This window comes from Loxodonta africana, chromosome 1 (genome assembly GCF_030014295.1).
Source record: "Loxodonta africana isolate mLoxAfr1 chromosome 1, mLoxAfr1.hap2, whole genome shotgun sequence".
Lineage (NCBI taxonomy): Eukaryota > Metazoa > Chordata > Mammalia > Proboscidea > Elephantidae > Loxodonta > Loxodonta africana.
The window spans coordinates 219,783,033-219,836,814 of record NC_087342.1 but is presented as its reverse complement, the minus strand read 5'-3'; the positions used below and the strand labels follow the sequence as shown (position 1 = coordinate 219,836,814).

General features: G+C 41.9%; 1 protein-coding gene across 3 annotated transcripts; it reads right to left on the bottom strand.

Annotated features, from left to right (window-relative positions):
• Positions 1-25,104: 25,104 nt before the first annotated feature.
• On the bottom strand, positions 25,105-50,871 carry IYD (iodotyrosine deiodinase). Of its 3 annotated transcripts, none has more exons than XM_003404298.3 (5): positions 50,694-50,871; positions 33,326-33,517; positions 30,913-31,072; positions 28,210-28,366; positions 25,105-25,386 (listed from the first exon to the last, which is right to left on the bottom strand). In XM_003404298.3, the coding sequence occupies exons 1-5, from the start codon at positions 50,869-50,871 to the stop codon at positions 25,204-25,206; spliced, it is 870 nt and encodes a 289-aa protein (XP_003404346.2). In that variant the 3' UTR covers positions 25,105-25,203. The 3 variants fall into 3 exon arrangements, with proteins under 3 accessions (XP_003404346.2, XP_023404461.2, XP_064148216.1); XM_064292146.1 differs by lacking the exon at positions 25,105-25,386 and adding an exon at positions 26,297-27,055; XM_023548693.2 differs by lacking the exon at positions 50,694-50,871 and having other exon boundaries at positions 33,385-33,522.
• Between the last annotated feature and the right edge of the window lie 2,911 nt (positions 50,872-53,782).

The window sequence follows — 53,782 nt, the reverse complement described above, 5'->3', positions numbered from 1 at the left end:
TCCTAAAAGCATCCATTGTATTGGTGACATCAGTAGATGTCTGCTTGCTGGTTGATGTCTTCCATTCAAGCCTGACTCCCAGAAGAGCACCTACAACTGGGAAAAGAAGGAACGAGATTAGGCCGAGAGGACTAGGGAGGCCTCACCTTCATTTGTTATGATTTGTTTCTTTTATTAAAAAAAGATACAAAATTACAAAATGTTAAACATTCCTTCATTCCAAGTGCTGGGTTCACGTGTGTTCTTATGTTCTCTATACTCATCTGCATTTTTCACATTATCAAAATAAATTTTCAGTCTCAGCAGAGGTCCACACATTTTGATACATGCAAAACTGCTGATGTGACTACCCGTTTTGATGTAGCTGAAGGAGGCAGGTCAGCAGATTTTACATTTTATCTCAACAAATTTAACATATATTGATAGAGATGTCATAAAAATTATGTCAGAATGGTTATAATATTCTTCATAGTTTCTGCTAGAAGATCAATTCACCTCACAAAACCAGGGGAGAAAGAGCATTCAGAATACCTCTGGGTCTGTTGATTCTATTCCAAAGCTCCAACAAGAAGCTTCTATTTACAGAGCTAGGTCAGGCTATCAGGAAATAGACTAATAATAAAATCTTAGTGCTATGCGAATTTAATCCATGTGGTTGCAACTAGGAGGAAATTCTAAAAAAATTGTTAACAATGATTATTTCTAACTTACAGGATCATGGGGGAATTTTAAAATTTTTTCTTGATACTTTCCTGTGTTCCAGATTTTGCACAGAAAAAATGAAAAATTTTGTTTTAATATATCCAGTGTTTTAATATTCACTTAGATTATGTACGCTCTAACACAGAGATGCCCTTCAACAGTACTAAATTTGCAAGTATGCCAGACAATTGCTTGTCCCCAGAATGCTATTAGTTAATGCATTTGGCTTATATTCTGTCTGTTGCCTACTGAGTAGATTGTCACCTTTCACATCTTTCTTAAATGCTGTTTCTTCCTGTTTTTGTCACCTGTTCTAACTCGTATATTCCTATTTCAATTTACTATGTGATAGGGAATTAAATTCCTATGCTTGTTAGAATTGTTTGTAAAATAGAATGAACAGACTCTGAGTAAGGCATGAAGAACTTTATTGTGAAGGATTGTTCTGGATCTTTAGTGCATGAGTTTTGTAGCAGCTATTTAAGGCCTATGATGGATTGAATTGTGTCTCTCAAAAATATGTGTTGAAATCCTAACTCCTACCCATAAATACAGTGTCACTGTACTAAAAAGAATTGGTCAATGTTCAACCATTTCAGAAGGTAGCATATGATCAAGAACCGATGGTACTGAAGGAATGAGCTCCAGCTGCACCAAAGGCATTAGCGAAAAACAAGGCTCCAGGAATTGACAGAATACCAGTGGAGAGGTTTCAACAAACAGATGCAGCACTGGAAGTGTTCACTCATCTATGCCAAGAACATTGGAAGATAGCTACTTGGCCAACTTACTGGAAGAGATCCGTATTTGTGCCCATTCCAAAGAAAGGTGATCCAACAGAATGCAGAAATTATCGAACAATATTGTTAATATCACACCCATGCAAAATTTTGCTGAAGATAATTTAAAACAGTTGCAGCAGCACACTGACAGAGAACTGCCAGAAAATTCAAGCCAGATTCGGAAGAGGACATGAAACTAGGGATATCATAGCTGATGTCAGAAGGATCTTGGCTAAAAACAGAGAATGCCAGAAAGATGTATACCTGTGCTTTATTGACTAATCAAAGGCATTTGACTGTGTGCATCATAATAAATTATGAATAACATTATGAAGAATGGGAATTCCAGGACACTTAATTGTGCTCACGCAGAATCGGTATATAGACAAAGACACAGTCATTTTAACAGATCAAGGGGATACTGTATGGTTTAAAGTCAGGAAAGGTGTGCATCAGGGTTGTATCCTTTCACCATACTTATTCAATCTGTATGCTGAGCAAATAATCCAAGAAGCTGGACTATATGAAGAAGAACAGGGCATCAGGATTGGAGGAAGACTCATTAACAACCTGCGATATGCAGATGACACAACCTTGCTTGCTGAAAGTGAAGAGGACTTGAAGCACTTATTGATGAAGATCAAAGAACACAGCCTTCGGTATAGATTACACCTCAACATAAAACAAAAATATTCATAACTGGACCAATAAGCAGCTTTGCTATAAATGGAGAAAAGATTGAAGTTGTCAAGGATTTCGTTTTACTTGGATCCACAATCAACACCCATGGAAGCAGCAGTCAAGAAATCAAATGACACATTGCATTGGGCAAATCTGCTGCAAAAGATCTCTCTAAAGCGTTAAAAAGCAAAGATGTCACTTTAAGGATTCAGGTGTGCCTGACCCAAGCTATGGTGTTTTCAATTACCTCATATACATGTGAAAGCTGGACTATTAATAAGGAAAACCAGAGAAGAATTTATCCCTTTGAATTAAGGTGTTGGTGAAAAAAAAAAAAAAAAAAACCCTGCTGTGGAGTCAATCTGACTCATAGCTACCCTATTGGACAGAGTAGAACTGCCCCATAGAGTTTCCAAGGAGTGCCTGGCAGATTTGAACTGCTGACCTCTTGGTTAGCAGATGTAGCAGTTAACCACTATGCCAGGAAACCCTGGTGTTGGTGAAGAATATTGAATATACCATGGACTACCAAAAGAAGGAACACATCTGTCTTGGAAGAAGTACAGCCAGAATACTCCTTAGAAGTGAGAGTGGTGTGACTTCGTCTCACGTCACTTGGACATGTTATCAGGAGGGATCAGCCCCTGGAGAAGGACGTCATGCTTTGTAGAGTAGAAGGTCATTGAAAAAGAGGAAGACTCTCAATGAGATGGATTGACACAGTGGCTGCAACAATGAGCTCAAGTATAACAATTGTGAGGATGGCGCATGACCAGGCAGTATTTCGTTTTGCTGTACATAGGGTCACTATGAGTCGGAACCGACTTGATGACACCTAACAACAACAATATAATTTACCATTTCGAAGTGAATCATTTATCTCACTGGCTGTGATCTGTAGCTTCCATAACTGATATGCCATGTAGCATTTTAAAATTGAGAAAGACTGTGGTTTTAGGTGATGAAGAGCAAACCACATGAAGAACAGTTTTCTTTAGAAAAGCCTTTCCATGCTCAGACTGTTTTCAAAAGCTCTTATATTTAGATAACTTGATGTAATGTGATCATCTATATATTTGTACCTAGGACTGTGGGGAGAATGGAAATATTTTATTGGAAGTTGCCCTCCTTATTGTTTGTTTCTTTTCACTCTCCTGTTTCTTCTGTTTGTTTTTCTTTTGAATAATTTTCAATAGTGTCAGCTGCCTCAAATCCTCATTGAAAGTCCTACCTACTACCTACCAGTTGACATCAAGTCGATTCCGACAAACGGTGACCCCATAGAATTCTGCTCCATATGTTTTTCAATGGCTGATTTTTTGGAAATGATCACCAGGCCTTTCTTCCGAGGAGTGTCTGTGGACTTGAACCACCAACCTTTCAGTTAGCAGCTGAGCCTGCTAACCAATGTACAGCCCAGGGACTCCTTATTGAAAGTAAACATACCTTAAAAATAAATGGGAGATTTATGCGTATACCAAATACTCGGAGAACATCAAGTACGGACTTAGCCACCAAAACAAGTATTTGGATATGAAGTCTTAAGGAATTAAAGCTATCATCTGCTGGCCTTGATTTTCATGTCCTGTATTCTTTTTAATTAGTGGACATCCTGCCTCTTTTAAGCTTTATTTCCTCTCCAGCTTCTCCCCCACAATTTTCTCTTTTGGGGTCATTGCCAAAGTTCATGCTGGCTCTGGTTTAGTTTTTGCCTCTAAGCTAGGAAACTCTGAGTTCTGCTTTCAACATGGGAAAAAATTTATGCATAGATGAAAACTGGCATAAGTTAAATCATTTAATTAAGGGAATTGCAGAAGTGCTAATTTAATTACATTTAAACACCTAATTGAAAATCAGAAGTCCGCTCACAAAGAGTTTGTGATAAAAGTTTCACAAGGCTCCATTTCAATGTGATGGGCTGCATCATTTGATACTTGGGGGTGCATCCCAGGTGTTTGTATATCCCTTTTTTTTCAATGGTTAATATGTTGAATCTAAGGCCGTATATTCTTACAGGATCACTAGCTCAACTTTTATTCTTTCAGAGAAACTTTAACAGGAAAGAAGAAAGACCACACAGAAACTAGGGGGCAGCTGACTTAAGAATCCAATTTGTGGAGACACAGGCTTTGGGTGAACTGGCCAACCCGCCAGCGAAATGGTGGCAGATGGCATCTCAACCTTGCTCTATCTCAGGTCTGTGCTCTGGATCAGCCCAAGGCGGGCTGTGCACAGGCCTGGTGCTGGGTGGTCACACCACCAGCCCTCCCGCCACGGCCCTAACTCCACAGGTGCAGCACATTAACCCTGATTGGTGCTGGGGTGGCAGCTGAGCTGTGCAATCTTGGAAATACCATTTTGAGACAAAAGAGGGGCTTATTTTGTCTTGCCTATTTCCTGCTGCTTGTTTAATTTGGTCTCAACCAGATGACATTTGGCAGTGAGCCAAGACAGCACTTGACTCCTGCTTGTGGAAATAGTGTGTGTTTGATTAAAGGCTGAATATGAATGAAATTTGATCTCTGGGTCCAAATATTTCCACAGGAGGAGCGTTACTGAAGCAGGTTTTCTCTTTTATGGAGCTCTATTGAGCTCTTACGGTTTGCATGCACTGTTCTAATGCCCCTGAGTATATTAACGCCATAGTCCTTACAATCATCCTAGGGCATTGGCCTCTGCCCACGGTCAAGTAAATGATGATCCTAGGCTTTTCTGTGGCAGTCAACCGGCTTGACGCCACATGGTTGCCACTCCCTGTAGGAAAGGAACTCTGATTACAGTTTGTGTGCAGAACAATGCAGAGCATTGGGGAGGGGTGCCAAAGCACGTGATTTAAAAACAACTCTTAGTCCTCTCTATAGCAGAAGACAGAAAACAAGGTGGCATCGGTGAAAGAGAAATTGCCCTGGGGTTCCTCTCCTCAAGGTCAATACCAGAACTTCTGTTGAAGGATGAAAAGTGTACCCAGCATGGTTCTCATTCCACTTTCCCAAGAGGGACCCTCGAGTGTTGTTGATATGGCCGGTCATGGGCTCATGTGCAGATGCCCTTCTGGGGCTGAGTTCCATTCCTCCTTCTGCCCCAGCCACTTTCCCTCCTGGACAGTCCCATCCCTCCATCATCTGCTCTGCACCACAGGGGGCGCCATTATCCAGGTGGCCTTCAGGGAGGTTCATCCAATGGGGGGCACTGGTGGGAGTTTGGAGAATAAGAGGAAGGGAAAAGCTGGAGTATTTCTTCTTTCTCTGCCTCAGGAGGTGTCTCTGGCTGTAGCTGCATTGCTCTGTGGCACCAGCTCACACCCAGCTGGCCCGCATGTTCTTGGCTCCCCCCTCTGGTGAGCCCCCTCCTCCCCTGTTCCTCTTTCATGGGGTTAGGAGGATGGAGGTGTCATTTCTCCCATCACCTGGGTCAAAGCCCTGGTAGAAACTTAATTTCCCTCTGAGAAAACCAGGGCTGCGTATGCACTGCACAGCATCCAAATCTGTCGCCCTTCAGATTTTGAGCAGAGTCAGAAACTGCGGAGCCCCACTCAAAGATGGCGGCAGACGGGGCTGCTTTGAATGTGTTCTGCTTTCCACAGTCCTGCCAATAATCCAATCTCATGCCTAAATCTCCTGAAAGAGCTCACTACACCTCTTTCGAGTCTCCCATTCCAGGTCTTCAACACATAAATTTTTCCCGTTCTGATTATCGTTCCAGATCACCAAATTTTTAAAAATTCAGGTCGGTTCAAGTTTCACTTCATCGGCCATGACTGAACCGATTCAAAGGCCTGGTTTATTTCCTTCCTGCCACCCCATCCTCCAATCACACACTCCAAAACCACCTGTAATTATACATGTTTTGTTGCAGCTGTTTTATCTGCTGATTAAATCTGAGAGACTTCAAGACTTACCAGAATTTTCCACCAAAAATGTAGAAAAGGTTTGGAAGCCTTTCCACCACCCAATGATAGCATTCAAATTGCAGGGATTCTCTGCAGTGTTGATCCCATCAGCCAATACTTATCAAATACCTACCATATGCCAGGTGCTGTGCTAGGTGTGCAGGACCAGAGGTGAGTGAGGCTTGGTCCCTGCTTTCTGAGAGCCGAAAGTCTAGTAGAGAAGGTGATCCAAAGCAGAGGATGGCCACAGGAGATGACAGGAGGAGAGAGACAACCCACCCTCTTAGCAAGGCTGCTCAAAGGAGAGAGATGAACACAGCCTTGGCCTTCTCCCACTGAAGTCTGATGGGAGGGTCTGAGGAGACTGCTTCCTCCAAGCGACTAAAGCTTGGCCTTAAAGGATGGGAAGATAAAGTCTGGAGGAGTACCCAAAGGGTACTCAGAGTCTGGCAAGAGGGAGAAAAAGCATAGGGAATAGGGAGGCACAGCAGATGGTCCAATTAAACTAAATGGGACCATCTGGGGGTAAGCGGATAGGCTGAGTGATGGTCATTGTCTTAATCACCTAGTGCCTAAAGAACAGAAATCAGTTTTCTCACAATTCTGGAAGCTAAAAGTCCAAATCATGGTCTCGGCCATGTTGACTCCTTCCTTGTTGATAGCCCCGGGTTCTTGGTTCTTAAAGCTCCTTGGCTTGTAGGTGATCTTCATATGGTGTCTGTCTTTCCCTGTGTGTCTTTTACTATTCTGATCTTTTTTATAACTCAGAAGCGATTAATTTTAGGACCCACCCTACTTTGGTATGGCCTCATTAAGATAATAAGAGAAAAAGCCTATTTCCAAAAAGGTTCATATTTACAGGTACTTTGGTTCGGATTTCAACACATATTTTGGGGGGGACACAATTCAGTCCATAACAGTCAGCCACGCGGATGCTGGATTCTTGAGCTTGTTCTCTTCCACATTCTTTCTTACATATGCTCATCGTCTCTCTCTCTTTCTCTCTCTCCCTGCAGTCATCGAGTCTGGCCAGACTGGTCCTCAGGGAACTAGGAGGCACTATTACAGCCCCCGTGTGAACTCACGCCCCCAGCTCCTCTCTGCCTCCACCCATTCTTTCCCCTCTCCCCTTTCTCCAGTTGCCCTTCCTCAGCCCCACTTTGGGGGTTTTAGTTTCCATCTGTTTTGTGGCCCTGCTGTTTGCTTGCTTGCTAAGTGTTTTATGCATTCCTTGCTGGATCCAAGACAGTGTGAGCTGAAAACCAAATGCAAATTGACTAGAAAGAGAGGCCAGAATAAACACAAACTCCTAGACCTCGAACTGACAGTTTCCAAGCCTGTGCATACATCTGAGTTGTCTCTCTGCAGGCTCCCATCTCAGCTCAAAGCCATTTCCAGGGTTGCCATCACAAATACGACGGGAGGGGGTGGTTAGAGGCCTCTTTGCAGTTCCTTCTTTGCATTTTTAAATTAAGATTGGTGGGATCCTGATGGCTTTGCACAGAGGGCCTCTGCTGGGTGGCCACCAGGGTGGCGTGTTCTCCCCTGCTATTACCCCCCACCCCCTGCTGGAATCTCCCTGCCACTGCAGTCCACTACCCTGCAGCTCTAATCCTGTGATCTTGGGTTCCAATCCTCACCTGCTGAAGAATCTGCTGGAGCTGTACCTCCCATCTCCCCTGAGAGCAAGTGTCTGGCCCACAGCAGCTCTGGCCCTGTGGTAACCTCCTGGCTATTCAGAGTGTACTCCCCTGAGATTTTCTTCTTGGGGGCAGGACCTTTGGAAACACAGCTCAAGGGACTGTATTTACAATAACTGTTTTCTCTCAGTCATGTTTTAGGGACTCAGCAGCCCAGGCTCCAATTCCAGCTATCACTGAGGTAGTTTTGTAACCCTGGACACATCACTTCACCCCTCTGAGCCTCTGTTTCTTTAGTCATTCAACAAATATTCATGTGGGAGTAACTGTTTTACAGGAAGTGGGGATACAGAGGTAAACACTATTGCCAAGACATCTTAGAGTTTACCATCTGGTTATGAAAGACAATAAATAAGCTTTTTAAAAATCATGTGGAAAAATCTTTTGGAGAACAGTTTGGCATAATCTAGAAAAATTGAACTATGAAAGCCCTTTGACTCAGCAATTCTCCTCCTAAGTATATACCCTAGAGAAATTCTCACACATTTACATACAGACATATTGCAATATAAAGACCTTAAATGCAAGCTCACAAGAGAATAAACTCGATGGCACTAGTTTGTTTTTTTTTTTATAGCCCTACAGTGGTGTATAACAGTGAATGTGAAATGACCTACAGCTGGAAATATCGACATGGATTGACTCACAAACATAATGTAGATTTAAAGAAGCATGACCAAAAAGCATGTTAAGTATGACACCATCTATATAAAATTGTTGTCGTTGTTAGCTGCCATTAAGTTGGCCCCAGACTCACGTCGACCCCACGTACAATGGAACAAAATGCTGCCCAGTCCTGCACCATCCCCATAATTGGTTGCAGATTGGACCGTTGTGATCCAAAGGGTTTTACTGGCTGATTTTTAGAAGTAGAATGACAGGTCTTTCTGCCTAGTCTGTTTTAGTCTAGAAACCCCACTGAAACCTGTTCAGCATCATAGCAACATGCAGGTCTCCACCAACAGACAGGTGGTGGCTGAAATATGAGGTACATTGGCTGGGAATTATACCAGGCTCTCCTGCATGAAAGGCGAGAATTCGATCACTGAACCACCAATACCTCTATGCAAAATAATATCATATATGATGTAGTAAAAGTATTCTCTTAAGTGCATGGGTATAAATCACACTAAATTCCTGTTAATGCTTTCCTCTTTGGAGGGCAGGAAGAGGGTGGAATTAAGGAGCATCAGTTGTATCGACAATGTTTGTTTTTTTTTTTATCTGAACCTAGGTTGTGTCTACACAGTTATTATAGTATTCTTAAATTTTGTTGGACATCTTAAATATTGTCTTATAAAAATTTTTACATGTCTTAATGACAAGTGCTATAAAGAGAATAAACATCTGATGTGAACAAGAGTGACTGGGTGGGAATACTGTATATAGATTGGGTGATCAAAGGAAGCTTCTCAGAAAAGGTAACAGCTGAGCTGAAGGTATGAATGACAAGAAGGAAGCAGCCGTGACAATATATGGGGGAAGATCATTTCAGGCAGAGAGAATGGCTAGTGTGAAGTGTGAAGAACTGTGAAGGATTTGAGATTTTACCCCACTTACAAGCTGACAAGCTAGTCTGTGCAGTTTTGTGGAAGCTGGCTGAAGACATGAGACTCCTGGGTCAGAGCAAAGATGTTATTATTCAACATATAGCAGGCCCTTCATGTTGACAGTGATTCTCTGTGCTCTCTTCCCATGCTGATGGATTTGGATGTTGGGGATGAAAGTGAAAGAACAATATAATTTTAAGATGATTTCTAGATTTTGGGTTCCACCAACTGAAGGATACTATTTATTTATAAGGAGAACCCCAAAGAAGAGTAAGTTGAGGGCCCAGGCAAGGGGTGAGAAGGGCTTAAAAGTACTACTTTGAGCATGTAAATTTGCAGTGTCTGACAGACATCTGAGTGGAGGTGTGCAGAAAGCAGATGGGTGTAAGAATTTGGAGTTAGGGGAGGTATAGATCTGGGGAGTCCCTGGATGGTGCAAATAGTTAACACGCTTGGCTGCTAGCTAAAAAACTGGAGGTTAAAGTCTACCCAGAGGCACCTCTGGCAAGCTACTTCTGAAAAATCAGCCATCAAAAACCCTATGGAGCACAGTTCTACTCTGACATACATGGGGTCACCATGAGTCAGGGTTGACTCAGTGAGAATTGGTTTTGTTTATAGATCTGAGAAGCACAGACAGAGGGAAGATATTTAAATCCTCAGGACTGATTGAGCTCACTAGAGAACATGTGTTTACCATACTGTTAGAAGAATCACCTGGAACACTTGCTAAAAACACATAATCCCAAGTCCCTTTCAGATCTTGCACTTTAAAATTTTATGGCTGGATAGATAGATTGATGATAGATAGATAGATAGAGATATATATTTCTGCATACATTAAATATTTATCTAATACTTAGTGAGTACCTATTAAATTTAAAGTACGGTGCTTGGCTGTGATGGCTAAAGCTTTGTGTGATTATGAAGAAAGGCCAAGAGAAGCTCCAAGACTTTGGCACTGATTTCCTTGAACCAATAGACCTATATCTAAATGTCTACCTCCAGACTTATTATGGAGGGCTAGAGGGGAGAGGGAGAGAATAAACAACTCTTTTTTTTTTTTCTTAATTTTTATTGTGCTTTAAGTGAAAGTTTACAAATCAAGTCAGACTCTCATACAAAAATTTATAAGCGCCTTGCTATATGCTCTTAACTACTCTCCTCGTAATGAGACAGTACACTCCTTCCCTCGACTCTCTCTTTTTGCGTCCATTTGGCAAGCTTCTGACCCCCTCTGCCCTCTCATCTCCCCTTCAGACAGGAGATGCCAACATAGTCTAATGTGTCTACTTGATCCAAGAAGCTCATTCTTCACCAATATCATTGTCTATCCCATAGTCTAGTCCAATCCCTTCCTGAAGAGTTGGATTTGGGTGTGGTTCCTGTCTTGGGCTAACAGAAGGTCTGGGGACCATGACCTCCAGGGTCATTCCAGTCTCAGTCAGACCATTAAGTCTGGTCTTTTAACAAGAATTTGGGGTCTGTATCCCACTGCTCTCCTGCTCCCTCAGGTGTTCTCTGTTTTGTTCCCTGTCAGGACAGTCATTGGTTGTAGCTGGGCGCCATCTAGTTCTTCTGGTCTCAGGCTAATGTAGTCTCTGCTTTATGTGGCCCTTTCTGCCTCTTGGGCTCGTAATTACCTTGTGTCTTTCGTGTTCATTCTCCTTTGGTCCAGGTGGGTTGAGACCAATTGATGCATCTTAGATGGCTGCTTGCTAGGGTTTAAGACTCCACACACCACTCTCCAAAGTGGGATGCAGAATGTTTTCTTAATAGATTTTATTATGCCAATTGACTTAGATGTCCCCTGAAACCATGGTCCCTGAACCCCCGTCCTTGATACTCTGGCCTTCGAAGCGTTCGGTTTATTCAGGAAACTTCTTTGCTTTTGGTTTAGTACAGTTGTGCTGACCTCTCCTGTATTATATGTTGTCTTTCCCTTCACCTACAATAGTTCTTATGTACTATCTAATTAGTGAAAACCTCTCTCCCTCCCTCCTTCTCTCTCCCCTCTCATATCCATCAAAGAATATTCTCTTCTCTGTTTAAGCTATTTCTTGAGTTCTAATAATAGTGCTCTTATACAATATTTGTCCTTTTGCAGCTGACTAATTTCACTCAGCATAATGCCTTCCGGATTCCTTCATGTTATGAAATGTTTCATGGATTCATCATTGTTCTTTATCGATATGTAATATTCCATTGTGTGAATATACCATAATTTATTTATCCATTCTTCCATTGATGGGCACCTTGGTTGCTTCCATCTTTTTGCTATTGTGAACAATGCTGCAATGAACATGGGTGTGCATATACCTGTTTGTGTAAAGGCTCTTATTTCTCCAGGATATATTCCAAAGAGTGGGGTTGCAGGATCATATGGTAGTTCTATTTCTAGTTTTTTAAGGAAGCACCAAATCGATTTCCAAAGTGGTTGTACCATTTGACATTCCCACCAGCAGTGTAGAAGTGTTCCAGTCTCCCCACAGCCTCTCCAACATTTATTATTTTGTGTTTTTTGGATTAATGCCAGCCTTGTTGGAGTGAGATGGAATTTCATTGTAGTTTTGATTTGCATTTCTCTAATGGCTAATGATTGTGAGCATTTCCTCATGTATCTGTTAGCTACCTTAATGTCTTCTTTCGTGAAGTGTCTTTTTATATCCTTTGCCCATTTTTAAATTGAGTTATTTGTCTTTTTGTTTGCATCATGTAGATTTTAGAGATCAGGCACTGATTGGAAATGTCATAGCTAAAAACTTTTTCCCAGTCTGTAGGTGATCTTTTTACTCTTTTGGTGAAGTCTTTGGATGAGCATAGGTGTTTGATTTTTAGGAGCTTCCAGTTATCTGGTTTCTCTTCTGGATTGTTAGTAATGTTTTGTATACTGTTTATGCCATACATTAGGGCTCCTAGCATTGTCTCTATTTTTTCTTCCGTGATCTTTATCGTTTTAGATTTTATATTTAGATCTTTGATCCATTTTGAGTTAGTTTTTGTGCATGGTGTAAGGTATGCATCTTGTTTCATTTTTTTGCAGGTGGATATCCAGTTATGCTAGCATCATTTGTTAAAAAGACTGTCTTTTCCCCGTTTAACTGACTTTGGGCCTTTGTCAAATGTCAGCTGCTCTTATGTGAATGGATTTATGTCTGGATTCTCAACTCTGTGCCACTGGGTATATGTATCTGTTGTTGTACCAGTACCAGGCTGTTTCGACTACTGTGGCGGTATAATAGGTTCTAAAATCAGGTAGCGTAAGGCCTCCCACTTTGTTCTTCTTTTTCAGTAATGTTTTACTTATCCAGGGCCTCTTTGCCTATGAAGCTGGTAATTTGTTTCTCCATCTCATTAAAACATGTTGTTGGAGTTTGGATTGGAATTGCATTGTATCTACAGATTGCTTTTGGTAGAATAGACATTTTTACAATGATAAGTGTCCCTATCCATGAGCAAGGTATGTTTTTCCACTTATGTAGGTCTCTTTTGGTTTCTTGCAGTAGTGTCTCATAGTTTTCTATGTATAGATAGGTCTTTTACATCTCTGGTAGGATTTATTCCTAAGTATTTTATCTTCTTGGGGGCTACTGTAAATGGTATTGATTTGGTGATTTCCTCTTTGATGTTCTTTTTGTTGGTGTAGAGGAATCCAACTGATTTTTCTATGTTTACCTTGTATCCTGATACTCTGCTGAATTCTTCTATTAGTTTCAGTAGTTTTCTTGAGGATTCCTTAGGGTTTTCTGTGTATATGATCATGTCATCTGCAAAAAGAGATACTTTTACTTCTTCCTTACCAATCTGAATGCGCTTTATTTATCTAGCCTAATTGCTCTGGCTAGGACCTCCAGCACAATGTTGAATAAGAGTGGTGATAAACGGCATCCTTGTCTGGTTCCCGATCTCAAGGGGAATGCTTTCAAACTCTCCACATTTAGGATGATGTTGGTTGTTGGCTTTGTATAAAAACCAAACCCAGTGCCGTCAAGTCGACTCCGACTCATAGTGACCCTATAGGACAGAGTAGAACTGCCCCATAGAGTTTCCGAGGAGTGCTTGGCAGATTCGAACTGCCGACCTCTCGGTTAGCAGCCGTAGCACTTAACCACTCCGCCACCAGGGTTTCCTGGCTTTGTATAGAGGCCCTTTAGTATGTTGAGGAATTTTCCTTGTATTTCTATTATGCTGAGAGTTTTTATCATGAATGGGTGTTGAACTTTGTCAAATGCTTTTTCTGCATCAATTGATAAGATCACATGTTTCTTGTCTTTTGTTTTACTTATGTGGTGGATTACATGAATTGTTTTTCTAATATTGAACCATCCCTGCATACCTGGTATGAATCCCACTTGGTCATGGTGAATTATTTTTTTGATATATTGTTGAATTCTGTTGGCTAGAATTTTGTTGAGGATTTTTGCATCTAAGTTCATGAGGGGTATAGGTCGGTAATTTTCTTTTTTATTGGTGTCTTTTTTTTTTTTTACCTGGTTTTGGTATCAGGGATATGGTGGCTTCATAGAACGAGTTTGGTAGTATTCCTTCCTTTTCTATGCTTTGAAATACCTTTAGTAGTAGTGGTGTCGACTCTTTTCTGAAAGTTTGGTAGAACTCTGCAGTGAAGCCGTCTGGACCAGGGCTTTTTTTTATTGGGAGTTTTTGATTACCTTTTCAATCTCTTCTTTTGTAATAGGTCTATTCAGTTGATCTACCTCTGTGTTAGTTTAGGTAGGTAGTGTGTTTCTAGGAATTCATCCATTTCTTCTAGGTTTTCAAATTTGTTAGAGTACAATTTTTCATCGTAATCTGGTATGATTCTTTTCATTTCAGTTGGGTCTGTTGTAATATCGCCTATCTCATTTCTTATTCAGGTTATTTGCGTCCTCTCCTGTTTTTCTTTTGTCAGTTTGGCCAATGGTTTATCAATTTTATTGACTGAAAGAACCAGCTTTGGGTCTTGTTAACGCTTTCGATTGTTTTTCTGTTTTCTATTTCATTTAGTTCTGTTCTAATTTGTATTATTTCCTTTCTTCTAGTGCCTAAAGGTTTCTTTTGTTGCTGTCTTTCTATTTGCTCAGGGATAATTCTTTGATTTGGGCCCTTTCATCTTTTTGGATGTGTGCATTTATTGGTATAAATTGACCTCTGAGCACTGCTTTCGTTGTGTCCCTAAGGTTCTGATAGGAAGTGTTTTCATTCTCATTGGATTCCATGAATTTCTTAAATTCACCCTTAATGTCTTCTATAACCCAGTCTTTTTTGAGCAGGGTATTGTTCGGTTTCCAAGTGTTTAATTTCTTTTCCCTGCTTTTTCTGTTATTGATTTCTACTTTTATGGCCTTATGGTCAGAGAAGATGCTTTGTAATATTTCGATGTTTTGGATACTGCTAAGGCTTGCTTTATGACCTAATATGTGATCTATTCTAGAGAATGTTCCATGTGCACTAGAAAAGAAAGTATATGTGGTTCCTGTTGGGTGGAGTGTTCTGTGTATGTCTACGAGGTCAAGATGGTTGATTGTGGCATTTAGATCTTCCGTGTCTTTATTGAGCTTTTTTCTGGATGTCCTGTGCTTCACCGAAAGTGGTGTGTTGAAGCCTCCTACTGTAATTGTGGAGCTGTCTATCTCAATTTTCAATGCTGATAGAGTTTGTTTTCTGTATCTTGCAGCCCTGTCATTGGGTGCATAAATATTTAATATGGTTATATCCTCCTGGTATATTGTCCCTTTAATCATTATATAGTGTCCTTCCTTATCCTTTGAGGTGGATTTAACTTTAAAGTCTATTTTGTCAGAAATTAATATTGCCACTCCTGCTCTTTTTTGATTGTTGTTTGCTTGATATATATATTTTTTATCCTTTAAGTTTTAATTTGTTAGTGTCTCCAAGTCTAAGGTGTGTCTCTTGTAGGCAGAATTTAGATGGATCATGTTGTTTTATCCATTCCGCCAGTCTCTGTCTCTTTGTCAGTGCAAATAGCCATTAACATCCAGTGTAGTTATAGGTAGGTATGAGTTTTTTAGTGCTGTCATTTTCATGTCTTTTTTGGTGTGTTGTTGACAGTTTCTATTTCCCACTTAATTTTTTGTGCTAAGTAGTTTAACTTTATATATTGTCTTTTCCTCTTCTTCGTTGTTGTTGATTTTGTTTCTGCTGAGTATTTTTTTCTTGTAGTTTATTTTAATGGGTAGGACAGTTAATCTCCTTTGTGGTTACATTAATATCCACCCTTATTTTTCTAAGTTTAAACTTAAATTTTGTTTCTTTATATCGCCTCATCTTCCTCTCCATATGAAAGAGCTATGACTACATTTATTAGTCCCTCTTTGTAATTTTAATGTTGTCTTCATTTACATAATGACATCGTTGTTTCCCTGTTTTCAGTGTTTTTTTTAACCTTGATTTATTTTTGTGATTTCCCTGTCTGGGTTAACATCTGATTGCTTTGTCCAGTGTTCTAGTCTTGGGTTGATGTTATTGATTTTCTAACCAAAGAACTCCTTTTACTATTTCTTGTAGTCTTGGTTTGGTTTTTATGAATTCCCTAAACTGCTGTTTATCTGGAAATCTGAGAGACAGTTTTGCTGGATATAGGATTCTTGACTGGCAATTTTTTTTCCTTCAATGCTTTATGTAAGTCATCCCATTGCCTTCTTGCCTGCATGGTTTCTGCTGAATAGTCCAAGCTTATTCTTATAGACTGTCCCTTGTAGGTGACTTTTCGTATATCCCGAGCTCCTCTTAAAATTCTCTCTTTATCTTTGGTTTTGGCAGGCTTGACTATAGTATGTCTTGGTGATTTTCTTTTAAAATCTACATTATGTGGAGTTCAATGAGCATCTTGGATTGATATCTTCTCATCTTTCACAATATCAGAGAAGTTTTCTGACAACAAATCTTCATCAATTCTCTCTGTATTTCCTGTTATACCTCCCTGTTCTGGCATTCCAATCACTCATAGGTTATTTCTCTTGATAGAGTCCCACATGATTCTTAAGGTTTCTTCATTTTTTTTAATTCTTTTATCTGGTTTTTCTTCAAATATATTGGTGCCAAGTGCTTTATCTTCAAGGTCACCAGTTTTGCCTTCCACTTGCTCAATTCTGCTCCTCTGGCTTTCTATCGAGTTGTCTAATTCTGTAATTTTATTCTTATTCTTCTGAATTTCTGATTGCTGTCTCTGTATGGATTCTTGCAGTGTATTAGATTTTTCATTATGTTTTTGAATGACCTTTTTAATTTTTTCCACTGTTTTATCTGTGTGTTCCTTGGCTTGTTCTGTATTAATCTTTTGAATTCTGCATCCAGTAATTCCAGGGAGTCACCTTCATCCAGAAGATCCTTTGAGTCTCTGTTTTGAGAGCTTGTTGAAGTGATTATGGTCTGTTTCTTTATGTGGTTTGATATTGACTGTTGTCTCTGAGCCATCTATGAGTCATTGTATTAGTTTATTTTATGTTTGCTTACAGTATCCTAGTTTCTTGCTTTTTGTTTTGATTTGCCCAAATGGGTTGCTTGAGTGAGCTAGCTTGATTGTTTTCATCTTTGGAGCTCTGACATCCTGTCACCAGATGGCTAGAGCTGTTATCAAGTATATGAGCTTATAAGCCCATTCACTTTTCTTGTGTGGATTCAGCTCAGGTGTCCAGGTAGCTGGTCATCAAATGTGTGATACAGGCTCTGTCCTACAGTCTTAGAGGGGCAAGAGTGTTTGGTGTAGGTGCCAGTATCTGGTTGCAGCAGGGGGTCACGCTCTGAACAAGGCAGGGGGCTGAGAACCACCTCCCGTGTGTCTCTGAGGAAAGTGTGTCCTTGCTCCCTAGATTGTACAGGTGGGTGGGTTCTGCAGACAGACCATGGGCACCCAATGCTTTTGGTTGCAAGGACTGGGAGGGGACCAGTTATCCTCGGACCCCTGTCACAGGTGGCTGGGTGACCGGACTGGAGTCACCAGTCCTTAGGCCCCTGATGTGGTCAGGTGAGGACCCTGTTTAATAGGCAAAGTGGTAGCAAACATCAAATACCCACCTTTCCACTGCACAGCTTAAACAATTGCAGTCTGTGATCAAAGGTCTATTCTCCTGAAATAGGCCCACACAGGTCCATGCAGGTGGGAAAGATATTCAAAGTCCACCGACCGTTTAAGCCTGGACAAGAGCCGCTTCTGTCCTGAGCTCCCCAGGTTAGTGGAGCTGGCAAATTATCTTTTCCCCCAATTGCGAATTTATTTCTTCTCCAAGGCTGGGAGGATGGCTCCAGGTGTTCAAATGGGCCTATTTCAGGCCCAGGAAAATCAACAGCCACTGAAGCCGGCTTGGGGGCAGAGGGGCGTGGTAAAATATATGCAAGTACTTAGCTTTTGCCGAGAGTGCCATTGTTCTCTGGTTCTGGAGGTGTGAATAGGCTGTGCAGCTGGCTGCTTTTCCCTGAGGAAACTGCAGCCAAACATTACCACCAGCCCACACAGCCACTCCTGGGAGTGGTGCCTGAGGGATGGATCCCAGCGATTCAGGTCTGGCAACTCCTCTCTGCTTTTGAACCATCTCTCTCTCCCCCTGCCACTCAGCCTGTTTTCTAACTTTGCCTTTGATGTTCAGGGCTCCTAACTTGTCATAAATATAATCATTTCACTTGATTTTTCAGGTCTTTGTTGTAAGAGGGATCACTGGAAGCATCTGGCTATTCCGCCATCTTGGCCTCACCTCCAACATCTATTTGTTTAAACCACTGTAGTTGGGGTTGTTTATTACTTTCTGCCAAATTATATCACCTGATACACACACTTTATTATTCTATTTATTAATCAAGTAAATTTAAATAAAACCCTTCACTTTTGGGACAAGAAGCTTTGATTAATGTTTGATTAATTTAAGTTAGATAGATAACTCCCTTAAGCCGTCAGTCTCATAGACAAGCTTTGTTCATTTTAAACTGCATGTATAAATTAATTATATTTGATTTTCTATTTTAGCATGTCAAATAATTGACATGGCAAGCTTCCAACCAATTAAGCAAAATGTTTTTGGATAGTAAAACATCTCTTCTAAATCTAATAAATTAAACTTATAAGCATAATGTGTTCTAATGCTGTTAATGAATTAAGTCAAATTTTCTTGTACCTTTCAACTTAAAATCCCAAGCCTGAAATCAATTCAACTTTTTAAATTGGAATCATAAGTTCTTTAAATATTTAAATCACTTAAATAAGAAACATACAAGATTATTCCTAAAATTAACATGAAATCATCAATACTATGGGTTTATTTATTTCATCATTTCCATATTTAATTCTAAACATTTCCAGATTGGATAAGTCACTTACTCAACAGTGGAACAGATTGACTACCTCAAGGGAGCCTGAGTTACTGGGTCAGGAACTCATGGCCACAATATGGTGGACATGATAAACTGAGGTTGGTCAGGAGCTAGAGTCAGAAGACAGGAAGGACTCCAGAGTGGAAAAGTGGACACTTGAGCCCTCTGTGGTTACTATGACAACAGAGGACTCCAAACCTGCACCCTTTAGAGGTGTGTGGTTTTAGAACCTTCACTGAGTTATCCCTTAGTTATTATTATTTTATTTTTAATTATCAGAGTAGAAGAAAGTCAGGAACTCCACCCAGTTTAGCTAACTTCCTGAATTACCTTATTGGTAATCTTAGTTCTTCTCTACATACATTTGCATTGATTTACTTGGCCTGAAGCAATGCCACATTTAAAAGCTGTATCAGACAAATAGCTGACTTTACACAATCTTAATGTTTACCTTTCAGAAGAGAGTCTTCTCACATTTCACCACCCTATTCTGATTTCACCAATTTTCCTTCCACCCCCCCCTTTTTATGTTATATCCAATCTTATTTCCCAAATTCATAGCCATTTGTCCTTGGAGAAGAGACTTCTAATACCTACCCACACCTGGGTCTCCTCTCCTTCCAGGCACAGGGAGGGTGACATTTCCCACCTTCCTCTTAGTGAGGCCATATGACTAACTCTGGCCAATGGGTTGTGAGAGTGAGGAAGGCATTTGTCCTAGTCAGGACTTTCTAGAGAAATAGAACCAGTAAGATATCTGTCTGTCCATCCATCCATCCATCTGTCCCTCAGCTTGCTTGCCTGCCTGCCTGACTGCCTATCTATGGAGATATATACAAATAGTGATATCTGTCTCTATGTCTATGTCTCTCTCTCTCTGTATATATATGTATGTATATATACACACATATATATACATATATATGTACATATGTATATATATAGAGAGAGAGAGAAAGAGAGTCACTTCAAGGGATTAGCTCATGTGATTGTAGGTGCTGGCAAGTCCAAAGTCCATAGGTCCCATGGCAGGATGGAGACTCCTGCTGGCTTGCGTCCCAAGATTGTAGGTCTGTAGATCAGGAGCCAGAAAGAGTGCAGAGTGTAGGGAGATTGAGTTCTGCCAGAATATCTATTTATAGTCTGAAGGCAGAACACACTCTAAGGAAATTCCCTTTTCAACTGATTGATTACATTATGGAAGGTGATAACATTACATTAGACTAGACTACAGTGTAGAACAGAAACTAGTCTTTGTTCTATTTGGCTAAAACACAGGGACCCATAGCCTAGCCAAGCTGACACATAAAATTAACCATCACAGAGCTCCTGGGCCGAGGTAAGTATTTGTGGATGTGAGATCTCCAGGGGGTCCTTCCTCTGCTGTGGAGCAAGGAGGCATTGTGCTCTGCCAAGTGTGGCCATGGGATTGCTGAGTCACCCCAGGGAGAGAATTGCCTTGGAGGGTTGTCAGGGCCCGCAGCAGACTTTGCTTGCCCAAGAAATAAGCCGCTTTCATCACGTGAAGTCACTAAGATGCTGGAGCTGTTTATTGTCACAATCCTATAGTTCTCGAAGTGTGGCCCTCAACCAGCAGCATCAGCAACACCTGGGAACCTGGGAGAAATCACAGCCATGGGCACCGCCCAGCCTACTACTGAGCTGGATACTGGGGGTGGGACCCAGCCATCTGGGCTTTAAAAGCCCCCCAGGTGGCTGTGATGCTGGCGAAAGTTCAAGCACCGTAGCTCTGGCCCATACTAACACAATTCTTGTTTAAAGTTTCCCTCCAGGCAAAGCAGGAATCTGCAAATCCATTCCGTCAAGGGGACACAGATTATTTTCAACTTCTCTAAATTAATTCCTCTCCTTCAAAGTGATGAAATCATTCAATTGTTTCACCTGTTTTAGGGCCTCAAAACTAGTAGAGGATCTGTAAGTCCACCAGACCACACTTTCTAACTTTGAACGCAGTCACTACATGACTGTGTTTAATGAACACACAAAACAAAGTTAATAAGAGCTTGAGGAGACAGAGAGAAGGAAGCACCTTATCTTTACCTTTTGACACAGCTGCTGGCTGGAGCTGCCCTGATCTGCCCCGATCATGAAGAGGTAGCAGAAATTAATGAGGTGCGGGCTGTGGGCCGAGCATTATGATATTCCTGGTTTCCTAGGAAGGCCCCCATCCAAGGAGCTAACCAACTAACCAGTTGCCTTCAGGTTGACTCACAGAAATGCCATGTGTGTGTCAGGGAAGAACTGTGTTCTACAGAATTTTCAATAGCCAATTTTTCTTAAGTAGATCACCAGGCCTTTCTTCCTAGGTGCCCTTGGGTGCACTCAACCTCGTGTTGTTCAGTTAGCACCACCCAGGGACTCCATCCAAGGTGCAGGCAGACTGAGAAGGTTTTTACACTTCTCCCCAGAGCCCGCCTCCCCTCCTTGACTGCCCAGCAAGCTGAACCTCTGGCCTTACTTGTCCTAAGACTCCCATTTTCACACCTTGAAAGTATCTAGTTTGGAACATTCTAAGATAATCCAATGAAATAAGCCTGTTCTCTGGAGCCATCAGTAAATCTCTAAACCTAATGATGTACTTGACAATTTTAGACAAATTGTTCATATTTCTGAAAGACATCCTCATTTCCGTGTGGTTTCTCCATTGGAGTTGATTGTGACTGTTCCTTTTTTCTTCAGCTTTTTACTTTGAAAATGTTCAAACATATAGAAAAGTTAAAATACCCTTCACCTAACATTTCATCACATTTATTTTCTCCCTCTCTGTCATAGATTGAATCACGTCCCCCAAAAATGTGTGTATTAACTTGGTTAGGCCATGATTCCCAGTATTCTGTGTTGTCCTCCATTTTGTGATTGTAATTTTACGTTAAGAGGATTAGGCTGGGATTGTAACCCCACCCTTACTCAGGCCACCTCCCTGATCCAAAGTAAAGGGAGTTTCCCTGGGGTGTGGCCTGCATCACCCTTTATCTCTCAAGAGAGAAAAAAGAAAGGGAAGCAAGCAGAGTTGGTAACCTCGTACCACCAAGAAAGCAGCTGCCAGCAGCAGAGGGCATCCTTCGGACCCGAGGTTCCTGCACCAAGATGCTCCCAGACCAGGGGAAGATGGATGACAAGGACCTTCCTCCAGAGCCAACAGACAGAGAAAGACTTCCTTTGGAGCTGATGCCCTGAATCTGGACTTCTAACCTACTAAGCTGTGAGAAAATAAAATTCTCTCTGTTAAAGCCCTCCACTTGTGGTATTTCTGTTATGGCAGCACTAGATGACTAAGACACTCTCCTTTTCTCTGTCTCAATAAACAAACACACATTCACACACACACACACACATACACACACATCTTTTTTCTGAAATTAAGTTGTCGCTGTCCTGACACTTCATCCCTAAATGCTTCAGCCTACATAGCTCACATAACTATAATATCATTGAGTGCTGAGTCCACATTCAGAGTTCCCCAGTTGTCTCTCATAGCTATTTGCTTTTCCTAGCCCCATATCCCATCAGGGTTTACACATTGCATTTGGTTCTGTTGTCTGTTTTCCTGTTGGCATGGAGTTGATTCTGACTCACAGCGACCCTATAGGACAGAGCAGAACTGCCCCATAGGGTTTCCAAGGCTGTAATCTTTACTGAAGCAGACAGCCAAATCTTTCTCCCAAGGAGCTGCTGATGGGATCAAACTGCTGGCCTTTAGATTAGCACCTGAGCACTTAACCACTGTGCCACTAGGGCTCCTCTCTGTCTTTTTAGTCTCTGGTTATCTGGAACAGACCTTCTCAAACTTTAATGTGCATCCGGATCACCTGGGGATCTTGTTAAAATTGCAGGTTTTGACTCAACGTGTGTGAGACTCTAACAAGCTCCCAGGTGGTGCTGCTGCCACTGCTGGTCCAGGAACCAGGCTCTGAGTAGCAAGGATGGGACAGCCCCCTTCTGTTGTTGTTGTTGTTTTTTTTCATTTCCCCCTCCATGAGACTGACTTTTTGAAGAAAGATTATGTTTCCCACAGTCACCCAGCTGGTGAGTCCAGAAGAGAAACTTCAGCCCAGGTCTGTCTAAGCTGAGCTCAGAATTCACAGACTCAAAATCACTATTAACTCCATCCCGCAGGCCCCAAAGAGAAGGCTAGCTGCGGCACTTCCCAAACTTGATGCTTTGCACCTTTGTTCGGCATCTGCGAGAAATCAGGGCATGTTTCTGGTTCAGTGATGGGAGTGGGGGTGACCAGACCTCTGCCATCTTTGACTCGAGGGCCCCCAACTCACTAGCAGCCTTGACTTACCTCTCGAGTGGCTCTGTACTTGAATGGCCAGACTTCCTGTCCACCCTGGCCTGACTCCCCTACCTGAAGGTTGGAGAAGACCCTAAGGAGGAGGCAAGTTCCTCTTCTACACCTCAGTATGCAGCTGGTATTGTTGTTACCTGCCATCAAGTCAGCTCCAACTCCTGGTGACCTGTGCACAATGGTCCAGTGCCATCTTCACAATCCTTGGTATACTTGAGTCCACTGTCGTAGCCACTGTGTATTTTGACTGTCTTCCAACCTAAGGGATTCATTCCCAGCACTATATTGGATAACATTCTGTTGTGATCCATAGGGTTTCCAGTGGCTAATTTTCAGAAGTAGATTGCCAGGTGTTTCTCCCTAGTCTGTCTTAGTGTGGAACCTCTACTGAAACCCATCCACCATGGGTAACCTTGCTGGTATTTGAAATACCGATGATATAGCTTCCAGTATCACAGCAACATGCAAACCACCACAGTACGACATACTGATAGACAGGTGGCGGCCAGCACACCACAGGGCCGACTAAATCACAAGCAAAGAACTCCCCGGAGATAGAAGGGAGGCTTGTAAATATAACTTCAATTTCTCTGCACTGTGATGCCAAAGTGTGTTTATTATTCTAATGTTTAGAACTCAGAGTATCTTTCTCTTATAAAAACCATATTAAGTACAGTGGTTAGGTTCCCACTCCAGCCCACAGAAATCTAACAAAGCCATGGTGCTGTTAAAGCAACGCTCATTTACAATATAGAGTAGAGGACAAAAGCCTATCACAATACTAATAATTAAAAAAAAATTTTTTTAAGTAAGAAACTTTGTATATATTAAAATGTGTAGACTTGGGGAAAGTAAGTTTAAGAAAAATTAAGATATAGATGGAAAATTTGAGAGACTTTAAAAGAGGCTCCTGGAGTGAGCTTCTTGGATCAGGTGGACACTTGAGACTATGTTGGCATCTCCTGCATAGAGAGGAGATGAGAGGGTGGAGGGGGTTAGAAGCTGGCGAAATGGACACGAAAAGAGAGAGTGGAGGGAGAGAGAGGGCTGCCTCATTAGGGGGAGAGTAATTGGGAGTGTGTAGGAAGGTGTATATGGGTTTTTGTGTGAGAGACTGACTTGATTTGTAAACTTTCACTTAAAGCACAATAAAAATTATTTAAAAAAAAAAAGAGGCTCCTGGGCACTTCAGAGGATTTCAGGTGTTGAAGGCACTGTTTCTGCAACGTCTGCTTTTATCTTAAGGAAAGACCTTCCTTTTTGTCTGATACAACTTTGCCACCACCTGTTACTCTTAGCAGTGATGCTGAGGGCATCTCTCGTGTGTGTCTCATACACAGAACAGGAAGAGGCAGAAGAGATTTTCCTAAGGGAACTAGGTAAAAAAAAAAAAAAGAAAGAAAAGTGACAGTGGACAGGGAAAAAGATGACTTGCACAGCTAGGGGTAGAGTTCCTTGATGCAAAATATCCGAGCTAAGAGAGTATGTGCGTGCATGGAATCCTTCTGGAAGAAAGACGGGGTGATGGGCAAAAAACTAAACCAGGCATTTCCAACCTGGTACCTTGTGATTTCATCAGCTCCAAACAGCTTGGTTGCCATCTGGAGATAAGACCTATATGTGTTTGGGGGGTGGAGGAGAAAAGAAGGAGCGATCTCAATGTTGTATCTAGCAAACAGTTCTCTTAACAAAAGAAAAAAAGCCATGACTTGGAGTGTTTTTCAATTTCTATGGTGTAAATACTCCCACCATGAGCTATATCAAACCACAAACGGTTTTATACGTGGCTTTCAAAATTCCTGAATGTGTAACAATTGGCTTCAGCAAACCGGTGTGGTCCAGCTCCAACATACCACCGGACCCTGCCGCTAAGCATTTTATCTGTTCAGGTGATTGTCAGTCAGGCAGACCCAACTCAAACATCAGCTACTCTGTTCCATGGGCATGACAGTTTCATTATTTTGATGGTCACTTACCCAAAACTGGTAGAATATCTATGCTGCTCAGTGAAAGAGTATCTTAAAAGCAAATTCTTTGTCTAAAAGTCACCTAACCACACTGCAGTTCTGAAACAGGACTGATTGGACTCAAAGTGTGGGAGAGAATGGGAAGGTTTCCTGACACATAGAATGGCCCCTGTGAAATAGGCGTGCTGAGGGGACTTAACCCTACAGAAGGAGCAGCCAATAACCAAGAGAAACAGGCATGGACAGGAGAGGGGGGCAGGGGCCTCGTCTTCGAGCATCTCCCTTCGATAGTCTCCTGTCTACACAGTCACCATGATCTGATCCAGAGGCTTCCGTTTGAGGTTGGGCACTGTGGCCTCTTTGCTGGGGTAGCCCACAGGGAGCAGCAACAGCAGCTTTTCATTTGTGGGGCGGCCCAGGAGTACCCTCAGTCGTGGGCCACAGTTGAGAGGCGAGGTAGTGACAGTCACCAGACCTGCATTCTAGAATAAAAAAAAATAGGAGAAGGAAAACATACATTTTAGAGCCATTGGCAAAATCACAGCTCGGCTTCTGGCCTGGGGGTATTCTAATCCCTATTAGCCCTACTAGTCTCATCATTTCCCTGAATTGGACCGTGTTATGGAGTAAACTGTGTCCCCCCTGCCAAAAGTGATAATCCTTATGTTGAAGTCCTAACTCATGTACCTGTAAATGTGACCCTGTTTGGAAATGGGAATTTTCTTTTGTTATGTTAAGGGGGTCTTACCAAAGTAGGGTGGGTCCTAGACCTAATCACCCCTAAGTGGTACCTTATTAAAAGAGAAGAATGGACATGGAACTCACAGGGAAGACAGGCACCATGTGATGACGGAGACCATGACATCTACAAACCCAGGAACACCAAGGACTACTGGCGGCTACGAGACACTGAGAGGGACAAAGTGGACCTTCCCCTAGAGCTGATGCCCTGAAATCAGATTTCTAGCCTTCTGAACTGAGAGAAAATAAGAGTTCTGTTCTTTATCTGTGTTGTGGAAACACCAGGGAACTGAGACAGGAAGCCAAAGGCCACCACCTCAGGTGATGGGCATCTTGAATCTCACCTGCACTCTGTCACCTCCCCATACCACACCTTTTTTAAATCCAACAGTGGGAAGCTTCTTAAAGAAGAAAAAAAAAAAACAAAAAACTTTTCATTGATGTTTAAGAAATAGGAATGACTATTTTATATAGTAATTTGGAGAATACAATTACACCAAAGGAATGACAAAAACAACAGGGGGTTCCTATGATTATAAAACCAACAGTGGAGGCGGGGCATCATCCCCACCTGAAAATAGGAAGGTCCTATGAGAGGGGACCCCGTGGCCAGGGGATAAATTGGGGTAGAGGAAAAACCCCATCAGTCTCTCCCCAAAACTCGTTGCCTTCGAGTCGATTCTGACTCACAGTGACCCTCTAGGACAGAGTAGAGTTTCCAAGGACAGCCTGGTGGATTCAAACTGCCAACCCTTTGGTTAGCAGCCATAGCACTTAACCACTATTCTCCCCAAGCTCCTCTAAATAATAAACAAACATGCAAATGGTTAAGGTTCTTGACTGCTAATCCAAAAGTTGAAGGTTTGAGTCTACCCCGTGGCACCTCGGAAGAAGTTCCCCGTGATCTACTTCCAAAAATTTAGCCATTGAAAACCCTATGGAGTGCAGTTCTACTCTGAGATACATGGGGTCACCATGAGTCAGAGTCAGTTCAATGGCAACTGGTTGGTTTAGTGAAAGCAATGAGTTTGCTAGATAAATGTAGTTTCCATACACCTCCCAGCCAAGCATTTCCAATCAGGTTGCCAAGGTAAGCCTGAGCCATAAGGAAGTTCTGCTGCTGCTGGGAGGGTCATGTATAGTATAGCAAGGTCATTAGTTCATTCAGTCTGCAATCTGTCCAGATGAGGGCTTCCTGAAGACTTCTTTCCTTCCTCACAAATTGTGACCTACACACAGAACTATGCCTTATGGAAAGCTAGAGGGCAGCAAACTCAACAGGAAAGTGATTCCAACGCACAGAAGCCACTTCGTGAACTGAGCTCTCTTCAGGCCTAAACTGCTTCTTGCAGGACCCTCACATAGATGGCAGCTCGCGGTCTGATGCTGCAGAGCAATTCCTTCCTGTATCTGCTTAGAGAGTCACGAGTGAAATAAAATGCCAACTCCCTCAGAAGGATTTTTCAAGTATTCTATATATAAACACATTCCTCTTTCATGTAACAATAAATATGTACTGTAAGATATTTTCAGCACACAAAGTTTTCTCTGAGATAGTAAAGTAAGTACATAGTTTTTTGGACTCTTTTGTTCCTTGAAAGTATCATCACTCCTGTTAGAATCTTTTTTGTTCTATTTATTTTATGTTTACTGTCTCTCTCTACCGCCTATCTAGACCCCACTCTCCACCAGAATGTTCAGTTCATAAGGCAACTATCCCCGGGGCCTCCCAGGATCTGCCACGTAGAACCAGTTGTCATCAAGTCGATTTTGTCTCATGGAGACCCAATGTGTGTCAGGGTAGAACTGTGCTCCATGGAGTTTTCAATGGCTGATTTTTTGGAAGTAGATCACCAGGCGTTTCTTCCAAGGCACCTCTGGGTGAGCGAAAACTGCCAACCTTTCAGTTAGCAGCCAAGCATATGAACTATTTGCATCACCCAGGGCCTATGTCATAGAGAAGGAGCTCAGTAAGTGCTTGTTGAATTAAGGCAATGAATAATGTGGAAGGAATGTCTTAATCCTGCTCCATTTCCTGCTTAGCCTTGCTCTAGCTACTAAATAATAACCGTACTGGAAATTCTTTAAGCACGGGGATATGCTTCTAATACAATGGAAACTCAGCTTCTCGGGAAAGGAACTCTGTGACAGAAGTCTCCTTGTAGTTCTTGAGCCCCGTGTCTGCTAAGACAGTGACATTAAACACGTATAAGACCTCAGTCCTTGTGACTTTGAAGATCTGAAGATCTTTGTGTGTGTTGGCCAGAAACCTTGAAGCTTCATTTTGATGCAGATGACGTCAAACTCAGTGACAATTTTCCTGACCACAAAATGACGTTGGAAATCAATTTCCAGGCAGAATTCTGCCTTGCAGAGCCATCACACTCACCAATCCAGGTTTCCAAAGTCAGTTTTGACATCGAGTTACCTTACTTAGGAACTCAACTGTAGATAAACCATTTCAAAAGTCCCTGAATCAGAAGCTCAGCTGACCTGTTTGACTAGAGCCACCTTTGTCCCCCTGCCTCGCTTCTCTCTCTTGGGCCTGCTGGAAGGGGACATACCTGCAGGGCAGCCAGGAGGAGGCCACAGGAGATGGAAACACTGATCTCGCTGTAGTAGTGGACCTTCTTTTTGCCGTTTGCAGCAAAACCATGTACTTGTTTGAAAATGAGAATCAAAACAGGGGCTGTGTCCAAGTACTCTTTAATCCAGTTGGTTCTGGGGAGAAAAAAAGAGATTCAGGGGATTATTTGCTTTTGGTGGTTTTTGTTCTCTTTTTATTACCTTAGCTTATTTATGTTGAAAGTAAAGTCATTTTTTTTTTTTTTATGTTTAAACTGGAAAAGAACAGAAATGTGTGTGTGGTGTTTTATTCATCTTTTTCTGTCCAAGGTCATTCAATTCAATAAACATATGCCTAGAATGGCTGTCGTTGTTATTAGCTGCCGTCTAGTCAGCTTTGACTCATGACAGCCCCAGGTACGACGGAACGAAATATTGCCTGGTCCTGCACCATCCTCAGAATCATTGGTATGTGTGAGTCCATTGTCGAGGAGTGCTTTCCAATCCGGGCAGCTCATCTTCTAGCACTCTATCGGACAATATTGTGGTGATCCAGGGTATATTCACTGGCTATTTTTCAGAGGTAGATCATCAGGCCTTTCTGCCTAGTCTATATCAGTCGGAGTCATTGCTGAAACCTATCCACCACGGGTAACCCTGCTGGTATTTGAAATACTGGTAGTATAGATTCCAGCATCATAGTGACACACAAGCCTAGTGTGGCAAACCAAAATCAAACCAAACCCACTGCCATCGAGTCCATTCTGATTCATAGAGACCTTAGAGGACAGGGTAGAACCGCCCCATAGAGTTTCCAAGGAGCACTTGGTGGATTTGAACTGCCAACCTTTTGGTTAGTAGCTGTAGCTCTTAACCACTATGCAACCAGGGTTTCCTACACCACCAGGGTAAGGCATATGAAATACTGGAAGATACAAAAGATGGATCCTCTAAGCTGTAGGCCAACATTCAGCAAATGAAATCTAGTTAAGTGCTATTAAAGAAATATGAACCAAGTGCACTGACCCCCAAAAATGAAACATTAATTTTGAGTGAGAAGGATAGAAGAAAGTATCCCAGAAATGGGCACTGAAGGCCACGTGGAGAGAGGGGACTAGAACAGCATCCCAGGCAGAAAGAAGAGATTTGTAGAGGCAGAGTTAGGAAGGAAAGTGCAAGGCAGGCCAGGGAATTTCCAGAAGCCTGGTAAGCTGGAGGATGTGTTATACAGTGGGGCATGGGTGGGTCGTAGGTTATGTACAGATTTGGAGGGTCCTGGACTTTGCTTATTAGATACTGGAGAGTTATCACAGGCTTCTGAGTGAAAGCATCACATAAAAGATCTCTTTCAGGAAGAAGTGGATTGGTATGGGGAGAGGGTTATCACGAAGGGCGATATTTGGAAGTATCAACTACAGAGTCCTACCAGAGGGAGGGAGACTAGACAGGGGACAAGAGCAATGGCCCAGGCAGGAGGGTGAGCTGAAGGGGAAGACACGGGCCCAGGAGAACTTGGGGAGGTATAGCTACTAGAGCTGGTGCCTCCTGTATAGGGTCATGCAAGGGAGTAGGCAAAAATGACAGCAAAGTTTACCTGAAACTACAGGTTGGTGAAAAGTAACCCTCTTAACCCAGTTACAGAGAAAAGGAAGGGAACTTTTCCAGGAGGGGGATGTTACTCCTTTGAGATGTAAATGTTGAGTTTAATTTTTTTTTTTTTGGCAATTCAGAGCCTATCTTTCCTATTCTTTACCCTATCCCAGACATTTTGGCAAAAGTTTCATTCTAGGACAGATATTCAAAAGAAAGACAATCATGTAACCCTAGCATACTGAAATTGTTTCTTAGGATATATTATTAATTAGTAAGAGAAGGTCACCATTCATCCCATTTTAGCCTAGTTTTTTATGAAACAAGCCGGGCCACTTTACTGCTTTAAAATACACTATGGAACCAAAAGTGGGAGCAGCAAAAGACAAAATAGACAAATTGGGCTTCATCAAAATTAAAAATTTTTGTGCCTCAAAGGACTTTGTCAATAAAGTGAAGAGACAACCTACAGATAGGGAGAAAATTTGGGGGAGCCATATACCTGATCCCACCAGAGCTGGATTTGATCCCAGATCTGATTCCAGCTGGTGTTCCTAACCACTCCATGATACTTGGGGCTCAAGGCAATAGGGGGGTGAGCCCTAACTTAGCTTCCATAACTCCTCTCAGAGACAGAAGCAAGCTTTTGTTTCTGTAGCAAGCTGTATATAACAAAACATTTGCCATTTCAGCCATTTTTATGTATATATTCAGCGATGTTAATTATATTCATCATGTTGTAAAAACATCATCACTGTTTGTTTCTAAATTTTTCATCACTTGTAACAGAAACTCAGTGCCCCTTAAACAATAAGTTCCCATTTTTCCCCCGCCTGACCCTGGTAATCACTCACAAACTTTGTTCTATGTGTTTGTCAATTCTAGATACTTCATGTCAGTGGGTTCATACGATATTTGTCCTTTTGTGTCTGACATTTCACTCAGCATAATGTTTTCAAGATTCATCCATGTTGTAGCATGTATCAGAACTTCATTTCTCTTTGTAGCTAGACAGAAGCAAACCTTTTAACACTTAACGAATCCAAGAAGCTGCAGTCATAGTTGTTTTATTAAAAAAAGTCAAACACTCCTAATTCCACCAATTGCCGTACCTCAGTTTCTTCAGGTCTGTCACCCATCTGACTCCCATTCTTCTCCTGTAGTTTATCTCTTCTTCTTCCTCGATGATCTCCCGAATCCTATGCTTCACATCTGGGTCCTTCACAACCACAAAGGTCCAAGGCTCTGTGTGGGCTCCACTTGGCGCTGTTCCTGAAACCAAAACCAAACCCGCTGCCGTTGAGTTGACTCCGACTCATAGCGAGACTGTAGGTCAAAGTCCAACTGCCCCATGGGGTTTCCTAGGCTGTAATCTTCACAGAAGCAGACCACATTTTTCTCCCATGGAGCAGCTGGTGATTTGGAATTGCCAACCTTTCGGTTAGCGGCCAAGTGCTTTAACCACTGCATCACCAAGGCTGTTCCTATCACCCATTAAATTACAGTCAGAAAATTAAAACTGCAGAAAAACAGGGTAATGTTAAATAAAAATAAATACAATAATCCATACTTGCTCAAAATGAAGTTAGATCATCTGGAAAACAAAGTGCTTGGCAGCTGACTCTGACATACCACTGCTGATTCCATTTTGGCCATCAACCTGGGTGTCTCTGAACCAACTAACTGAGATGAAGGCCAGTAGCTCAAGGGCTGTGGGAATTTATCATGGCTTTTCTAATTATACAGAAGATGTTCCCAAGTAAGTGCACCACGACTGCTGAGGGAACTCAAGGGAGAAGTCCTGGCAGCTAACATCCTCCAAAATGTTGTTTGTTTTAATATTCTTGAGAATGGATAAATTCATGAAGCTTATTGGAAATGGCAAAATTTAAATCCAAAAATGGTTTTAAAGACGCTCTTCAAAAGACAACTAAACTGCAAACTGTTTAGTGCCAGTACCAAAGCTCTGAGTGTAATGCTATGGGCGATTTCGAGTTTCAAGTGGTTTGTGGTCTCATTGGGACACAACAAAACTCTTTTCCTTGGGCACTAAATATACAAAACAGTGGTGTCTTCCCACTTACTTGGGCTCAGGACCCCTCAGCCACCTTGATTCAGTTTCAGCATCCCAGAAAAAAGTTTCATAGTTCACATCTCAAGGAGCCCAAATTCTCTTTGAGATTCCATTCAGGGCCTGGGCCAGCTTCTGACTAAAGTGTCACCCTCTGTCCTAGAGATGGCCCACTGCTCCGAGGGGGGACAACAATGACCATTTGTGGGCTATTTCAAAATAGGCTCTTTCTTCTTAATGAGTAATCTAAGGGCATAAGTTCTACCTGTGAAGGGAGTCAGGCCTGCTTACTACCAATGGGGTTCTTGTTTGTACAAACCACCACCCATATTAGAGAGGGCATGGTTGGCTTGTGAAGTGCAAGTTAAAAACTAACCACGAGGCACTTAATTCTTAGCAGAGTGATTGTAGTTCACTTAGTACCCATGTTATTTTCTCACTAAATATGTGTCTGTAAACAAGAACTAAATTGCTTTAAACATATGAAATAAATTGTATATCTCCCTAGTGCTTTCAATTATGCCGAATTCACCTGAACATCACACACACACACACACACACACACACACACACACACACACACGCGAAATTTATTAACTGCTATTCCGCTCCTTGGAATCCCTATGGGGCAGTTCTACTCTGTCCTATAGGATTGCTGTAAGTCAGAATGGACTTGACAGCAATGGGTAGATAAGGTATTAAATAAAAGACTCAGCAACCTAGTGCACTTGTATTCTTTACTGAAATGAAATGTTTTATTCTTGCTTTTTATTTTTTAATTGGACAATGGATTCACAGTGGGTGTAGAATAATTTCTGCAAATGAAATTTATGTGACTTATATAGTAATAAGACTCCAATTAGAGAAGATTCTTAAATAGGTTGGTTTTTCTTATCTCTCTTTCCCCTTTTCTGTACCTTTCATTTTTTTTTCCTCTGTGGAGATACCAATTTACATAGAAAATGGGTTTCTTTGTTTTACTTTGCAATTTTTACATGAGTAAATTTTGCCAGATAAATAGAATACTGGAGCTGATATGTAACGTAAGAAAATCTGTTCCAAAAAGAGAAATGTGTATGTTTGTATAAGTATGAATATATGAACGTATGGTGTGATACATGTGTATGTGTTCTAATGGGGGAAAGAAAGATAACTTCTCTTCTAACGAGTGATAGTATGTTCAGAAATTTTACATTTTAATAAAAGTTTATAAAATTGGATATTTTCAGAAGTTTCGTACTGTGGTCACAAATGCTCCAAAGAAGTTTGTAACGGTCAAAATGTAGTAAGTGGAAACCATTATGTTCCTGGGAGTCAAAGGCCTGGATAAGGCTCTACAGATAAACATGTCCCTCTAGGCTTTATTCACTCTGTTTCGACTTCGGCATTTCTCCAATGTTGTCACATCACTGATGCCACCGACATTCACAAAGACCTCATGTGCAATTACAAACCTGCCGCTTTGATGATGTTATCAATGACTTCCATTGGGATTTGCTCATTACTTATGAACCTGACAGATCGTCTCTGGTTGAGAAGTTCATAAAATTCCTGGGATCTCTTGGCCATCTCCTCCTCAGAATATCGAGTGTGGGCAAATGGAATGTGGTCGATGGTTTCTTCCGACTCTTGCCATTCATCACCATCTTTAAATAACAAAGGGGCAAATCATCCCTTAGTCGTGAGACAGACAGACAGACACCAAGGAGATAAAGTTCTCAAAAATGTGTCTAGAGTTATGAGCCCAAAGGTATCAAAACAAGATGAGAAAGAAATTCCTGACCTATGATCTTGATTATCCTTCAAACTCTGGACTGAAAATAAATATTTTTTTTTAAAAAGGGACTTTTTTTTCCTACAAAAAGCTAAGGAATTCACATTTCTAGTAGTGGTGGACTAGGTTATTTGAAACAATCTCCCATCAGCTGAAAACCAGTAAAAGTAACAGATAAAGCGTTTTTTAAAGTCATTTAAAAATCACTGAAGGGTTGACAACATTGTAAGAAATTCTCCAGCTGAACATGGGAGGAAAATATGAACCTGCAGAAGTAAATAACCACAGAAACGGCATTTCCTTGAATGTGTTTGCCAATCCCTACAAACCTTAATTTCCATTTTTATATCTTCAGGGATCAAGGGGACAGAAATCAAAGTCCAGGCCCACATACAATGCAAAGCTAATACAAACCCTTCCCACAATAAGTTGGGACCCCATGAGCTACATCCTCAGGGAAAGGGTGAATCATAAATCAATCAGGCCCCAGGTAGTCTTTTTTTCAAAACTAGGCAGCAGCTTTTTAAATTCGAACACTTTATTCTTCCTCTTTTTTTTTTCTGCAAAGGAATCAGTATGTTCTAATATACTTAGATTTTTTTTTTTAAATTGTGTTTTAGATGACGGTTTACAGAGCAAATTAGTTTCTCATTAAACAGTACGCGTATTGTCTTGTGATATTTGTTGCCACTCCCATGACATGTCAACACTCTCCTTTTCCTGACCTTGGGTTTCCCATTACCAGCTTTGCTGTCCCCTCCTGCCTTGTTGTCCTGGCCCCTGGGCTGGTGTGCCCGTTTAGTCTCGTTTTGCTTTACGGGCCTGTCTAATCTTTGAATGAGGGGTGAACCTCGGGAGTGTCCAGGAGCTATACTCCTGGGGTGTCTCCAGTCTCTGTCAGACCAGAAAGTCTGGTCTTTTTTTTTTTTTTGGTTAGAGTTTTGTTCTACATTTTTCTCCAGCTCTGTCTGGGGCCCTCCATTGTGACCCCTCCCATGGCAGTCAGTGCTGGTAGCCTGGCACCGTCTGGTTGTGCTGGACTCAGTCTGGTGGAGGCTGTGGTACTTGTGGTCCATTAGTCCTTTGGACGAATCTTTCCCTTGTGTTTCTGGTTTTCTTCATTCTCTCTTGCTCCAGACAGGATGAAACCAGTGAAGTATCTTAGATGGCCACTCACAAGCTTTGAAGGCCCTAGATGCTACTCACCAGAGTAGGATGTAGAACATTTTCTTCATAAACTATGTAATGCCAATTGAGGCAGACGTTCCCGAGACCATGGTCCCCAGGCCTCAGACTAGTAATTCAGTTCCTCGGAGAGCTTGGATGTGTCTGTGGAGCTGTCATGACCTTGTCTTGGTCAAGTTGTGCTGGCTTCTCCAGTGTTGTGTACTATCTTCCCCTTCACCACAGTTTTTCCCTTCCCACCCTTCCTTCCCTTATAATCATCAAAGGTTGTTTCTTTTTGCATGTAAACCTTTTTATGAGTTTTTATAATAGCAGTCTCATGCAATATTCGCCCTTTTGATTGACTTATTTCACTCAGCCTAATACCCTCCAGATTCATCCATGTTGTGAGATGTTTCAGAGATTCGTCATTGTTTTTTATCATTGCATAGTATTCCATTGTATGTATGTACCACAGTCTGTTTATTCATTCATCTACTGATGGGTACTTAGGTTGTTTTCATCTTTTTGCTGTTGTAAATAATGCTGCAATAAACATGGCTGTGCCTACTTCTATTCATGTGATGGCTCTTATTTCTCTAGGACATATTCCTAGGAGTGAGATTCTGGATCATATGGTATTTCTATTTCTAACTTTGTAAGAAAGTGCCATATCGTTTTCCAAAATGATTGTACCATTTTACATTCCCACCAGCAGTGCATAAGAGTTCCAATCTCCCCACAGCCTCTCCAACATTTGTTATTTTCCATTTTTTTTGATTGTTCATGCCAGTAACGCAGGGGTGAGATGGTATCTTGTTGTGGTCTTGATTTGCATTTCTCTAATGGCTTGTGATCAAGAGCATTTCCTTATGTGTCTGTTAGTAGCTGGAATGTCTTCTTTGGCGAAGTGTCAGTTCATATCCTTTGCCCATTTTTTTATTTGGATTATTTGTCTTTTTGTTGTAGAGGTACTGGATTTTCCTGTAGATTTTAGAGATTAGACCTTTGGTGGACTTGTCATAGCCAATAATTTTTTCCCAGTCTGTAGGTTCTGCTACACTTTTGGTGAAGTCTTTTGATGACCGTGTGTGTTTAATTTTTAGAAGATCCCAGTTATCTAGCTTACCTTCAGGTGTATGTGTATTGTTAGTTATGGCTCGTATCCTGTTTATGCAGTGTATTAGGGCCTCTAGTGTTGACCTTATTTTTTCTTCTACAACCTTTATAGTTTTTGGTTTTATATTTAGGTCTTTGATCCATTTTGAATTAGTTTTTGTGTATGGTGTGAAGTATGGATCCTGTTTCATTTTTTTGCAGGTAGACTTCCAGTTTTGCCAGCATCATTTGTTAAAAAGACTGTCTTTTCTCCATTTGATGAACTTTGGGCTTTTGTTGAAGATCAGGTGACCATAGGTGGATAAGTTTATATCTGAGTTCTCAGTTCTAGTCCATTGGTCAATGTGTCCACAGTTGTACCAGTACCAGGCTGTTCTGACTACTGTAGCTGTATATGAACACTTCCTTCTTAAGGACACACCTTCAGTACAGTTAACAAATGGTTACACCTGTGTTATAGATTGGATTGTGTTGGCCAAAAATGTGTGTCAACTTGGCTAATCTATGATTCCCAGTATTGTGTGATTGTCTACCATTTTGTCATCTGATGTGATTTTCCTATGTGTTGTAAATCCTAATTCTATGATGTTAATGAGGCAGCTATGTTAATGAGGCAGGACTCAACCTACAAGATTAGGTTGTATTTTGAGTAAATATCTTTTGAGATATAAAAGAAGCGAGCAGAGAGACAAGGAACCTCATACTGTTACCGGAGAATGGCCTCGGTTCTTGTCTTCGGTGTAGGAAAGAATTCAAACATTGAGACAAATAATGCCTAGCGAGCAGAGGTTTATTAGCAAGCAGAGGGTTAGTAGTAAAAGTACACTTGTCTAGGAAGTGTCAGGTGGGCTACCCAGATATAGAGAGAATCAGAGAGCCCCGAAAGTCGTTTTCTTAGGGTTTTATGTTCTTTTCTTGATTTGTCCCTATTAACATTTAAAACCCAGGACGAGACACCCCCATGAAACCTATTTCCTTGGCTTAAGGTTTAATTACCAAGTTAGAGATCTTATCAAGTTAGGGACTTTATCAAGTTAAGGGCTTTATCAAAGATCCCTGTAAAGATCATTTTCTTGGCTTAAAGTTTAACTATGTAGGGACCATCTTATTGAGGAATGTCACCACCCCCTGTCTCTTCCTTTGTTGGGATTGTCTTATTGAGGAATGTCACCACCCCCTGCCTCTTCCTCTTCCCGAGTACAAGCTTTCCCCCTCCCCCTTACAATACCACCAGGAAAGCAGTGCTGGGAGCAGAGCTCATCCTTTGGACCCAGGGTTCCTGTGCTGAGAAGCTCTTAGCCAGGGAAGATTGATGACAAGGACCTTCCCCCAGAACTGACAGAGAGAAAAGCATTCCCTGGAGCTGGCACGCTGGTTCTGGACTTCTAGCCTCCTAAACTGTGAGAGAATAAATGTCCCTTTGTTAAAGCCATCCACTTGTGGTAATTCTGTTATAGCAGCACTAGATAACTAAGATAGGATTTGGTACCGGAAGAGTGGAGTCTTGCTGTAATAGATACCTAAAATGTGGAAGTAGTTTTGAAACTATGAATGGGTGGAAGCTGGAAGAGATTTAGGGTGACTAATATTATTAAAAGCCTAGATTGCCTTGAACAGACTGTTGGAATTATGAACATCAAGGACAATTCTTCTGAGTACTTGAAGGAAGTGAGGGGAGCTGTTACACTGGAGACAGAGCAGACGGCGATAAGCAGCAGCAGAACCAGGAGGCCAATGTGAAACAGCTCTAGTGCCAACCCATGGAGCAAGAGAGCTGAGTGCCTTTGTGCGAATGCTTCCTGGTGGAGTGGGGCGCCTCCAGGCACTTATCGGTGAAGCTAGGCTTGCCGACTCACGCAAGACAGCTGAGTGACTTCCATATGAAGTGGGGTACCTCCAGGCACTTATCAGTGGAGCTACAGAGCTTTAGAACACTTGTCCCAGCAGGGCAATGGGGGCAGTGAGGCCCCAGGGGCTGAGAGGCCAAGGAACCAGGAAAAAGAGCTGGCTCAGTATCAAAAGGCAGGGCCACCACCTCTGAAGTCTCAAAGGGTGGAGTTGCCACTCAGATGGACTAGGAGAATGGGGCCACCCAAATGCGAGGAAGGAGAGTTGCAGTTCCAGTGGGCCTGGAAGGTGGAGCTAAAGCTCAGGGTCGAAGGGCCTCCATTCAGAATCTGGAAAATATGGCCAATACCTAGAGTCTGGAGGGTAGGGCCATTGTCTAAATGGTCTCAGAGAACAGAGGATTATTTTTCAAGCTTTGAGAGCTAATGTAATGTGTTCTGCTGACTTGCTTGGCACCTGTTATCCCTTCCTTGCCTCCAATTTCTCCTATTTGTAATGGAAATGTCTACCTTTTTTCCATTCTACCATTACACTTTGGAAGCAGATTTCACAGGTGGAGAGAAATTTTTGGATTTTGGACTTGGAGTCGATTTAAGACTTTTGCTATGATATGGTGGGGTGGATGTGTTTTACATGTGGCAAGGACATGAATTTCTGGGGGGCCAAAGTGTGGAATGTTATAGATTGAATTGTGTCCTCCCCAAATATGTGTCAACTTGGCTAGGTCATGATTCCCAGTATTGTGTGATTGTCCACCATTTTGTCAACTGATTTGATTTTCCTATGTGTTGTAAATCCTACTTCTATGATGTTAATGAGTCAGGACTAGAGGCAGTTATGCTAATGAGGCAGGACTCAATCTACAAGATTAGGTTGTATCTTGAGTCAATCTCTTTTAAGATATAAAAGAGAGAAGCAAGCAGAAAAACAGAAGCACTTCATACCACCAAGAAAGTAGTGCCAGGAGCAGAGCGTGCGGTTTGGACCCAGAGTCGCTGTGCTGAGAAGATCCTAGACCAGGAGAAGATTGATAAAAAGGACCCCCCCCCCCCACCCCGAGCTGACTGACAGAGAAAGCCTACCCCTGGAGCCGGCACCCTGAATTTGGACTTCTAGCCTCCTAGACTGTGAGAGAATAAATTTCTCATCGTTATGCCATCCATTTGCGGTATACAGCCACTTCTGTCGTAGCAGGACTAGATAACTAAAACGACCTGCAATTGCACAGAGTGGAGCTCAAGGTCCACAGTTGCAAAGGCCAGTGCTGGCTCACTTCCACAACAGGCAGTACCATCTTTTACAGCTGAGTTTGGTTGTGTTCTGTGTCCCAGTACACGTTACTGACGGGGTGGGAGGTACACGTTTAGGACCTCCAAGAAGAAAGAAGCATAAATAGATTAGTATGCAGGAAGTGGTTTCATCTTCAGTTAGCTTTGGGTAATCTTTTCATATCTGCCAATATGAATTCTGCAAGGTAATACCTTGCCTAGAAAGGGCTAAGTGGCTTTCAATTTAAAGCCACATGGTGAGGTAGGTTACAAGTAAGAGGTAAATCAGGTTAGACATGTGTGAGAACACGTGTATACAGACTGACTACAAGCACAGAAACACCCATGAAACCCATCTGATGTTTTGAGTAGAAGGGCAAAGCCCTACTTTCTAATTTGTTTCTTATTATGTAGAAAGCCCAGTTTAAAAAACTGTCTCCTACCGGGATAGTGTCACAATGGTTTGTTTCATACCAGAAACAAATTGTTAAACAAAACCGTGTCTCAGTTTGGGTTTTTCTAGGATGTTTTTCTCAACAAAATGGGTTCTAACAGTTTGTATCTCCACAGTGTGATCACTAACGTTTTTCTAATAGTGGTGATTGCCCCAGTACCATATTCTGGAGAAAAATACCTACAACGTACCTGGGTACTGGGAGCAAGGTCAGGAGAGCTAGATATAGAGGTCAGTTGATTCAGAAAGGTTATGAATTACCTGTCCTGATTTATGCTGCTAATTTTAATAACTTGAGGTAAAATAGCTTGGGGCCTATCCAAGGGACTAGTCTTAAACTAATATAATTTAAATGGATTGCATTTGAGAATTAATAAAATTTCCTGGAGCTCAATGAGGATGTATGTTTCCTTTGTCTAAACCAAATATTGTTTTATACACAAGGACTTTAAACCAATTAAAATAATGGTCCATGAATGATAAGCTTATAGCACTATTTCCATAATTAGTATTTAGTTATAAGTTCATAATCATGAATGCAAGACTATAACAATGACACAAGGGGTGAGATATGTAGTCTTTATTCCCAGGTAGTCTTGCAAGTAGGGTTTATATCATTTTGGTGGGCTCTGGAAACCTCAACCTTGAACTTGGAATAAGGTAGTCCTGCCAAAAGTACCCCATGTGCCTAGCAGAAGAAAATGCCAACATGTAAATAATTTTTAAGTATAATTACTAGCAGTCTACCAAATCTACTCAAGCTCACAAAGAAACAAAACACTTTGAGCAAGGAACAGCAGGATTAGTTAAAAAAAAACAGAATCAGATACCCAGAGACTCCAAATATTGGAATTATCAGACTGAGGAACTATGATTATTATGTTTAGAGGAGGAAAAAAAGACACGATTAAATACGTCTGCAGGGCACAAGAAAGGATAAAAACTGACATAGCAAATATGAAAAAATAGACCAACTAGAAAAGAAAACATCTGAAAATAAAATAATAGAATTAAAAACTTAAAGGGTGAGTTTAAAGCATATTGTTATTGCACGCTGTCAAGTCAGTTCTGACTCATAGTGACCCAACGTAACAGAGTATAACAGCCCCATAGTGTTTCCTAGGCTGTAATCTTTATGGGAGCAGGTCACTAGGTCTCTTCTCCCACTGAGCAACTGGTGGGTTCAAACCACCGACCTTTCAGTTAGCTACATAAAGAAGCAACGAACTGGAAGGTGAGTCAGAAGAAAATATCTAGAATGGGGCAAGGAGAAACCAAGTGATGGAACACACAGAAAAAAGAGCAATAAACATAGAACAAACAGAATGTCTAAGATACATTTGATCACACCCCAAAGAAGATGAGAAAGAGTGTGGCAGAGGCAACATTTGAAGAGATTGCAGACAAGAAATTCCCAGAGCTGATTAAAAGCAAAAAACTACAGATTCAAAGTCTCAGTAAATTATAATAAAAATCATAAGAAAAAGAAACCCACACCTTTTATAAATAAATATAAAAATCTTAAAAGTAGCCAGAGAAAAAAGATTATCTTCAGAAGTATAACAGTAAGAATGATAACTGAATTCTTAATAGCAACAAGAGTGATTGCATTGGATACAAGTGGACCAAATGCTCCTGATAAAGTCCAATGATTTTTTCTTTTAATTTTTTATATGGTGTTAGAAAGAGGCACATCTAAAACATAAGAATATAGAAAGGCTGAAAGTAAAAGCGTAAAAAAGTTATACCATGCGTAGTATAATTATATTAATATCAAATGAAGCAAAAATTAAGGCAAAAAGCATAAATGATAGAGAGAGGTCACTATATAATAGTAAAAATTTCAATTTACTAGAAAAGCACAATTTTAAATGTATATGCACTTTTATTACAGCATCTCAAGACAGACTTTCAAGAAGAAATTTAAAAAGCCATGATCATAGTGGAATATCTTAACACACTTCTCTCAGTAATGACAGAATAAGCAGGAAAAAAATCAGTAAGGATACAGAAGATCTGAACAAGGCCATTAACAAAATGACCAGATGAACATATATAGAACACTGCACCAAACAACTCTAGAAGACACATTCTTTATAGGCACACTCAAAACGTTTATAAAAATTGGCCAAAGATTGAGCCAGAAAATAATAAATGTTAAAGAATTGAAATGTGAACAACAAAGATTTCAACAGAAATAAACTTCAAAATGTTGGCTTCAATCAAACAGCTCAAATTATTGAAAAGGGGAATGTTTGGGATGGAGAAAAAAATGTGTGTACGCACCCCTGTGCCTGCGCTCATGTGTGCATGCGTGGGCGTGTATTACTTTCTGGTCTGGGGCCCAAGTGGGATTTTTGATGGTTGTTGAACTTCATCAATACCTAGAAACTAGGAAGCAAAAGATATGGAAAGGAGACCATAGACAAAGTAGACAGTGGAATAAATTGGTATGAATTGGCTTTTTCAGGGAACTTTGAATCAGATAAATAAAACTTCACCAACATGGCTGCCAGGAAACAGACACTGAAAAATCAATGGGATCTGGTGAGCAGATGGTTCTTTTACACAAAAACTTAGTCTTTACTAAACCTACCCTAGTCCTTTTCAGGTTAATGGGAATTGCTGCAGAGAAGTTATGTCACCTTAGGCGGCAACTCCTACTTAACTAAGAGCAGATAATCAGAGACTACAATGAAAATAAATAATCCTGAAAATGGTCAGCACTCACTTTCCTAAAGTAACACATTTGGGTTCTCTGAAACCATTAAAATTTATGTGAGTGAAGATGTATGTGTCCTACATATTGTGAAATGCAAACTGTGTCTTTAGAAAACCGAATATAATGCTGTCTCCTTTCTTCCTTATTGATCACGCCCCTAAAAGCCAATGAATTTCCTTGATGTGATGTATATCCCTTGCCTCGAGCTGTGTGACGGAAAACAATGATTTGCTCCTTTCTTCTTTGAGTACATGCAAGTCCACTTTAAAGGCACAGATTAGCTGATATTATAGTTGTGGTTGTGGTTGTTGTGATTGTGGTTGTGGCACCTACCAAAGGAATTCCACTTCCAGAGATGGTTAGTTAGGTATTTAGACCAACCCTCCAAGCTAAAGAAAGCTAAAATTTTAAATACAATGTATTTTGTAATATTTTCTTCTAAGCACTGAAGTGAGAAATCACAGTTAAAATCTAGGTGAAGGTGAGTGCCCACAGAGGTAATCTAGCACTCAAATGCCCAAAAGACATTTTCCAATTACCAACGAACAGTTGTGAAGGCGAGCTCAGACAAAAGTGTCTACTTTTATGGTTACATAAGTCAAAACACCAGGACTGTGAACCTGATAGCCCTCACACTTTAAACTGGAACCCTAGAGAGTTATGCCCCATAAACGGAAAAAGCTAAACCCATTGCAGTCAAGTTGATTTCGACTCATAGGACAGAGTAGAACTGCCCCATAGCGTTTCCTAGGCTGTAATCTTTACGGAAGCAGGCTGCCACATCTTTCTCCCGTGGAGCAGCTGGTGGGTTCAAATCCCTGACCTTTCAGTTAGCAGCCAAACGCTTAACCTTGCACCACCAGGGCTCCTATGCCCCTTACTAACTACCCGTTGCTGTCGAGTCAATTCTGACTCATAGCGACCCTATAATACTGAGTGGAACTGCCGTGCAGGGTTTCCAAGGAGTGGCTGGTAGATTCAAACTGCCGACCTTTTGGTTAGCAGCCAAACGCTCCATCACTGCACCACCAGGTCTCCTTAGTAAAAGTGAAATTTAGGGGAACCAGCCATAGCACGTACTTGCAGCCTAAGGTAATACCCCCTGGGTGACCCAGGAAACCACAATTCTTGACCTTAAAGTCTTTATAGAGCCTTAGAGTGTTGAACAATTGTTAGGCACAAAAATGAATATTCTCTGGAAATAAGTACAAGTATCCAGACCTCAAGTAGTTTTTACAAGTAATTTTTTCAGAAGAATGACGGGAAGTCATGATTAAGAACCATAGAAACCAGAGACAACAGAAACAGACCCACAAAGACTTGAGATATTGGAATTATCAGACAGACACAGATCATAAACAACTATACTCACTATGTTCAAAGAAATAAAAGACAAGCTTGACAATTTTGGCAGGAAAAAGTGACATAGAAAATTTGAAAAAAGAACCAAACAGATCTTCTGGAAATAAAGATTACAATAACCTAAATTAAATACCCAGTAGATAGATATAACTCAGAGTAGGCACAGCAGGAGAGAAAATTAATCAGTGGGAATGCAGTTTCTTCTGATCTATCCAAAATGTAGCATGAAGAAACAATAAGAGTGACAATATGGAAGAAAAGATGAAAGACACCAGATAGTACAATGAGATGGTCTAACCGTTCAATCGGAGTCCTAGAAGGAGAAGAGAGAATCGGGCAGAGGCGATATTTAAAGAGACAGTTGCTGCAGTTTTTCCAAAATCTCAGCATTACCTAGTAAAGTTGAATATATACGTACTCTCCATTCTCTACACGTCTACATTTACTAGCAGCTGGACCTTGGGCCCAGAGTGTACAAATTTAATTAGAAGGCCCTTTACTAAGTTTAAAGGAAGTAGATGTGATGGGGGAGTGGCAACAAGCACCTATCAGCTCTCCAGCAGTCAGTCCTGAACTAAACCCAGATGTCAGCAAGGTCATAATGATAACCCTGATCTTTATCAAATGTGTCAATAAAAACTTTCAACACCAATGACACTTTCTACACAATTTGTCAGTAAGTCTGACAATCTCTGTTGTTGGTAAGCAGTATATGAGATAATGTATTAAATGCTTCCTTAGGGGGTTAAGAGCTCAGGCTGCTAACCAGAAGGCCACTAGCTGCTCCTTGGAAACCCTGCAGGACAGTTCTACTCTGTCCTATAGCATCACTTTGAATTGGAATTGACTCCACGGCAATAGTTTTTTTTTTTTTTTGGTTTTAACTGTTTTAAAGATAAGCTAAAAGTTACTAACTCTTAAAATCCATTCCCACTTGTGGTTAAAGGCAGCCTAGGTGCATTACTTAGCCATTTCTTCAGCTTCTAAAGTTCTGAGCCTTTTCCGTTCCAGCCATACTCTAGTACAAATGATATGAATTGGATTGTCCTGAGTGGGTCTCTGTAGCAGGGCACGGTGGGACTGCTGTTCCTGGAGCCTCTCACAGGTCAGAAGGTCAATGTGCTGCCCAAGAGTGGGATCAGGCAGAACCAGGCAGGCATAGAGCACAGTGAGCTCAGGCAGAAAGTCCCCCAAGGGGATGCAGGGCAGTGAATAAACACAAAACGTACCACTTCTCTGCCCACCGTTGAACTCCTGGCTGCCCCCAAGGAATGTGGCCCTCACCAAGAGTAAAGAGAACAACCTGTACAACAACTTCTTTGTTTTCCTGCCTCCACCCTAGACCAGCCAAGCCAATCTGGGGGATACATTCAAGCTCTGAAGTGCACATTCCAAAGCAAATGTGTGCTATTATGGTTTGCTTTTTAATGTAGATCTTACATTGCTACAGTTGAGATTGGCTGTTGGTACTAGTAGCAACTTGCCTTTTATCATTGCTTTAATGTCGAGGAATTAGGTTTAAAGGTGAAGCAATTCTAGATCCCATCTACTCTTTAAAATTTAACATGGAGGTATTTTCTCTGGCTGAGTCTCTAAATAAGTTGCTTTTGTGTTTGTGCATTTCTACTTCAAAATGTTTGCAAGGGGCCCCAGATTTCCCAGCTCTCAGTCTACAAGGCCAACTTGTATCACACAATTCTTGTTCCCCTCCTCGAACTTTTTGGGATCCTTGAGGAGCAGTGTTACTCAGGATGGGTGTGATGTAGCCCTCCCAGCAGAGAGATTCTGGAGGTGAGGATGGTAGCAGCTTCAGGGCTCAACTCCTATCCCAGAATGCCCAACTGCCCCAGCCTTTGCTCTACTCCTTATTTGGGTCTCTCAGTCATTCCACTCCCTGGCGGCGTAGTGGTTAAGAGCTCAGCTGCTAACCACAAGGTCAGTAGTTCAGATCTACCAGCCACTTGTTGGGAACCCTATGGGGCAGTTCTGCTCTGTCCTATCGGGTCACTATGAGTTAGAACTGGCACCTAACAATAACATCTGCAATAGGTTGATTATTTCACTAGTAGCACCTCAGAGATGTGGAAGCTGGGGAGGTTTGGAGGTGCCCAGATGGAGAGACACTGGCTAGAGCAACACTATCCTGAGGCAACGCAAGGAAGTTGGCAGAATTTGTTTTTCTGAGCCTTTCATCACTTTTTGGAGTCTTGGTGGTGCACTGGTGAAGAGCTCTGCTGCTAACCAAAAGGTCAGCGATTCAAATCCACCAGCCACTCTCTGGATACCGCCTATGGGGCAGTTCTACTTTGTCCTACAGGGTCACTATGAGTTGGAATTGACTTGACAGCAGTAGGTTTTGTCATCCTTTTTGGTATCCCAAAGTCCCCATGCCGATCTGAAGTCTTCTCTAGTTGGACCCAACCAGATTTGCTCTCAAGGACAACATCTTCATTTGAGTCCTTACTCTTTCCTAATTTCCTCTCATCTAAATTTAACTGCCCATTATCCTAAAGGGGAGCCCTGTAAGTGCAGTGGTTAAGAGCTATGGCTGCTAACCAAATGGTCAACAGTTCAAATCCACCAATCTGCTTCCATAAAGATTACAGCCTAGGAAACCCTATGGGGCTGTTCTACTCTGTGCTGTAGGGTTGTTATAAGTAGAAATCAACTTGACGGCAATAAGTTTTTTGGTTTTCTTATCCTAAAACCTTGAGGTCTTACAAGAGTCTTGGCAAACCAACCTTTTAAATTAGCCATGCAAAAGTATTAGTGGGTGCATAGGATAATGAAAAGGAGACCTTGTAGCACAATAGCTGCTAAACCAAAGGTTGGAGGTTCGAGCCCACCAGTTGTTCTGTGGGAGACAAGACCTGGCAAACTGCTCCCATAAAGATTACAGCCTAGGAAACCCCATGGGGCAGTTATGCTCTGTCCTATAGGGGCACTATAAGTTGGAATCGCCTTGAAAGAACGAAACAACAGGACAATGAAATAGACGAGGCCGAATTCATTACCTTACTCTGATACACATAGGGTCACCATGAGTCAAATTGGCTAGATGGCAACTGGTTTATAGTAAAAGAGAGTTATGCTGATTAAGCTCAGTCTTTCTGAGCAGAGTAGAATGCTGACCTTATACAGAATTTTTGGCAGTGGGGTGCTGATAAACTGGTTCTGGGCAGGGGGCAGGGAAAGCCCCTGATTTATTGTACCTGCCAATTTCTGTGGTGTAAATATTCCCGTCAGGGCTTGATTTCAAGCTACTGATGATTTAACATACGGCCTGCAAAATCCCTGAATATTTAACAACTGACTCTTGCTAACGCACCACTTGGTTGAGAAGCATAGAGCCAGGGACTGATGGAGTACGTGGATTGACATCGTCTGTAAGAGCTGGCCCTTAGAGGCACTGGTATTGGAGTGAGTCCTCTCGGGATTGGCTGAGTTTCAGAAGCAAGAGGCTGACACTGGTTGGTGGGTTATTATTGAGGTGAGTTGTCCTTGATTCATTGAACAACTTTGAAACTTGTTCTGACGGCTACATGTTACCATAAAAAAAAAAAAAAGTTACCATAAAAAAAAATAAATAAAAATCTCTCCTTTCCTGAGTTTGTGGAAACATTTTTATTCTCAGGTGATATCCACACTAGACAAAAACTTAGCAAAGACTGGATAACCTGCGATAATTAAAAGTTTACTTAGCAATGTAGTTTAGGGATAGCTAGTGAACGTAAGTGCAGAAAAATCCCCACCACCATTAAAACTGACACATCTTCACGAGGTGTGTTTCCTCTATCTTTTCCTCCTATTCCCATTTCCATGAACTTTCATAGGCCTGACTAGAGAATTTTTGTGTAGGATTTTTCCTTCATTTTAGTGGAACAATCTGAAAATTGCTCTTTGAGATAAACATCACAAACTTCCTCTTCTTAGACCTCTGCTACAGATAAACAGAGACTGAGAGTACTGAAAGGACACCATCCTAGACTGGTCCCCGAAGGAAGTCTATCTCACATCTAACAAGGTGACCGCATGAAGCCTGTCAGCTCCGTCCCTTCCCCTCCCCCTGCTGATTCCTTGATCTATGAATATGAAGTAGGAATTCTTTGTGACCCAGAGCTGGAGCAGGTTATATTAGTGTGGACATTTTTCCTTAACTCACATTAGAATAACCTACAATACTTATTTTGCTGTTTTCCCCTCTTATTGTTGATTTTCAAAATAGTTTGAACCTGGTATCTATTCGCCATGATCAAAATGACTGCCATGTTTCTTCAGAAATGGAATCCTTTCTCTACTCCAATTACCTTCCTGCTCTATCCGTTCTGAACCGGGGCCACTGGCAGTGAGAGCCTCACTTAGACCATCATTAGGAGCAGGAACTTGGGTGGCAGAGGAACCTGGGTTTAAATGTTGATTCTCATCTACCATAGGATGGTCCTCACCTGCCATCACACCTGAGTCTTCTCTGTTGTTGTGTGTTCGAGTTGATTCCAACTCATAGCGACCCCGTGTGACAGAGTGGAACTGCCCCATAGAGTTTTCTTGGCTGTAATCTTTACAGGAGCAGATCACCAGGCCTTTCTTCTGAGGAGCTGTTGGGTGGGTGGGTTTGAGCCATCAGCCTTTAGGTTAGCAGCTGAGCTCTTAAGCTTTGTGCCACCAGGGTTCCTCTGAGCCTTTTCTAAAGGCCTTATAATCAGTTCTGCCTACTTTGCCTATTTGTTACTTTCGAATTGTTTCTTGTGTATTATTATTTTGTGTGGCCTTAGCAGGTATTGCTCATGTAAACAACAAAAATGTCAACAACACATCTGTGAAATTCTACAACCAGGCTGATTCGCCCATGGCTACTGAGAAGGCCACTGAGAGTGTTCAATTCATTCCTCTGGGTAAAGCTATGACAAGGATGAGGACCAAAAAGAACACACAGTAAAGAGGCAGAGGACTTTGTAAAGTGAATAAGTAGACAGAGAACTAGAATAGGGCATACAGCTGGGTTCTGTGCACCCAGCCTCAGGTACAGCCCCAGGTTCCTGATTCCCCACAAGCCTTACAATTCTTTCTTGTATCTTTAAAACTCTTGGGTCTTCAAACCCAATAACCTTTCCTCAACTCATGCTCCCAGAGAATTTTAAACCTGGCTGGCCATCCCCTGCCTCCTCTGTTCCATGTCCTTCTTCTGTTGGAGGGGCGATCTAACCAACTAGCTTCATGCCTAGTCTTGAGCCAAACTACCTGGGTCCTGGCTCTACCCCTACATTCTTGGGCAGGTGACTTAACCTGTTTGGGCCTCGGTTGCCTCGTCTATAATATGGGAATAATAATAACGCATTCCCCACTGTATTGTCATGAAGATGATATGATTTTCTATATGTAAAACAAGGCACTGGCAATATAATAATGCTACATAAGGGCTGTTATAATTATTTTCCTGGACCTCTCTTTTCCATGCCTTCTCCTTTTCTGTAGTACATTTCTCCCACCACAACTCTTCTGATCTGCGGGTACCCCCCAAGTTCTATCCTCAGCCTTCTCTCTAGAAAGACCCTTTTAGTGAATTCATTAGTTTGGTAATTTCCAGGTATCACCCCACATTGGTGACTCTCAGGTAAGTATCTGTGGCCTGGATCCCTCACCTAGACTGCTCCCATGTGTCACTGTCACCTCAAATCTAACACACCCTTAACTAAGCCCGTCTTCCCCATAAGCCAGACCGTCTTCCTCCCCATCCGTTTATGGTGCTCAGAGTCTCCCATTCTCCACATCTCACCCTCTCCTTCTCCTCCCAATATCCAATTTATTACCAAACCCATTCCCCCTTCAGCTTCACCCCTTCCATGCATTTCACTGCTGCCACCATCCAGGCCATCATAACCAGAAAAAATCATTGCCACAGCTTGTCAACAGAGCTCCCTTCATTTAAGGGAAATGCTTCTCAACTGGGCATAATTGGTGTACAGCTGAGAGTAAGAGGCAGCACAAAGACTGGCTAAGAAGCTGCTCAGACCCGAATCCTGTGCACCACACTCAGCATCATCAGCTCCCAGGCACTGAATGCCGGTTTTACACCCCGCACCCAACCCTGAGATTAGGATAACTCAGCACATACCACACACACACACACACACACACACACACACCCCAACACACACACCCCACACACACTCTTCCGTGGCCTCTGTTGGAGCAAGGGCATCACTAGCCCACCTGAAAATCATGAGCCTCTTCCACATTGAATCCATCCCACAAACCCGCCTCAGACAACCTTCTCCAATAGGTTTCCCAAGACTCCTCAAAAACCTATCCCTCCCTGCCTTTATCACATCTCCCTTCTCAGGTCATCCATAACCTGGCCCTCCCTCACTACTCCAGCTCATGTTCACTATTTCCCTGGTCAATATTGTCCTCCCATCTTCTCCATCTCTTTCCCTGTACTTGCACTCCTTCTGCCCCTTCTACCACAGATGCCTCCAGACCTTGCTCTTCATATCCTATTAATCTTCCCAGGCCCAGTTCATACCCCTTCACCTCTGTTATCCTGTTCCTAACTATCCCTTCATGTCTGAGCCTTCTCTAGACACCCTGTAATCAGTTCCACCTGGTATGTCTCTTTGTTACTCTCTAATTGTTTTCTGTATATTACTGTCTACCCAAATGGACACTAAGCTCGTTAAGGGTAGAGGCCACTCTTGACTTTAACCACAGAGCTTGACACAGTGGAAGGAGCTTGCTAGTCCCTAGATAAATGCTACTTGATGGATTTCAAAGTTCTTGATCAAAACCTGACCTCTTAACTGCATGCCAACTGCCTGCCTGTGATGTGGCCTTCAGAAGGATTTTAACAGCCAGAAGAGGACTGGATACAGGAAATAATGTCGGTCTCACAACAGCCTTTATGCTGAGTATCTAGGAATAAAGCTGGATTTGTGCCAGCAGGCGAAAAACTGACCACCCAAGAGGAATGCTTTGTCTTTGTACACACTAATACTTGGCACAATGGAGGTGGATGGTGAAACTGACCTGCATGCCTTTCTTCCTTTGCATAACCCCTAGCATCAGCTTATACTCATGTGAAATGTTGAACTAAACAGCACTGTCGGGTCTTTACCTTCTTCCACTTGGTAGAGGTCACTGCTGTCTCTTAAGTCTTCATCCATCCATGGACGAGTCTCGGCCCTGGCTTGAGACTCCACTTTTCTTTTCTTGATGCTTCTATTGGTATTTTTAAAGATCCACACAATCAAAATGCAGACAAGGGCTACCAAGACAGGAGTCAGGAGAAGCATGGTCAGGCGTCTGATCCGCTCACACCGGTATTTAAACAAACAGAGGCAGGACCAGGGAACACTGGGAGACGGCCTGGAGCAGAGCAGGGGCGTGTGGAGAGGATGGAACAAAGTACAGAACTTTCTGATTCTGCGAGGACTTGGCAAAGGAGCAAAGATCACAGGCACGTGTGTGCCAGGTGTGTTGTGGGTTTGGTAACGCCCTAGCAAGTTCGCTTTGTAAATTTTGTTATTTAATCAATGTATTGTTAGACAATAATTGCCAGGACCTGAGTAAACGCTTTAATGTGCTGGATCTTGCTGGCAGTGGAAGAAAGCATTTAATCTTCCTCATGCATAACTATTCTCTGAGAATAATGTGTCTTGAACTTGCCTGAGCCTAGGAATCACCTGCCAGACTTGTTTTTGAAAGGATAGAATTTGCAGGCACCAACTCAAATCTGCTGAAAGAAAAGAAAGAGCCCTGGTGATCTGCATTTTTAAAACCAGCATGGTTTTGAAACACTGTCCTAAGGTTGTTTTGCTTATTTCTTTTTTAAGGAAGGATGAGCCAACATATGAAGACAAGAAATTGTCATGTTTTACAGTAGAGAAAAACCAGGGCTTCGAACCGGATCTAAACATCAGCCATGGCCAACAGAAAAGCCTAGGAAAAGTGACACAAAGAAATAAAATGACTGATGAATTGCATAATAAATCATTAAATAGGGATATTTTTAGTGAGGTATTGAAGTATATATAATAACATACCGCTTGAGTAAACAGAGGGGAAAATACTATATATTTGTATGTGCTCGTATATTTATAATATCTCCTGGAAGATTATACTATAAATTAAACACAGTGGTTATAGCAGCTGCCCTGTACTAGTCTTGCAACTTATTATGAGTTTCCTTTCAAACTAAAGAGCTAAAAAAAAAAAAAAACTGATTACTTTTTTGAAGAGGGTTTTTTTTATGGTACTGGGTAGATGGGGGATAAGGAGGGAGAATTTTTCTTGTGTACTATTCCATAATTTTTTGAATTTTTAACTGTTATGAATATATTGCCTATCCAAAAATTAAATAAGTAACATATATTTTAATAGTCCTTTTTGTGACAGATAACTATTTTCTTAATGTATGTTGTACTGGTCCTAACTTCATAAAACCAAACCCATTGTTGTCGAGTTGATTATGACTAATAGTAACCCTATAGGACAGAGTAGAACTGCCCCATGGAGCTTCCAAGAAGCCCCTGGTGAATTAGAACTGCTGGCCTTTCTGTTAGAAGCCATAGCACTTAACCACTATGCCACCGGGGTTTTCACAGCTCTCCTAGGGGAAATGAAATTAAAGGGCTTCAGAGGTAGCCATGTACAGCTCTGTGTGACCCCATCCCGTCTCAACCCCAGCTGGTGCAGGTGCCTGGCGAACCTCCAGGCTGTGACCCCATGCCTCTTTTCCTTCTATGAAATGTACAGAATAAGCCACTCAGGAGCAACAGGGGAGCAGAACACAGGTGTAGGGAGAAGCAAAGCCGAGAAGGAAGAAGTGCCCCAAAGCCCACAGGAGGAACAGAGAGGCCGTGGCTGCCATTGCCTCAGTGCCCAGCAGACTCCTAGTGGGGCTGGGTCTCAGTCCACATGTGTCCTTGTAAGACACCCATTTTCCCTCAAAGGATCAGAATGGCCCTCTGTTCCTATAACCACATGAGCCCAAGTCATTCAGTGCCAGGAATGGGATTAGACACAGGGAAATGGGAGTAGGGATAGGATTGGTTATAGCAGACGTGGGTGGAGGGCATGGAAAGCCCGCTGCCCCAGGATGGAGTACCAGTAAGCCCATGGTGTACAGAGAGGGGGAGGAAAAGGGCCTGTAGGCAGAGGGAATAGTGTAGGCAAAGGCTTGTGACTTGCGAGGAGCTGGCACTGAAAGGAAGAATACGGAAAAGAGGTTTATGATATGTACAGACACAGGAGAACCTGGCAGATGTTACCAGTTAAAGGGCAAGGGTGCAGATGGCAGCAGGTAGCCAAGGCAGTTAATGGTGATACCTGGAGGCAGTTAATACTGCACACGCCTCCCAGCTTCCGTAGGACCCAAGCTGCCTCTTATTCCAAAGCACTTGCAGCACTAGTGTACCCAAGTGTAGCCTCCCCAGGGCTCTTGTTCTTAGATTCGCACGGGACCTCTCCTTCACGCCATGTGCACTCCTGCGATGCTCACCTCAGCTGGACTGAGTGGTCCTTATGAAACAATCTCCACGGCCAGGCCTCCCCCGACCATAAAGTCAAGATAGTAAAATTCTTTATCATTACAACCAAACATTACAGTAAAGGCTTCTTATAAAATTATCGTTTCAGAAACACAGCTTGTAGTGTGGGACTGAGAGATGCCATATTGCTGATATTGGGGAGGCCCAAACATAAGTCTCTACTCTGAGTGATTCTAAAGCATCCTGGGTAATTGTCTTCCCTTTTCAAGATAGGAGGGAGGGCCAAGTGCTGAGGGTAGGTGCCATGGAAGGTGATATGAGACACTTTTTTACCATTTATTACTATTTTTATTTTTTATTGCTCACTTTGGGGTCATTGTTCATTTTAATGATTCCATTTCCACTGATGGCAGAAAACTTAATATTGCTATCAAGACAGTTCCGCCCCTTCCATTTTAAAGTGGAGACAGTTAGAATGTTCCCTCTCACCCTTCCCTTTCCCTGGGTATCCATAGAGTGTCATGGCTCCAGGGAGAGGCATCTGGGCCTTGGTGTTAGCATCCTTCTTGATGGACTCCACTGATACATATACATTAAGAAAACATAATAGTGACTTATAGTGACTTATATCTATAGGATTTGAGATCATTATAGAAACTTGCGGAACAGCATTGTACCATCCTATGGGTTTTGACAAATGCTTAATGTCATGTAG

What these genes read in the sequence shown, in the direction of transcription:
- IYD (XM_003404298.3), bottom strand. Translation starts at nt 50,871, where the DNA reads ATGCTTCTCCTGACTCCTGTCTTGGTAGCCCTTGTCTGCATTTTGATT. An exon ending in ACAGACCTGAAGAAACTGAG is followed by an intron (nt 28,367 to 30,912) that starts GTACGGCAATTG and finishes TTTTCTCCCCAG; the next exon opens with AACCAACTGGATTAAAGAGT. An exon ending in TCCTCCTGGCTGCCCTGCAG is followed by an intron (nt 25,387 to 28,209) that starts GTATGTCCCCTT and finishes TTTTTATTCTAG; the next exon opens with AATGCAGGTCTGGTGACTGT.